At 38.9% G+C, this 72,089-nt stretch overlaps 1 pseudogene; it reads right to left on the bottom strand.

Moving 5' to 3' along the window:
• Positions 1-59,350: 59,350 nt before the first annotated feature.
• LOC126069885 (uncharacterized) lies at positions 59,351-59,440 on the bottom strand (annotated as a pseudogene).
• Positions 59,441-72,089: the final 12,649 nt, after the last annotated feature.

Raw genomic sequence — 72,089 nt, 5'->3', positions numbered from 1 at the left:
TATGACATTTCTGATCAGTGCCTGATCTCTGAAATCTACTTCAAAAACTCAACTACAAAAAGACAAATAAGCCAATTAAAAAATGGGCAAAAGATATGAAGAGACACTTCACTAAAGAAGACATTCAGATAACTAACAGATACACGGGGGAAGGTTCACAATCATTAGCCATTAGAGAAATACAAATCAGAACTACAATGAGATTCCATCTCACTTCAACAAGGCTGGCACTAATCCAAAAAACACAAAACGCTTATACACTGCTGGTGGGAATGTAAAATGGTACAACCACTTTGGTAATCAATTTGGCACTTCCTTAAAAATATAGAAATAGAACTACCATATGATCCAGCAATACCACTTCTCGGAATATAACCTAGAGAAATAAGCCTTTACGCAGATATGTGCACACCCATGTTCGTTGCAGCACTGTTTACAATAATAAAAAGATGGAAGCAACCAGGGTGCCCATCAACGGATGAATGGATAAATTATGGTGTATTCACACAATGGAATACTACCCATCGGTAAAGAACAGTGATGAATCTGTGAAGCATTTCATAACATGGAGGAATCTGGAAGGCATTATGCTGAGTGAAATTAGTCAGTTGCAAAAGCACAAATATTGTATAAGACCACTATTATAAGAATTCAAGAAATAGTTTAAACAGAGAAGAAAATATTCTTTGATGGTTATGAGAGCGGGGAGGGAGGGAGGGTGGCAGAAAGGTATTCACTAATTAGATAGTAGATAAGAACTACTTTAGGTGAAGAAAAAGACAACACACCGGCGAGGTCAGCACAACCGGACTAAGCCAAAAGCAAAGAAGTTTCTGGAATAAACTGAATGCTTCAAAGGTCAGTTTTGCAGGGGTGGGGTTTGGGGGCCATCTTTTCAGGGGACATGTAAGTCAATTGGCATAATAAAATCTATTAAGAAAACATTCTGCATCCCACCTTGGAGAGAGGCATCTGGGGTCTTAAACGTTAGCAAGCGGCCATCTAAGATACATCAATTGGTCTTAACCCACCTGGATCAAAGGAGAATGAAGAACACCAAGGACACAAGGTAATTACGAGCCCAAGAGACAGAAAGGGCCACATGAACCAGAGTCTACATCATCCTGAGACCAGAAGAACTAGATGGTGCCTGGGTACAACCGATGACTGCCCTGACAGGGAACACAACATAGAATCCCTGAGGGAGCAGGAGAGCAGTGGGATACAGACCCCAAATTCTTGTAAAAAGACCAGACTTAATGGTCCGACCGAAACTAGGACTGCATAGGTCACAGCCCCCAGATCTTCTGTTGGTCCAGGAGAGGATCCATTCCCAAAGCCAACTCTTCAGAAGTGGATTGGACTGGGCAATGGGTTGGAGAGGAATGCTGGTGAGGAGTGAGGTTCTTAGATCAGGTGGACACTTAAAAGTATGTTGGCATCTCCTCCCTGGAGGGGAGATGAGAGGGTGGAGGGGGTTAGAAGCTGGTGAAATGGACATGAAAAGAGAGAGTGGAGGGAGAGAGAGAGCGGGTTGTCTTATTACAGGGAGAGCAATTGGGAGTATGTAGCAAGGTGTATATAAGTTTTTGTGTGAGTGACTTGATTTGTAAATTTTCACTTAAAGCACAATAAAAATTAAAAAACAAAACAAAACAAGAATGTTGCTGACATAAGTTGTAAGAACTCTGTACCTGTGAACCCCTTAAAGGTAACTTTCTCCTTGCACTTGGGGGACAGTATTGACAGTCGCAGCTCTGAATGGCTCCTTTTCCTCGCACAATGAAATAAAGGTGCAGTTCCTGCTCTCTCGCCTCTGTCTCTCTTTTATTGGCCAAATGAGTCATGCTGAGCAACAACCTGGGGTCTGTACTTGATATTATTTCTGGTAAGCCAGCCAGGAGTTATCTGCTTGGTTCCTGAAGTTGACTGGAGAACAGACTGGCCCTGATGTCTGGCACAACCAGGTTTCTCCTGGAGACCTTGGGACAGCCCTGAAAACTGATTCACCTGAACCTAAAAGATGATTCTGTGGGAAACTCGAAACACACATTGGTTGCTTGGTAAGTACCTAGGTAAAAGTTTTAGATGTGTCCCAAGTAGTGGGGGACATTGACCACTGAGGGCATTAGGAACCTGAGGTTGTTTCTAACAGGGTAATTCCTAGGTAAGTCCTTAGAAAAGTCCCAGGTAGTGGAAGGAATTGGCCACTGAGGACGTAAAAGGCTCTAGGTACTTATTAGGTTGGTGTATCAAGTTAGGTTGTATGAGTGTGTAAGTGTGTGTATCCAGAGAATGTGGAATATTCAAGGAATCCCAGAATGCAGCCCACTAAGATGGATCCTTAAGAACTGGGAACAGAGACTTGGACAGGCATGGCTCTGGCTGTATGCCTGTCCCTTTCCTACTTTTGCCTTTTTAAATATATGTGGAATATATTTTGCATTACTAAACTTTGTGGTGTTTTCACCCTACAGGAGTTAATGGTGTACTCATTGTAGGGATTGTACAGCCACAAATGCAGCTAACCTTAAGGAGACATGGACTGCCAAGGAGAAGCTGGCAAAAAGAGATCTTGTCTTCTGAACCAGTGTATTTACTCTCCACATCCCTTCAACCCTGACATGGTGAGTGCCCTTGGAAAATGAGACTTCACTTCTTCTTCTTCTCTTTCTCATGTTTTCTTAAGCTTTGTTTGGCATATTTGTTTTGAAAACCAGTTGTTTGATTAAGGAGAATCTTTTTTGGATTTTTGCTTGGTCATTAGGTTAAGAGTGACATTTATTAACTCTTTTGGTGAACTGCAGTTTAGTGTCTGGATTCAGGTGCTCAAAACATTGAAGAGGTAATTCTGTTTCCAAAGAGTTCTGGGTCACTATATACCACAAAATTCATGCAAACATTGACCAGTAAAAGTTATTACTGTGGTTGCCGGTGGTCATCATAAGCATTAAAGGATCTTGTGACAGGGTGAAGTGGTTGTGAGACAGGCTAGAGCACTGGAGAAAACCTGGGAAATAGTGTTGTTTTGCCACATTCCCGGGGAGAAGTGATAGCTCTGTACCTGTTTTATGATATAGCTTCTCAATGAAGAATCACAATGTTGGAATTAAAATCGTTAGTAGCTAATTTAAAATACTTTCCAATTAAATATTTAAAGTCTAAAATAAGAGCTAAGTCTCTAGTCACTAGAATGAATTAAGTTCAAATGAAAGAACACCAAAAGCTTCAACTTTATAGCTTAACATTTTTGATAAGTGAGCTTGGCTTTCCCCCAATACTAAGACACTGGTTTAGGATTCATATTTAAAAATATTATAAAACTGAATATACTAGAAACAATTTAGAATTTCAGTGGCCACTTTGGGAAAATTAGCTTCTATTTGTGTTGCCCTGTCTTTTTCTTTTTGAGAAACATTTGCTTAATGTTCAGTTTTTGTCAGAAGGTCTAATATTCCCTAACCTGAGGCTCTGGCAAGTTAATAACTTTTGTATAAAACCATTTTTTTCCATGAATTGAGTCAAGAGTGTGAGGACAAAGCAGAATGAGGCCTCCCCAGCCCCTAGTCTTGCCAGCCAAGAATTGATGGATCTATTTACAAAATGGCTAAAGAGCTTTGATATTTACTGGGTAAGACAGCCCTTCAAAATGCCTTGGTCAACTTAAACATATGTAAATGAGCTGGGAGGACCCAATCTTTTCTTCCTTGAGTGAAAAGAGTAAGAGAAAGACAGATTTCTGCCTCCCTAGCCGTCATCAGTCTCTGAAGTTATATAGCTCCGGGGAAGTTTTGAAAGACCACTTTGAACTAAGTGGAGGCTTTTTAAGACAAAACAAAATTAAAAAATCTTAGGGGAACTTTAAGAAGCAAAAAAAAAAAAAAAAGAAGAATCAGTGAGACACACCTAAAATAGCTAGAAAAGTATTCCCACCCCTAGCCAGTTAAGGTTATATCCATACCAATGAATTGGTCAGTTGAACAGAGACTTCTTGGTTTCCAAAGCTGGTTGATAAAATCTTTAAGGGTTAAAATTAGATTAAGAAAAATAGTAAAATTTAAATAAAAACTTAGAATGTTTCAACAAACTGTATTTCAACAATTATGTTTTATGGTATACAAGCTTAAAATAATTTCTAAGACCTTTTAGGCAACTGACAGATACTAATAGAATAAATAGTCATAATTTTAGTTTGTATACTTCTGCTTTATAGCACAAAAAAGAATATATATATTCTGGGTCTGCTAGTGAATGTGTTCAATATTGCCATTTTAAAAGGATGTACTAGAAGAGATATAGAAGAGATATAGACAAAGTTTAACAGATTTATTAAAAAGAAATTTATTTATTATAGTCAAAAATTTTATCTGACTAAAGCTTAATGCTTTAATTTATGAGATTTTTAGGAGTTTTAATGTTAACTAATAAGTAAAACCAAGAATTGGGTTTCTTATTTTTAAAATAAAAAATTTTTCTTTGATTCCTGACTTAAAGGGTTAATTTATTCTTTATATAATCTGCCACAAAGCCAAAGGCTCAGCCTCTCATTAGGATAAATTTCCTGAGTCAAAAACCAAGCCACATGGCTTGACAGAGAAAAAAAAATTTTTTTAAGTAAAGGAAAGTTTTATTTAATACGTTATAAAATACATGGAATGTGTAGCCAAAATCAAGAGAAATGCCTCATTCTCTTTGGGTCAAAATTTATATGTTAGTATTTCCTCTTATATTTTTGCTTAATATTAGATAACAAATGCATAATATTATGCCATACTTTTATTATTTCTTTATTGGTAACTTGCCCACAATTTTATTTTTTGAATCTAGCATCAAAATCAATGGTTTGACTAGGGCAGTCACATTGTTTACCTATAAAGTGTATTTTTATTATTATTGAGAGACTTGATAATCTTTGTATATCATGTCTATATGGTATAATGCCTCAAAATTGTTATATATGGTCTAATATCTGAAGCTCTTTGGAAATTAGGCTAATTACTATATTTAAGAATATTCTTTGTCTATAATTTTTTTAAACTCAATGTGTCTCTGCATTTTTGTAATTAAGAGCATTATGTTTATAAATTAATCATGGCCATATTAAGATTTGATGTCTGCAGGTAAGTGTTCACTTTGCTGATTTGTTGAAACCATATGACCAAAATATCTCAACAAAAAGATGGAATATATTAGGCTTATGAAAAGAACTGTGACTGGGCTGAATTAAGATTTCCAAAACTGTTACGTAGAAGCTGATGGATTCACAGATTGCGGCTGATGCAGAATCATATAGAACAGAAATTAACTACACTGAATAAAGGAAGACAGTGAGTTTTATGTGGGAATGTCGCTGATTTTAAGATCCTACTTTCTGGATATAAGAAGGCTTTTTCCTTTCTCCTAAATTATCTAAATAGTGGGTTTAGATATTGTAACTCTTGAATCAGGAGTTCTTATTGGTAATCTCAGTGAAATGGTCAATGTCATAAACAGAGAAGTATCTGAAATTCATTCAAGGTATGATTTAACAAAATAAAATAACATCGGATTTCCTATTAGTTCTCTCAAAGAACAGTTTTGTGCCACTTCTGCTTCTGAGAAAGTGACCCATAACTGTTAAAAGGTAAACCAGAAAGGGGCAGCTTGCCCCTGGGAAGAACATTTAGTATGTTTTAAACAGATTAACTGAAGACCTCCAGCAGGAGAAATCCATCCTGTATTATCTTGCTAATTGTATTCTCTAATGAAAATTTGGTTGTCATATGTAAATTTTTGTACGACTTCTGTGTCCTTTAGACAAAGTTTGTATACTCTTTATGGATATGTTTTTGTGTGGTGTATCCAACTATACTAGTTTAAATGATCCATTTCCAGCTCACAGTGAGTTTACTTGGGCAATCCACTGTTCAGATTTCTGGCGAATGCACAGGCAATGCACTTTGAGAATTTTAAGATTACTTTTGGATATTCGTAGTAATAATATTAATAAATATTGAAAAGATAATGTTAAATTATACATCATAAAATGAGAGTCAAAAAGAAACTCATTGGTTCAATACTCAGAGTGGGAAAGGTACCTTTAATTACTATTACACTATAGTTAAGTTGGAAAATCTTTGAGAAATTTATCAATCATTATGGGGCAAATAACAGATGAAGTTGCTAATGATGAGATAAAAACACAACAGCAAACTGATGTCATTGGCCAAGGTTACATGAGACAAAATAGTCTTAGTTTTTCTTAGCTCAGCAAAATTAATCTGTACTGTAACAAATATCACTTGTATTCAGATAAATAAAACAAGAGACATAAAATAAGATACTCATACAATTAGACTACAAGGTACTGTGGTACACACTATAACACCCTTGCAAACTCCAGATTTATTTGGTTAGTTACCATTAAGAATAAATACATGAGCTAAATCACTATTCTTGATCTGCAACCTGATAATGTTAGGAGTAATAAAATTTATCTTTGTCTTGCACACTTAAAGAAGCCTGAGATTAAAATATTGATGTACGTTGAGTCTGCTCACTTTGGCAGTGTGACTGATGTCACTCTTATTTAAGATCCTGAGCAGGAACGGGATGATATCTGGTGGAAAACCAGCACCATGAGTTTAAAGAGCCTGGCATGGTCTGCCATCTAGGAGCTCGGCTACGTCCAAGTATTAATCATCAATGTGTGGTCTCCAATCTCCGATCAAAAGAGAAAAATGATTTAGGAGATAATATTGTAGCCATTATTCCCTGTCCTCGAGCATAAAGAAAGTGACCCAGCTGCATCTGGACTCACAAGGACTCATAAAGGCACATCAGCTGAGCTCTGAGGTATGAAAACAATAGCTAGGACAATCTTAAAATATATATATATATACGTGTGTGTGTGTCTTTTAGGGAAATATTCATATAAACAGGGCATAAAAGCCACTCTTGTCTTTTTATTTTAATATTTAATAAGTAGTTATAAACCAACAAGAGGTCAGTAGCTACAATGAAAGACCTAGGTCCATATTAGCTCCTCCCTGAGAATATGCCACAGAGTTCTGAACCGGGCTATAGTTCAAAATGGATACTGCTTCTCAATGACCAATGTCCAAGAAAAAATGGAGGAATGAGATAGAGCCCCTACAGCATCGCATTAAAAATCCCGTTTTCTTTGCTTCGCTTCCCCCTCAACAATGTTGCAATAAAAATCTTGTTTTTTGGCTTGGGGTCCTCCCTAATGGTGTTGCGTTAAAAACCCTGTTTCCTTTGCTGGGCTTCCTCCTCTCCCCCGCCCCCCACGCCTGCCCAGCTTTGCATTTAAATCCTGCTTTTGCTTGGAAGCTATATGTAAACCCCATTGCACCTGCACAGTAAAATTAAGAATGTTTCTGATGTAACTTGTATGAACACCCTACTCCTAAGCCCCTTAAGAATAACTTTTCTCCTCGCCTTTAGGGACTAGTCTTGGAGACAACAGATCCAACTGATTCCTTTTCCTTGGACAATGAAATAAAGGTGCCTTTGCTGCACTCTCACCTCGGTCTCTTGTTTATTGGCCAATACGTGTCGTGTGAAGCAAGTACCTAGAATTTCTACCTGGTAACAGCTGGAATATCCCAATTCTGTGGGTCAGGACAGAGGTTTCTCCTGTTCACCTAGATGCAGAGGCTGGTGAACCCAAGATCGCCAGGCCCATCCTTCCATGAGAAACACCATGTTTTGATTACTGTAGGTTTCAGTATGTATTGAAGACTGATGCTTGAGTTGTTACACTTTGTTATACTTTTTCAGGAATATTTTCACTATTCTGGGCCACTCGTAATACCATATGATTTGAAGATAGGCTTTTTCATTTCTACAAACAAGGCTGTTGAAATTTTGATACAGATTGCACTAAATCTGTAGATTGCTTTGGATGGTATTGGCATCTTAACAGTATTATGTTTTCCAATCTATGCTAGGAGAATATCTTTTCCATTTACTTGTTGTTTTTAGTTTCCATAAAGTTAACTCTGACTCATTGTGACCCCACTTGCAATGAAATGTTGCCCAGTTCTGTGCCATCTTCGTAATCATTGGTATGCTCAAATTCATTCTTATGTAACATTATTATGTATTTGAAGTGCCTTCCAGCACAGGAGACTCATTTTACAGCACTATTTTGGACAGTGTTCTATTGTTATCCACAGGGTTTTCATTGAGTAAATTTTGGAAGTAGATTTTTATGCCTTTCTTCCTAGTCTGTCTTAGTCTGAAAGCACCACTATTGGTGACCCCACTGGCATTTGAAATACCTATGGCATAGCTGCCAAAATCACAGCCACATGTAAGCCATGACAATATGACAAGGTGACAGGCTGGTGGTGGTCCATATATCTAAGTACTCTTTAATTTGTTTTATGGAATCCCTGGGTGGTACAAATGGTTAAGCAGTTGGCTGCTTACCGAAAGGTTGGTGGTTCAGGTCTACTCAGAAACAACTTAGAAGAAATGCTTGGTAATCTATTTTAGAAACAGAACAGCCATTGAAAATCCTATGAAATGCAGGTGTACTCTGAAACACCTAGGTTTACCATGACTCAGAATTGACTTGATGGCAACTGGTTTTATGTTTTGGAAATTTCTCTCAGCAGTGTCTTACAGTTTTCATTGTACAAGTGTCTTGGCCATCTAGTGCTGCTATAACAGAAATACCAAAGGTAGATGGCTTCACATAAGAGAAATTCATTCTCATAGTCTAGTAGACCAGAAGTCCAAATTCAGGGCATCAGCTTCAGGGGAAGAATTTCTCTCTCTGTCAGCAATGAAGGAAGGTCCTTCTCATCAGTCTTTCTTTGGTCCGGGAGCCTCTCGGTACGGGAACCTCAGGTCCAAAGGATGTGTTCTGCTCCCTGCACAGTTTTCTTGGTGGTATGAAGTCCTCCCTTTCTGACAGCTTCCCTTTCTTTTTATCCCTTAAATGCTGGACATGCCCCAGGGAAACTCCCTTTACATTGGATCAGGGATATGACCTGGTAAAGGTGCTACAATCTCACCCTAATCCTCTTTAACATAAAATTACAATCACATAATGGAGGACAACCACAGAATACTGGAAATCATGGCCCAGTCAAATTGATACGCACATTTTTTGGGGGGACATAATTCAATCCATGATAACAAGTATGTCACCTCTTTAGTTAAATTTATTCCTATCTATTTTATTGTTTTAGATACTCTTGTAAACTAATTTTCTCTTAAGATTAGTTTGTAGAAACATGACTGAATTTGTGTGTTGATCTTGTACCCTGAAACTTTCTTGAATTAATTTACTAGCTCCAGTAGCTTACCTGTGGATTCTTTTGGATTTTTGAGTTAACTGGAAATAGAGATAGTTTTACATCTTCCATTCTGAGCTGGATGTTTGATTGCTCTGACTAGAACTTCCAGTATAATGATGAATACAAGCTGTGAAAGCAGGCAACCTTGTCTTGTTCCTGATATTAGAGAAAAAGCTTCCAGTCTTTCTCCATTGAGTATGATGTTAGAAGTAGATTTTCCATATTCTTTTTGTCGTATAGAGGGATTTCCCTTCTCTTTTAGGTTTACTAAGTGTTTTTTTCATGTAAGCATATCATATTTTGTCAAAAGCCTTCTCTGCACTGATTGAAATGATTCTGTTAGTGTGATGCATTGCATCAATTGATTTTCTTGAATTACTTGAATCACTCTTGAATTACTGGGATAAATCTCACTAGGTCATGTTGTTTCTGTTCTTGGCTGCCATTGAGTTGACTCCAGCTCACAGTGACCTTTTGTATAACAATGAAATATTGCCTATCTTGAACAACCCTCACTGAAGAGAAATCCCAAGTATTTGAGTTGAATTATTGAAGGATCCTGTGGCAAAAATATTGAATGACACAGGAAGCATCAAAGGGAAATGGAAGGAATATGCAAAGTCAGTGTATCAGAAAGAATAGGACAAAATTCAACTATTTCAGGAGGTAGCATATTAAGAACCAGTGATACAGAGGAAAAAACCCAATGCACCCTGAAGGCATTAGTGAAAAACAAACCTCCAGGTATTGACTGAATATCAATTGAAATGTTTCAGCAAACGGATGCAGCCCAGGAGATGCTCACATGTCTCAGCCAAGAAATTGGGAGGACAGTTTCTTGGCGACTTGACTAGAGGGGATCCGTATTTGTGCCTATTTCAAAGAACGGTGATTCAATGTGGAAATTATCAAACAATATCATTAATATCACACTCAAGGAAAATTTTACTAAAGATAATTTTTAAATGTTTGCAGCAATACATTCACAGGGAGCTGCCCACAATTCAAGCCTAATTTAGAAGAGGAGATGGAATGAGGAATATCACTGATGATGTCAGATGAATATTGGCTGAAAGCGGAGAATACCAGAAAGACGTTTACCTGTGTATTATTGACTATGCAAAGGGATTGGACTCTGTGGGTCATAACAAATTATGGATAATATTGTGAAGAACGGAAATTCCAGAGAACTTACTTGTGCTCAGGTAGAAGCTGTGCAGAGACCAAGAGGCAGTTGTTTGAACAGAACAAAGGGATACTGCATGGTTTAAAATCAGGAAGATGTGCATCAGGTTGTATTCTTTCAACATACTTATTCAATCTCTATGCTGAGCAAATAATCTGAGAAGCTGGGCTATAAGAAGAAGTATGTGGCATCTAGATTGGAGGAAGACTCCTTAACAACTTGCAATGTGTGGATGACACAACCTGTCTTGCTGAAAGTGAAGAGGACTTGAAGCACTTACTGATGAAGATCAAAGACCACAGTCTTCAGTATGGATTACACCTCAACATAAAGAAAACAAAAATCTTCACAACTGGACCAATAAGCAACATCATGATAAACTGAGAGAAGATTAAAGTTGTGAACAATTTCATTTTACTTGGATCCACCCATAGGAACAGCGGTCAAGAAATCAAATGACGCATTGGGCATAGGACTAGGCAAAATTTCACACTGATACACATAAAGTTGGCATAAAATAGCACTAACATGATGGCAACTAACAACAGTTTAGCTCTTCTTCTGTGTTATGTAAGAATTAATTATATAGTCTACATTATAAATATCTACTTTATGTACTCAGAGCCAAAAGGGACGATGATCTCTTTAGGTTTATATTTTAATCTAAATTTCTTATTTGTAATTCTTCTGTGAAACTCAATAAAATCCATTACATGCCTGTGTTAGACATTACACATGACTGAATTTAACAGTTTTGTCTTTAAGAGATTTAGCTTTTTTGTGAATCTGATCAGAATTAGAACTAAGTAAAATTGGAGTAAAGGTGAGTTGGGACATCACCATATATTCTCAAGAGAAACAGCAGTCTTAAAAACCAAGTGTAGTTTTGAAATCTTCATTTCTTTTCAACTGTTTTAAACGTCTGCTCAGCATTTGACTGCAAAAGACAAAGTAAGTAGGTGGGAGTTCATAAAAACTAAAAGCTTTTGGAGAATACTTTGGTAACCATGTATCCAATAAGGATGAGGTAACTAAAATATTTGTAAAACATCGACAATTTTGCAACAAAAAGACAACTGAATCATAAAATGGGCAAAGGACTTGACTAGACATTTCACCAAAGAGGACATTCAAATGGCTACCAAACACTTGAAAAGATCCTCAATGTATTAGCCATCAAAGACATACAAATCAAAACCACAATGAGTTACATTTCATTCTTGCTAGGATAGCTGAGATTAAAAAACAAAACAAAAAAACAGATAATAACAAGTGTTAGCAAGGATGTGGATAATTGAAACATTTACTTTTTGATGGTGGGAATGCAAAATGATACAGCTGATCTGGAAAACAAAGTAGTGGTTCCTCAAAAAACTTAAAATACTATATGACCCAGCAATTCCAATTCTAGATTTATACCCCCAAACTGTAATACAACATTCCTTTTTAAAGTTTTCAAAAGCAAATACGTCACTTTGATGACTAAGGTCTGCCTTACCTAAGCTATGGTCTTTTCACTCACCTCATATTATGTGAAAGCTGCACAAAAGGAAAAAAAAGGAAAACAAAAATTGACGCATTTCAACTGTCATCGGTGAAGAATATTGAATACATATCATGGACTTCTGGGAGAAAAACCAAATTAAATTTAGAAGAAATAAAATCAGAGTGGTCCTTAGAAGTGAAAATGGAGAACTTTGACTCACTTTATTTGGAGACAATGTCAGGAAAGCATAATCTCTGGAACAAGACAACACAATTGGTGAAGTAGACGGTCATCAAAAACGAGGGAGACCCCTCAACGCGATCGACTATCACAATAGCCAGAGCAGTGGACTCATACATGATCATGAAGATGGTGCAAAAGCAGGTGACATTTCACTCTGCTGTATTTGAGACCACTATGATTTGTAGCCACTATGATTTGTTCAGTGACACTTAACAACTATAACAAAACTACTATTATTATGATGACTATTTTGGGATTTTCCTGTATCATTTTTGATACATGAAATATATCTTTTTTTGATACATTTCACAGAACTACTGGTTTTGTGAGATCTATAAAAAATAACTGCTATTCCTTTGCACTGAGGAGCATATGTACTCTTTGGGTTTCAAAAGCAGACCTTATGATAGCAGTATTTTCCAATTATTGAGTTAACAATGTTAGATTTTTCTTTAAATTCAAGTTATAAGAACAAGTCTTAAATTAATCCTGATGATACAGATGACCTTTTTTTTTTTTAACTAGTTGTATTTATCCCAGAACCATGTGCAAAGTCTAACTTATTCTGCATAAACACTTTCAGTACAGATAGGAACTAAACATTTGGTTCATCCAGCTTCTCTTTGTCATGGTTAGTCCTGCTGTTCAGCTCTTGTCAGAAATCTGTGTTGTGTATCGTTCCAGTAGGATTAGATCGGCAAGTTGGATATTTTCTTCATTTCTTAAGTGAAATTCAAATATCTGAACATTTTTGGGGTGGAGCCAGTTATGAGAAGTAAGAAAAGCATCGTTCTCATTGTAAATCAAACTGATTTACTTATACCAAGATTAAAAAGCATGTAAACTTTCCGCTTTTATTTTAAAATGTCTTTCACTCAAGGCTGGTACATTCCAACGGCAGGGTATTTGAGGCTGCGGCTCTGTGACTGGGAAAGGATATTGGTCTATTACTAGAGTGTTCTTATGCTATCCTCTCTAAATTTTGACTTCTTTTCCATTGTAGAGTCAAAAATTGTGAGGAATGGGTGCTGGTTTATGGACATTTAGTTCAGTCAGCTGAGGAGACTTCTTTGGTCCATCTGATTCTGAAATTTAGCCCTTGTTGTTGTTAGGTGCCATTGAGTTGGTTCCAACTCATAGAGACCCTAAGTACAACAGAACAAAACACTGCCCAGTCCTCTGCCATCCTCATAATCATTGTTATGCAGGAGCCCACTGTTGCAGCCATAGTATCAATCCATCTTGCTGAGGGTCTTCCTCTTTTTTGCTAACCCTCTGCTTTACCAAGCATGATGTCCTTCTCCGGGGGCTGATCCTTCCTGATAACCTCTTCAGAGTGTGTGAGATGTAGTCATACCATCCTTGCTTCTAAGGAGCATTCTGGTTGTGTTTCTTCCAAAAGAGATTTGCTCTTTCTTTGGGCAGTCTGTGGTATATTCAATATTCTTCATCAGCACTGTAATTAAAATGTGTCAATTCTTCTTCCTTTTTCCTTATTCATTGCCTAGTTTTTGCATGCATATGAGGTGATTGAAAACATTATGGCTTGAGTCAGGCCCACCTTAGACTTCAAGGTAACATCTTTGCTTTTTAACAGTTTAAAGAGGTCTATTGTAGCAGATTTGCCCAGTGCAATGAGTCACTTGATTTCTTGAGAGATACAAACTGAAACTACAATGAGACTCTGCTTCACCTCTATTAGAATGGCAATGATTAACAAAAATAAAGATTAAAAAGTAAAAAGAATCCCTCATGAACTTACATGCAAAAATCCTCAACAAAATTCTAGCCAATAGAATTCAACAACATATCAAAAAAATAATTCACCATGACCAAGTGGGATTCATACCAGGTATGCAGGGATTGTTCAACACTAGAAAAACAATTAATGTAATCTAGTACATAAATAAAACAAAAGACAAGAATCACATGATTTTATAAATTGATGCAGAAAAGGCATTTGACATAGTTCAACACCCATTCATGATAAAAACTCTCAGCAAAATAGGAATACAAAGAAAATTGCTCAACATAATAAGGGGCATTTATAGAAAGCCAACAACCAATATCAACCTAAATGGAGAGAGTCTGAAAGCATTTCTTCTGAGATCGGGAACCAGACAAGGAAGCCCTTTATTCACCACTTTTATTCAACATTGTGCGGGAGGTCCTAGCCAGAACAATTAGGCTAGATAAAGAAAAAAAGGGCATACAGATTGGTAAGGAAGAAGCAAAGAATCTGTATTTGCATATGACATGGTCTTACATGCAGAAAACCCTAAAGAATCCTCAAGAAAACGACTGAAACTAAGAGTTCAGCAGAGTATCAGGACACAAGATAAACATACAAAAATCAGCTGGATTCCTCTACGCCAACAAAAAGTACATTGAAGAGGAAATCACCAAATAAATACTATTTATTGTAGCTCCCAAGAAGATAAAATACTTAGGAATAACTCTTACCAGAGATATAAAAGACCTATACAAAGAAAACTACAAGATACTCTTGCAAGAAACCAAAAGAGATCTACATAAGTGGAAAAACATACCTTGCTCATGGATGGACTAGGAAGACTTAACATTACAAAAACCGTTTATTCTCAGGAGAGGCCAAGATGGCTGACTAGGTAGACGTTACCTTGGATCCCTCTTGCAACAAAGACTCAGAAAAACAAGTGAATCGATCACATACATGACAATCTACGAACCCTGACCAACAAACACAGATTTAAAGAGTTGACCTGAGTGACAGAGACGGAGAACGAACAACTACGGGGAAGCAGAGACTGTTTTTGGAGCCTGGAGCCGGTGTCCCAGTCAGGTAACCTTGGCGCCGGGCTTAGGCCTGGGCACAGGGGAGCTGAACACAACATCCTGTGATGGCGCAAAGATGGGGCGCAGCCCTACCCCCCTGAACTGACCGTGGGAGAGGGCCCAGCTTGGCCGCGTGGGTGACGTGGCAACGCGGCTGGCAGGAGGAGAAGCCCCCGGGAGGCAGTGACTGGTTTTGGAGCCGGGAGTGCAGCGTCCCAGCCGGGGAACTTTGACGCTGGGCTTTGGACTGGCAGCGGAGGAACTGACCGCGACTTCTGCAGACCTGACCCTCGGGGGCAATCTCTACCCAGCCAGCACACATAGGCTACACGCCCCTTAGGAATCTCAGATAAAATAGTCATCCCAAGCAAGATAAGTAACTTAGTCTATATTCCGGGGTGCTACTCCTGTTTTTCTGAACCCTCCGATCCCCTTTCCAGGCGGCTTCATTAACATTGGAATTTCCTGAGCCAGAGGGAGAACTGCTCCACGGCTTTTCTTTTCCTTTTTTTGGTCTTTTCCTAACTCATTCTTCCAGCCTGAGAGAAGCAACCACAAAAAACCCAGGGACCAAAAATCTTTCCCTAATTGGACTAAAAAGACAGAACCAGCTCCAGCCAAGCCTATGTGATTCACAGTCTCGGGCTTTCATCCCTACAGGGAACAAAGTGGCTATTATAATGCAAAGGCATTTCTGATAGGGATCTGACTGCATTTTTTTTAGCGGATTTACTGGAAATAACAAGTTTCCCAGGTCTGATATCTCTGCATATTACACTGAGCCTCACTAACCCACAACAGGGAACTGAGGACTGAAGCTCCCCACAGACCACCTAGCCTCCTGCCTTAGGGGTCTAAGGAGGGTGAAACCTAACAATCTGTGGAGGTACTTGCATTGGGGGCCTAAGGTACAGCTGCAGAGCCCTCCCACAAAGATGCTTTAGGAATAGAGACACACGACCTCACTGACACTTGGGGGAAGCCTGTCAGCATCCTGCCGCCCTGGAGTGTGAACCCCTGCTGCTACTAGAATCTAGTGCACACAACTATCACCACTACTTCTCAAGGTGGATAGGTGTTAGGGTGCATCACACACTTGAGGACCCAAAATCAGATTCTACTCAAGAGTAGTGAATGGACTCAGGCATATATATCTGGTAACAGCCCAAATCAGCTGGTAATAGTTCATAAGTAAGTGAAGGGCTACAACAATCAAGACAGCACAATCTAGTAGCCCATCCACATATATTGAAAGAAAACAAAACAAGATAAGACTCAGTGAGCAAATATAGAATAAATCACTACAATATCTTAGTGATGGCTCAGTGACAGCAGCTGATATCAAACCACATAAAGAGGCATACAACGACAGCTTCTACAACCCCCCAAACAAAAGAATCAAAATCTTTCCCAAATGAAGATACAATCCTGGAATTATCAGATACAGAATATAAAAAACAAATTTACAAAATGCTTCAAGACATCAGGGATGACCTCAGAAATGAAATAAGGCAAACTGCAGAAAAAGCCAAGGAACACACTACTAAAACAGTTGAAGAACTCAAAAAGATTATTCAAGAACATAGTGGAAAATTAATAAGTTGCAAGAATCCATAGAGAGACAGCATTCAGAAATCCAAAAGGTTAACAATAAAATTACAGAATTAGACAATGCAATGGAAGTCAGAGGAGCAGACTCAAGCAATTAGAATGCAGAGTGGGAAATCTGGAGGACCATGGAATTAGCATCAACATAGCTGAAAAAAAATCAGATAAAAGAATTTTTAAAAAATGAAGAAACCCTAAGAATCATGTGGGACTCTATCAAGAAGGATAACTTGCATGTGATTGGAGTCCCAGAACAGGGAGGGAGGACAGAAAACACAGAGAGAATAGTTGAAGATCTGCTGACAGAAAACTTCCCTGACATCATGCAAGATGAAAGGATATCTATCCACGATGCTTATCGAACCCCATTTAAGATTGATCCAAAAAGAAAAATACCAAGACATATTATCATCAAACTTGCCAAAACCAAAGATAAAGAGAAAATTTTAAAAGCAGCCAGGGAGAGAAGAAAGGTCACCTTCAGAGGAGAATCAATAAGAATAAGTTCAGACTACTCAGCAGAAACCATGCAGACAAGAAGGCAATGGGATGGCATATGCAGAGCACTGAAGGAGAAAAACTGCCAGCCAAGGATCATATATCCAGCAAAACTCTCTCTCAAATATGAAGGTGAAATTAAGATATTTACAGATAAACACAAGCTTAGAGAATTTGCAAAAACCAAACCAAAGCTACAAGAAATACTAAAGGAAATTGGTGAGAAAACCAATAATATCAGATACCAGCACAACACAAAGTCACATGGCAGAACATCCTGATATTAACTCAAATAGGGAAATCATAAAAACAAATTAAGATCAATTAAAAAAAAATTCTCAAAACAGGGAATCATTGAAGTCAATATGTAAAAGATCACAATAATCAAAAAGAGAGACTAAATACAGCTGGCATAGAACTGCCATATGGAGAGGGATACAAGGCAATATAGGACAATACAAGTTAGGTTTTTACTTAGAAAAATAGGGGTAAATATTAAGGTAACCACAAAGAGGTATAACAACTCCATAACTCAAAATAAAAACCAAGAAAAACGTAACGACTCAGCAAACATAAAGTCAAATACTACGAAAATGAGGGTCGCACTATTTACAAAGAAACACGTCTCAGCACAAAAAAGTAAGTGGAAAAATGAAATTGTCAACAACACACATAAAAAGGCATCAAAATGACAACATTAAAAACTTATCTATAATTACGCTGAATGTAAATGGACTAAATGCACCAATAAAGAGACAGAGAGTCTCAGACTGGATAAAGAAACACGATCCGTCTATATGCTGCCTACAAGAGCCACACCTTACACTTAGAGACACAAACAAACTAAAACTCAAAGGATGGAAAAAAATACATCAAGCAAACAAAAAGCAAAAAAGAAGAGGAGTAGCAATATTAATTTCGGACAAAATAGACTTTAAATTTAAATCCACCACAAAGAATAAAGAAGGACACTACATAATGATAAAAGGGACAATTGATCAGGAAGATATAACCATATTAAATATTTATGCACCCAATGACAGGGCTGCAAGATACATAAATCAAATTTTAACAGAACTGAAAAGTGAGATAGACACCTCCACGATTATAGTAGGAGACTTCAACACACCACTTTCGGAGGACAGGACATCCAGTAAGAAGCTCAATAGAGACACGGAAGACCTAATTACAACAATCAACCAACTTGACCTCATTGACTTATACAGAACTCTCCATCCAACTGCTGCAAAGTATACTTTTTTTTCTAGAGCACATGGAACATTCTCTAGAATAGACCACATATTAGGTCATAAAACAAACCTTTGCAGAATCCAAAACATCGAAATATTACAAAGCATCTTCTCAGACCACAAGGCAATAAAAGTGGAAATCAATAACAGAAGAATCAGGGAAAAGACATGAAATACTTGGAAAGTGAACAATACCCTCCTGAAAAAAGACTGGGTTATAGAAGACATTAGGAAGGAATAAGGAAATTCATAGAATGCAACGAGAATGAAAATGCTTCCTATCAAAATCTCTGGGACACAGCAAAAACAGTGCTGAGGCCAATTTATATCGATAAATGCACATACAAAAAGAAGAAAGAGCCAAAATCAGAGAACTGTCCCTACAACTTGGACAAATAGAAAGTGAGCAACAAAAGAATCCAACAGGCACCAGAAGAAAACAAATCATAAAAATTAGAGCTGAGCTAAATGAATTAGAGAACAGAAAAACAATTGAAAGCATTAACAAAGCCAAAAGATGGTTCTTCGAAAAAATTAACAAAATTGATAAACCATTGGCCAGACTGACTAAAGAAATACAGGAAAGGAAACAAATAACCCGAATAAGAAACGAGATGGGCCACATCACAACAGACCCAACTGAAATTAAAAGAATCATATCAGATTATTACGAAAAATTGTACTCTAACAAATTTGCAAACCTAGAAGAAATGGATGAATTCCTGGAAAAACACTACCTACCTAAACTAACACGATTAGAAGTAGTACAACTAAATAGACGCATAACAAAAAAAGAGATTGAAACGGTAATCAAAAAACTCCCCACAAAAAAAAAAGCCCTGGCCTGGATGGCTTTACTGCAGAGTTCTACCAAACTTTCAGAGAAGAGTTAACACCACTACTGCTAAAGGTATTTCAAAGCATAGAAAATGACGGAATACTACCTAACTCATTCTGTGAAGCCACCATCTCCCTGATACCAGAACCAGGTAAAGACACCACAAAAAAAGAAAATTACAGACCTGTATCCCTCAGGAACATAGATGCAAAAATCCTCAACAAAATTCTAGCCAATAGAATTCAACAACATACCAAAAAGTTAATCCACCACGACCAAGTGGGATTTATACCAGGTATGCAAGGCTGGTTTAATATTAGAAAAACCATTAATGTAATCCACCATATAAATAAAAGACGAAAACCACATGATCCTATCAGCTGATGCAGAAAAGGCATTTGACAAAGTCTAACACCCTTTTGTGATAAAAACTCTCAGCAAAATAGGAATTGAAGGAAAATTCCTCAACATAATAAAGGGCATCTATACAAAGCCAACAGCCAACATCACTCTAAATGGAGAGAGCCTAAAAGCATTTCCCTTGAGGACGGGAACCAGACAAGGATGCCCTTTATCACCGCTCTTATTCAACATTGTGCTAGAGGTCCTAGCCAGAGCAATTAGGCTAGACAAAGAAATACAGGGCATCTGGATTGGCAAGGAGGAAGTAAAATTATCTCTATTTGCAGAGGACATGATCTTATCCATAGAAAACCCTAAGGAATCCTCCAGAAAACTACTGAAACTAATAGAAGAGTTTGGCAGAGTCTCAGGTTATAATGTAAACATACAAAAATCACTTGGATTCCTCTACATCAACAAAAAGAACATCGAAGAGGAAATCACCAAATCAATACCATTCACAGTTGCCCCCAAGAAGATAAAATACTTAGCAATAAATCTTACCAAAGATGTAAAAGACCTATACAAAGCAAACTACGAAGTACTAGTGCAAGAAACTAAAAAGGACCTGTAGAAGTGGAAAAACATACCTTGCTCATGGATAGGAAGACTTAACATAGTAAAAATGTCTATTCTACCCAAAGCCATCTATACGTAGAATGCACTGCCGATCCAAATTCCAATGTCATTTTTTAATGTGATAGAGAATCAAATCACCAATTTCATATGGAAGGGAAAGAACCCCTGGATAAGCAAAGCACTACTGAAAAAGAAGAAGAAAGTGGCAGGCCTCAGTCTACCTGATTTCAGAACCTATTATACAGCCACAGTAGTCAAAACAGCCTGGTCCTGGTACAACAACAGGCACATAGACCAATGGAACAGAATTGAGAACCCAGATATAAATCCATCCACATACGAGCAGCTGTATTTGACAAAGGCCCAGTGTCAGTTAATTGGGGAAAGATAGTCTTTATAACAAATGGTGCTGGGATAACTGGATATCCGTTTGCAAAAAAATGAAACAGGACCCATACCTCACACCATGCACAAAAACTAATTCCAAGTGGATCAAAGACCTAAACATAAAGACTAAAACGATAAAGATCATGGAAGAAAAAATAGGGACAACATTAGGAGCCCTAATACAAGGCATAAACAGAATACAAAACATTACCAAAAATGACAAAGAGAAACCAGATAACTGGGAGCTCCTAAAAATCGAACACCTATGCTCATCTAAAGACTTCACCAAAAGAGTAAAAAGACCACCTACAGTCTGGGAAAGAATTTTCAGCTATGACATCTCCAACCAGCGCCTGATCTCTAAAATCTATATGATTCTGTCAAAACTCAACCACAAAAAGACAAACAACCCAATCAAGAAGTGGGCAAAGGATATGAACACTCACTTCACTAAAGAAGATATTCAGGCAGCTAACAGATACATGAGAAAGTGCTCTCAATCATTAGCCAGTAGAGAAATGCAAATTAAAACTAGGATGAGATTCCATCTCACTCCAACAAGGCTAGCATTAATCCAAAAAACACAAAATAATAAATGTTGGAGAGGCTGCGGAGAGATTGGAACTCTTATACACTGCTGGTGTGAATGTAAAATGGTACAACCACTTTGGAAATCTATCTGGCGTTATCTTAAACAGTTAGAAATAGAACTACCATACAACCCAGAAATCCCACTCCTCGGAATATACCCTAGAGAAATAAGAGCCTTCACACAAACAGGTACATGCACACCCATGTTTATTGCAGCTCTGTTTACAATAGCAAAAAGCTGGAAGCAACCAAGGTGTCCATCAACGGATGAATGGATAAATAAATTGTGGTATATTCACATAATGGAATACTACACATCGATAAAGAACAGTGACGAATCTGTGGAACATTTCATAACATGGAGGAACCTGGAAGGGATTATGCTGAGCGAAATTAGTCAGAGGCAAAAGGACAAATATTGTATAAGACCATTATTATAAGATCTTGAGAAATAGTATAAACTGAGAAGAACACATACTTTTGTGGTTACGGGGCGAGGGGGAGTGAGGGAGGGTGGGAGAGGGTTTTTTACTGATTAGTTAGTAGATAAGAACTGCTTTAGATGAAGGGAAGGACAATACTCAATACATGGAAGGTCAGCTCAACTGGACTGGACCAAAAGCAAAGAAGTTTCTGGGATAAACTGAATGCTTCAAAGATCAGTGGAGCAAGGGCAGGGGTTTGGGGACCATGGTTTAAGGGGACTTCTAAGTCAATTGGCAAAATAATTCTGTTATGAAAACATTCTGCATCCCACTTTGAAATGTGGCATCTGGGGTCTTAAATGCTAACAAGCGGCCATCTAAGATGCATCAATTGGTCTCAACCCACCTGGAGCAAAGGAGAATGAAGAACACCAAGGTCACACGATAACTAAGAGCCCAAGAGACAGAAAGGGCCACGTGAACCAGAGACCTACATCATCCTGAGACCAGAAGAACTAGTTGATGTCCGGCCACAACCGATGACTGCCCTGACAGGGAGCACAATAGAGAACCCCTGAAGGAGCAGGAGATCAGTGGGATGCAGACCCCAAATTCTCATAAAAAGACCATACTTAATGGTCTGACTGAGACTAGAGGAATCTCAGTGGTCATGGTCCCCAAACCTTCTGTTGGCCCAGGACAGGAACCATTCCCGAAGACAACTCATCAGACATGAAAGGGACTGGACAGTGGGTAGGAGAGAGATGCTGATGAAGAGTGAGCTAGTTATATCAGGTGGACACTTGAGACTGTGTTGGCATCTCCTGTCTGGAGGGGGGATGGGAGGATAGAGAGAGTTGGAAGCTGACAAAATTGTCACAAATGGATAGACTGGAAGGGCTGACTCATTAGGGGGAGAACAAGTGGGAGTACGGAGTAAGGTGTATATAAACTTATATGTGACAGTCTGACTTGATTTGTAAATGTTCACTTGAAGCTCAATAAAAATTAATTAAAAAAAGGAATAAAAAAGTTATCCCACAAACAAAACAAAACAAAAATGTCTAGTCTACCGAAAGCGACCTATAGATACAATGCAATTCCAATCCAAATTCCAATGACATTTTTTAATGAGATGGAGAAACAAATCACCAACTCCATATGGAAGGGAAAGAGGCCCTGGATAAGTAAAGCATTACTGAAAAAGAACAGAGTGGGAGGCCTCCCTCTACCTGATTTTAGAAGTGATTGTACTGCCCCAGTAGACAAAACAGCCTGATGCAACAGATACATAGACCAATGGAACAGAATTGAGAATCCAGGTGTAAACCCATCGACATAGGAGCAGCTGATATTTGACAAAGGCCCGAGGTCAGTTAAATGGGGAAAACACCATCTCTTTAACAAGTGGTGCTGGCATAAGTGGCTGTCCATCTGCAAAAAAATTAAACACGACCCATACTTAACACCGTGCACAAAACGAACTCAAAATGGATCAAAGACGTAAATATAAAATTGAAAATGAAAAAGATTACGGAAGAAAAAATAGGGACAATGCTAGGAGCCCTAATACATGGCATAAAGAGTATACAAAACATCACTAACAATGCACAAACACCAGAAGAAAAACTAGAGAGATAGGAGATCCTAAAAATCAAACACCCATGCTCTTAAAAAGACTTCATCAAAAGAGTAAAAAAATTACCTACAGACTGGGAAAAAGTTTTTAGCTATTACATTTCCAATGAGCGTCTGATTTCTAAAATTTACAAAAAAAAAAAAAAAACCCAGTGCCGTTGAGTCGATTTCAAGTCATAGTCACTTATAGGATAGAGTAGAACTGCCCTGTAGAGTTTCCAAGGAGCGCCTGGAGGATTCAAACTGCCAACCCTTTGGTTAGCAGCCACAGCGCTTAACCACTATGCCACCAAGGTTTCCAAAATCTACATGATACTGCAAAAATTCAACTACAAAAACACAAATAACCCAATTAAAAAATGGACAAAAGATATGAACAGGCATTTCACCAAAGAAGACATTCAGGTAGCTAACAGATACATGAGGAAATCCTCATGATCATTAGCCATTAGAAAAATGCAAATCAAAACTACAATGAGATTCCATCTCACCCCAACAAGACTGGCATTAATTCAAAAACCACAAAATAACAAATGTTGGAGAGGTTGTGGAGGGACTGGAACACTTCTACACTGCTGGTGGTAATGTGAAATGTTACGACCACTTTGGAAATCAATTTGGGGCTTCCTTAAAAACTAGAAATAGAACTACCATATGGTCTAGCAGTCCCACTCCTTGGAATATATCCTAGAGAAATAAGAGCCTTTACACAAACAGATATATGCACACCCATGTTCATTGCAGCACTGTTTACAACAGGAAAAAAAGTTAGAAGCAACCAAGGTGCCCATCAAGGGATGAATGGATAAGTAAATTATGGTATATTCACACAATGGAACACTATGGGTAGATTAAGAACAATGACCAAACTGTAAAATATTTCATAATATGGAGGAATCTGGAAGGCATTATGCTGAGTGAAATTAGTCAGTTGCAAAAGGACAAATATTGTATGAGGCCACTGTTAGAAAAGCTCGAGAAATAGTTTAAGCAGAGAAGGAAATATTCTTTGATGGTTATGAGAGGTGGGTGGGAGGGGGGAGAACGGTATTCACTAATTAGAGGATAAGAACTATTTTAGGTGAAGGGAAAGACAACACACAACACATGAGAGATCAGACAACTTGACTAAATGAAAAGCAAAGAAGTTCCTTGAAAAAACCGAACATTTCGAAGGCCAGAGTAGCAGAGGCAGGGATTTGGGGACCATGGTTTCGGGGGACATCTAGTTTAACAGGCATAATAAAGTCTATTAGGAAAACATTCTGCATTCCACTGTGGAGAGTGAAGTCTGGGGTCTTAAAGCACCTGGCCTTTAAGATGCATCAATTGGTCTCAACCCATCTGGAGCAAAGGAGAATGAAGAAAACCAAAGACACAGGGTAATTATGAGCCCATGAGAGAAAAAGGGCCACAAAAACCAGAGACCACAACAGCCTGAGACCAGAAGAACCAGATGGTGCCAGGCCACAACCGATGTCTTCCCTGACAGAGAACACAACAGAGAATTCCTGAGGGAGCAGCAAAGGAGTGGGATGCAGACCTTAAATTCTCATAAAAGGATCAGACTTAATGGTGTGGCAGAGACTAGAAGGACCCCAGAGGCCATAGTCCCCAGACCTGTCAGCTCAAGGCAGGAATCATTCAGAAAGCCAACTCTTCAGACAGTGATTGCACTGGACTATGGGATAGAAAATATTGGTGAGGAGTGAGCTTCTTAGGATCAAGTAGACACATGAGACTATGTGTGCAGCTCCCATTTGGATGGGTAATGAGAGGGCATAGGTGGTCAGAAGCAGGCCGAGTGGACATGAAAATGTTGTTGTTGTTAGGTGCTGTCAAATCAGGTCTGACATAACGACCCTATGCACAACAGAACAAAACACTGCCCGGTCTTGAGCCATCCTTAAAATTGTTATGCTTGAGCTCATTGTTGCAGCCACTGTGTCAATCCACCTTACTGAGGGTATTCCTCTTTTCTGCTGACCCTGTACTCTGCCAAGCAAGATGTCCTTCTCCAGGGACTGATGCCTCCTGACAACATGTCCAAACTATGTAAGACGTAGTCTCGCCATCCTTGCTTCTAAGGAGCATTCTGGTTGTGCTTCTTCTAAGACAGATTTGTTCATTCTTTTGGCAGTCTGTGGTATATTCAACATTCTTCGCCAACACCACAATTCAAAGGTGTCAATTCTTCTTCAGACTTCCTTATTCACTGTCCAGCTTTCACATGCATATGATGTGATTGAAAATACCATGGCTTGGGTCAAGCACACCTTAGTCTCCAGGGTAATACCTTTGCTCTTCAACACTTTAAGGAGGTCCTTTCTGCCGATTTACCCAATGCAATGTGTCTTTTGATTTCTTGACTGCTGCTTCCATGGCTGTTGACTGTGGATCCAAGTAAAACAAAATCCTTGACAACTTCAATCTTTTCTTCTTTTATCATGATGTTGCTCATTGGTCCAGTTGTGAGGATTTTTGTTTTCTTTATATTGAGGTGTAATCCATACTGAAGGCTGTGGTCTTTGATCTTCATTAGTAAGTGCTTCAAGGCCTCTTCACTATCAGCAAGCCAGGTTGAGTCATCTGCATAATACAGGTTGTTAATGAGTCTTCCTCCAATCCTGATGCCCCATTCTTCTTATAACCCAGCTTCTCATATTATTTGCTCAGCATTCGGATTGAATAGGTATGGTAAAAGAATACAACTCTGACGCACACGTTTCCTGACTTTAAACCAATCAGTATCCTCTTGTTCTCTCCGAACGACTGCCTCCTGATCTATGTAAAGGTTCCTCATGAACACAATAAAGTGTTCTGGAATTCCCATTCATCACAATGTTATCCATAATTTGTTATGATCCACACAGTTGAATGCCTTTGCATAGTCAATAAAACACAGGTAAACATCCTTCCTATATTCTCTGCTTTCAGCCAGGATCCATCTGAGATCAGCAATGATATCCCTGGTTCCACGTCCTCTTCTGAAACCAGCCTGAATTTCTGGCAGTTCCCTGTCGATACGTTGCTGCTGCCATTTTTGAATGATCTTCAGCAAGATTTTGCTTGCATGTAATATTAATGATATTGTTCTATAGCTTCCACATTTGGCTGGATCACCTTTCTTGGGAATAGGCATAAGTATGGATCTCTTCCAATCAGTTGGCCAGAAAGCTACCTTTTGTATTTCTTGGCATAGACAGTTGAGCACCTTGAGCACTGGATCTGTTTGTTGAAACATTTCAATTGATATTCCATCAATTCGTGGATCCTTGTTTTTCACCAATGCCTTCAGAGCAGCTTGGACTTCTTCCTTCATTACCATCGGTTCCTGATCATATGCCACCTCTTGAAATGGTCAAACATGGATGAATTCTTTTTGGTATAATGACGCTGTGTATTCCTTCCATCTTCTTTTGATGCTTCCTGCGTCGTTTAGTATTTTCCCCATGGAATCCTTGACTATTGCAACTCAAGGCTTGAATTTTTTCTTCAGTTATTCCAGCTTGAGAAACATCGAGTGTGTTCTTCCCTTTTGGTTTTCCATCTCTAGCTCTTTGCACATGTCATTATAATACTTTACTTTGTCTTCTCGAGAGGCCCTTTGAAATGTTCTGTTCAGTTCTTTTACTTCATCAATTCTTCCTTTTGCTTTAGCTGCTTGATGCTCAAGAGCAAGTTTCAGAGTCTCCTCTGACATCCATCTTGGTCTTTTCTTTCTTTCCTGTCTTTTCAGTGACCTCTTGCTTTCTTCATGGATGATATCCTTGATGTCATTCCACAACTCCTCTGGTCTTTGGTCACTAGTGTTCAATGCATCAAATCTATTCTTGAGATGGTCTCTAAATTCAGATGGGATATACCCAAGGTCACTTTTTGGCTCTCGTGGACTTGCTCTGGTTTTCCTCAGTTTCAGAGTGAACTTGCATATGAGCAACTGATGGTCTGTTACACAGTCAGCCCCTGACCTTGTTCTGACGGATGATGTTGAGCTTTTCCATCATCTCTTCCCACAGATGTAGTCAATTTGATTTCTGTGTGTTCCGTCTGGCGAGGTCCATGTGTACAGTCACTGTTTATGTCGGTGAAAGAAGGTATTTGCAATGAAGAAGTCGTTGGTCTTGCAAAATTCTATCATTTAATCCCCAGCATTGTTTCTATCACCAAGGCCATATTTTCCAACTACTGGTCCTTCTTCTTTGTTTCCAATTTTTGCATTCCAATCACCAGTAATTATCAATGCATCTTGATTGCATGTTTGATCAATTTCAGACTGCAGCAGCTGATAAAAATCTTCTATTTCTTCATCTTTGGCCCTAGTGGTTGGTGTGTAAATTTGAATAATAGTTGTATTAACTGGCCTTCCTTGTAGGCATATGGATATTATCCTATCACTGACAGCGTTGTACTTCAGGATACATCTTGAAACTTTCTTTTTGACGATGACTGCAACACCATTTCTCTTCGAGTTGTCATTCCCAGCATGGTAGACTATATGATTGTCCAATTCAAAATGGCCAATACCAATCCATTTCAGCTCACTAATGCCTAGGATATCGATGTTTGTGCATTCCATTTCATTTTTGATGATTTGTAATATTCTTAGATCCATAATTCGTATATTTCATGTTCCGATTTTTAATGGATGTTTGCAGCTGTTTCTTCTCATTTTGAGTCTTGCCACACCAGCAAATGAAGGTCCCAAAAGCTTTACTTCATCCACATCGTTCAAGTCGACTCTACTTTGAGGAGGCTGCACTTCCCCAGTCATCTTTTGAGTGCCTCCCAACCTGAGGGGCTCATCTTCCAGCACTATATCAAACAGTGTTCCGCTGTTATTCATAAGGTTTTCACTGGCTAATGCTTTCCAGAAGTAGACTGCCAGGTCCTTCTTCCTAGTTTGTCTTAGTCTGGAAGCTCAGCTGAAGTCTGTCCTCCATGGGTGACCCTGCTGGTATCTGAATACCGGTGGCATAGCTTCCAGCATCACAGCAACACACAAGCCCCCACAGTACAACAAACTGACAGACACGTATGCTAGGCATTAGTGACCTGAAATGGACTGGTATTGGCCATTGAATTGCACGATCATATAGTCTATCATGCAGGAAATTATAACTCGAAGAGGAATGGTGTTGCATTAACCATCATAAAGAACATTTCAAGATGTATCCTGAAGTACAATGCTGTCAGCAGTAGGATAATATCCACATGCCTACATGAAGACCAGTTAATACAACTATCTTTCAAATTCACACAGCAACCACTAGGACCAAAGATGAAGAAATAGAAGATTTTTATCAGCTGCTGCAGTCTGAAATTGATCGAACATGCGATCAAGATGCATTGACAATTACTGTCAATTAGAATGCGAAAGTTGGAAACAAAGAAGGATCAGTAGTTGGAAAATATGGCCTTGGTGATAGAAACAATGCTGGAGATTGAATGATAGAATGTTGCAAGGCCAATGACATGAAAATACAGAGTAGAAAGAATGAGTGCTCTTTCTCATTAGGCGGAGAGCAAGTGGCTGTATATAGCAAGACATGTATAAATTTTTCTATGAGAGACTGACTTTATTTGTAAACTTTCACTTAAAACACAATAAAAACTAAAAAAAAGAAGAAGAAGGAAAATAACAAATGTTGGCAAGGATGTGGGCAGACTGGAACCCTTATCCATCGCTGGTGGAATGTGAAATGTTAACATCCATTATTAGAAACAGTATCGTGATTCCTCAAAAAATTAAAAATAGAACTCCTGTATAACTTAGCATTCCTACTCCTAGGTATACACACTTATTGTTTTTGTTAGGTGCCATCAAGTGTTGAGTCAGCTCTGACTCATAGCGACCCTATATACAACAGAATGAAACAGTGTCCAGTCCTGTGCCATCCTCATGATTATTATTATGCTTGAGCACATTTTTGCAGCCACTGTGTTGTCAGTCCATCTCATTGAGGGTCATCCTCTTTGTCTAGGCATATGAACAGACATATGCACATTTTTTTCATTGCAACACTATTCACGTTACCAAAAGTGTGGAAACAACTTAAGTGTTTATCAACAGATGAATGGATGAACAAAATGTGGTACATGCATAGGATGGAAGAGATGAATTTTAACACATGCTACAACATGAATGAATGTCAAAGACATTATACTGAGTGAAATAAGTCAATCAAGAAATGACAAATACTGTATGATTTCATGTATTGAAATGGCAAGAATAGTTTAGACAGACCAATGGTCTTTAGCAGTTATCAGGGATAGCAAGGGGAGAGGAAACCATTCTTTGGGAAGTAGTGAGTTACTGACTATGGTGATGGGAAAACTGGCATCAGTTAGGGATAATGGCTATAAAACTTGACTAATATAACTGGTACAACTAAGGCATATATAGTAAAAGGCTGAATTGGTAAATGTTATAGAAAATTAAATGAGAACAACAATAAAAATAAAAAAGAAAGAAAGAAAGAAGCAGTTGGTTCTATTCCTTAGGAGCTCCTGATGCTACTTAGGTAAAATCAAACACCTCTTGGCATTAGTTTTCTTGGTTTGAAGTTTTGGGTTCATGGTTTCTTGAGAAAATTTTGTCAATTGGTTTAATAATGTTTTCAGAGTTTCTTTTCTACCTCCTGTTTCATTAAGTACTGTCTGGGGTATTAACTTTTGTGAGTGACTGTCCAAAATACAAAAATTGGTCTTTATTCGCCTGGAGCAGTAGAGGAAGATGGAGACCCAGGAACTGAAGGAAGAACTGGACTGTGGGTCTAATTACCTCTATGAACTACTGCCTCCTTTACCATGAGATGAGAACTGGATGGTGCCTGCTATCATTAATAAATGTGTTTATCAGGGATTCAATAGATGGACCCTGATTTTTAAATTCTTATGGAACCCAGACTTCTTGGACCCATTCAGACTGGAGGAATCCCAAATCTATTGGCCTGAAATAATCTTTAAACATGGAACTGAAACTACCCCTTGAAATCATCTTTACATGAAACAACAGATTAGCTCAATTAGCAAAGGGTGTTTGCCTCGAGAATTGTACTTTTCCAATGGACATGTATGTATGTGTATATATATTAATTTTTGTACTCTTTTAAAGAAAAAATTTTCAAACTGACAACAGTAACTGTAAAGCATAGGTGAGAAGTTTAGAGGGCAGTGAGTCTAAGCTAATGATGGTGAAATAATTTGAGAGGAGATAGCAAGAATGATGACACAACATGAAGAATGTAACCTAAGTCACTGAATAGTACATATAGAAATTGTTGAATGGGCATATGTTTGGCTGTGTATATTTTCACCAAAAAAAAAAAAAAAAAAAAAAATCACTGCAAAAAATGAAATAAAACAACTTCATTTAAAATAACATCTAAAAGAATGAAATACCTAGGAATAAATTTAACAAAGGAGGTGAAAGACTTATGTACTGAAATCTATAAATCATTGCTGAAAGAAATTAAAGTCATGGATTAAAAGACAATATTGTTAAGATGTCAATTCTACTCAGTGTGATCTAGTGATTCAATGCAGTCCCAATCAAAATTCCAATACTCTTTTTTGCAGAAATGGAAAAACTGTCCTTAAATTGTATGGAATTGCAAGGGGCCCCAAACAGCCAAAACAGTCTGGAAAAAAACTGAGTGGAAAGATGCAAACTTTCTGATTTCAAAATGTACTATAGAGCTAGAGTAATCAAAACAGTGTCGTATTGGTATGAGGACAGATATTTAGATCAGTGGAATAGATTTGAGAATACTAAAATAAGCCTACACATATATTTTCAATTGATTTTCAACATGGGTGCCAATCCATTCAGTGGAGAAAGAGTAGTGTCTTCAAAAAATTTTGTTGGAGCAACAGGATCTTTACATGCAAAAGAATGAAGTTGAACCTCCGTCACATACGATATATGAAAATTAACTAAAAGTGGATCAAGGACTTAAGTATAAGAACTAAATAAATGTCTTAGAACAAAACATAAAGGTGAAAGTTCAAGACCCCGTTTTTGAGAATGGATTTTTAGATATGACACCAAAGCAATGAACATCAAAAGAAAAATTACTCTCCATCAAAATGAAAAAGTTTTGTGCATTAAAGGACTTCAAGGAGCCCTGGTTCTCAATGGTTAGTGCTTGTCTGCTACCCAAAAGGCTCGTGGTTCCAACCCACCAGTGGCTCTGTGGGAGAAAAGACATGGAGATCTGCTCCTGTAAAGATTACAGGCTAGGAAACCCTACAGAGCAGTTCTGCTCTGTCACACAGGAAAGCTGTGAGTTGGAAGAAACTTGATGGCACACAACAGTGACAAAGATCTTTATCAAGATCTTTCTACAAAGTGGTAGAAAATATTTAGGAGCCATTAACTGACAAGGTTTAATATCCAGCATATAAAGAACTCCTACAACTCAACAACATAAAGGTACACAACTGTATTAGAAAATGGGCAAAGGAACTGAACAGAGATTTTTAAGGAGATAGACAAATAGTCAATAAACATATGGAAAACTATAAAACTTCATTATTCATTAAGGAAATGCAAATTAAAACTGAAGTTAAATTTCACTTCATATCCAGTAAGATGTCAATAATGGAAAAAAGGAAAACAAGCTTTGTAAAAAATATGGAGATGTTGAAACATTTGTACATTGCTTTTGGTAATATAAAAGGATGCAACCACTGTGAAAAGCAGTTTGGCAGTTCCTCAAAAAATTTAAGCAGAATTTCTATACAATACAGTAATTTCACTCCTAGTTATTATACCCAAAATAACTGAAAAGCAGGGGTTGATACAGATGTGTACACCAGTATATTTTTTTCTTCCAAATTTCAAGTGGAATTTATTTCTGTTACCAGTTTTGTACATTTTGAGGGGGTAGTGATTGATAATAGTTACATTGATTTTTTTTTTAAATAGTATTTGTTGTGTTTTTGGTGAAGGTTTACATAGCAGTTTAGGTTCCCGTTCAACAATTTGTACACATGTTGCTTAGTTACACAGATTACATTCTTCATAATTCATGAATATTCTCAATATTTCCATTCCAGTTGTTCCATTTCCATTAATCTGGTCTCCCTGCCTGCTTACATTCTCATTTTGTTTTAAAAGAATTGTTGACCATCTTGTCTCATACAGGTGATTTTTTAATGGAGCATAGTACTTACAGTTGATATTCATTGTTTTTTAGCCAACTTGTTAAACTACAAGGTGATTCAGGGATTATTTTTTGTTTAAGCTTTGAAGAGTATCTCAGGGCAATAATCTCTGGAGAGTCCTCCAGTCTCAACCAGTCCAGTAGGCCTTTTTTTTTCTTTTCTGTTTGAGAGATCATTCTCTATATGGATTTTTTTTTTTTTTTTTGCCTGCAAACTGTGGAGAATTTCAGTGAACTTTAATTTTGACTGTGTTACTACTGATTTTGCTAGTGATCAACATATTTTTTGAAATTTGGACATACGAGAATCCCAAGGTCACCAACAGGTATACCTTGGAGTATAGATGTTTTACATGTGGTGATGCCTACATTTACTTCTTTCTTTGCTTGGTTGATTTTAATCAGCAGTCAAAAGAGTTTGCAGGAATCTTTTACCCTACCAAACACTACCCAGCCTGAAAAAGTCTGAGAGTTTCAAGCCAGCTTTGAAAAACCTTCATTTTTAGAGCACCAAAGTCTGGAGGTGAGTCAGCCCAAGCAGTTTGCTGACTTTTTGATATAGTAATCCGTCTTCTTATAGATTACATTTCTGATTATGAAAGATGACCCCAGATCTATACATTTGGTTAGTTTGTCCATAATTGAGAACAAAATAGTTCTTGGAACTCTTTAACTTGTGGTAAATTAGATATAGGATTATTTCATTCTTTCTTTTTAAGGATATTTGAGGTATAATTTATGTACCATAAAATTAACTCATTTTAAGGGTGCAAAGCAATGATTTTTAGTAAATTTACAAAATGGTGCAACCATCCATCTCAGCCCAATGTTAGATTATTCTCATCACACTAAAAAGAGCCCTTTTACCTATTTGCAGTCACTTTTTGTCGGCCTGGGAGGACACTAACCAACTTTCTCTCTCTATGGATTTGCCTTTTCTAGATATTACCATGCCGTAATCTCTTGCATCTGCATTCTTCCACTTAGCATAATGTTTTTTGAGGCCCATCCATGTTAGTATTAATTTATTCTTAATTTATGCATGTGGACATCCTAGACTCAGGTTTTAAAGATGCTAGTTTGTCTTCTCTCTCCCAAAAATCATTGCTGGAGGTTTACGTGGAGCTCCTGAGCATATCCACTGCTTTGGGTTGGGGTTGAGTCTGGTGTTTCTGGTTTCTTTCAAGAAACAGATACTTTTCACCTTCAGCCATGCTTAAACTCCAAGGGCTTAAAACATTCTCCTGTTTTTAAAGCGTGCTTTAAAAATCTATGTCACATTTATTTCATTTAATACTTATTCAACAACAAGTCAGGTCACAAAAAGAGATGTGGTCTGTTTGCCAACAAAGCACCTGGTAATTTGTTGTTGTTAGAGAAACTGTCAAGTTGGTTCCAACTCATAGTGACCCTATGAACAATAGAATGAAACACTGCCAGATCCTGCACCATCCCCACAATTGTTTTTATGCTTGACCCCATTGCTGCAGCCACTGTGTCAATCCATCTCATTGAGGGCCTCCCTCTTTTACACTGAACCTCTGCCTTACCTAGCATGATGTCCTTTTCCAGACACTGGTCTCTTCTGATAACATATCCAAAGTATGTGAGACAAAGTCTCACCATCCTTGCTTCTAATGAGCATTCTTGCTGTACTTCTTCCAAGACAAATTTTTTCGTTATTCTGGAAGTCCACGGCATATTCAGAATTCTTCACCAACACCATAAATCAAAGTCATTGATTCTTCTTTGGTCTTCCTTATTCATTGTCCAGCTTTCATATGCATATGAGGCCATTGAAAATACCAGGGCTTGAGTCAGGTGCACCTTAGTCTTCAAAGTGACATCTTTGCTTTGAAACACTATAAAGAGATCTTATGCAACAGATTTGCCCAATGCAATGTGTCTTGATTTCTTAACTCCTGCTTCCATGGGTGTTGACTGTGAATCCAAGTAAAATTAAATCCCCGACAAAGTCACTGTTTTCTCCATTTATCATCATGTTGCCTATTGTTCCAGTTGTGAGGATTTTTGTTTTCTTTTTGTAGAGGTGTAAACTACACTGAAGGCTGTGGTCTTTGATCGTCATCAGTAAGAGCTTCAAGTTCTCTTCACTTTCAACAAGCAAGGTTGTGCCAGCTGCATACTGCAGGCTCTTAATGAGTCTTCTTCCAATCCTGATGCCCCATTCTTCTTCATATAGTCCAGCTTCTTGTATTATTTGCTCAGCATACAGATTGAATAGGTATGGTGAAAGGATACAACCCTGACACACACCTTTCCTGACTTTAAACCACTCAGTATCCCCTTGTTATGTCTGAACAACTGCCTCTTGATCTATGTACAGTTTTCTCATGAGCACAATTAAGTGTTTTGGAATTCCCCTTCTTCACCATGCGCTGTTTCCTATACCCGCAGACCAGGACCATATATGAAATTGAAAGCACTCGATACTGAACAGGTACTCCACTAAAACTGAATGCACTGAAGAGTGAGCAAGCATAATTTGTTATAAGACATGGAAATGGATAATAAAGTCTAAATTTTATACCTTTATGGTGATTATGTGGATACATAATTCACTGGTGTGCATTCACCCAGAGTTAACATATACTAGTTATCTATGCACACTAGTGTATACTCACATTCTTTTACATATTTGCTGGGGTGCTTGCTCATTCTTTAGTGCATTCAGTTTTTGTTGAGTACCTGCTCAGCGTCAAGTGCTTTCAATTTTCTGCCACTAAATTGTCCATAATCTCTTTTTAGCCAGAAAAATGTGCACAGAAACTGGGCAAATATTTAAGATTCCTATCTTTATAGAAAACAGACTAGAATTCACAGCAGCTCATATCTCATGCAGTTTTTTCAGTGTCTTGGTGATTGATGGTATGGTGTCTAGAGCTGCCATAACAGAAATACCATAAGTGGATGGCTTTAACAAAGGGAAATTTATTTTTTCACAGTCTACAGGGTCGGTCCAAATTCAGGATGTCGGCTCCAGGGGAAGGCTTTCTGTGTTTGTCGACTCTGGAGGAAGGTCCTTGTACTCAATCTTCCCCTGGTTGAGGAGTTTCTCAGGCACAGGGACCCCATGTCCAAAGGATGCACTCTGCTCCTGGTGCTGCTTTCTTGGTGGTATGAAGTCTCCCACTCTCTGCCTGCTTCCCTTTCTTTTTATCTCTTAGAGATAAAAGGTGGTGCAGGCTACACCCTAGAGAAACTCCCTTTACCTTGGATCTGGGAGGTGACATGGGTAAGGGTGGTGTTACAATCCCAACCTAATCCTTTTTAATATAAAATTACATTCACAAAATGGAAGACAGCCACAGAATGCTGGGAACCATGGCCTAATCAAGTTAATACACACATTTTTGGGGGGACATAATTCAATCCATGACACATGGCTTATATGAATGTTTCTACCCCATCTGATAAGGAAATTTCATTTTTAGGGATCTACTACTTTTAGAATAACCAGCATAAAATTAGACTACTGTCTCTTTTCTTCCCTCCCTCTTTCTTTTTTTTCCTCCTTCTGCTGTTCTTTCCTTCTTTCCATCTCTATCCCATTTTGAAATTCAGCTGTTCAGGAGACTTCTGAGAAATAAAGATGGAATTTTTGTGGATGCCTCCCTTAATAAACCATAGGTAGTAATTTAACTACAAATAAAATCAGAAAAATATTTAATGATTAAAGAAAACCTCTGTTTTTGCCACACATTAACAACAGAATTGTATAGTATGAGTCAGTGTATTGTGTTGGCAACATTTATTGACTTTGGAACAAATAAATGTGACCAAGCTAACGCACAGACCCCTTCCTCAGTTACTTTATCTTCTCAAGTATCAGATTTTTTACCTACAAAATACGGATAAAATCAAATGAGGGGTAATTCAGTAGACAATATATAAGTAAAATAACTGTCATTATTGTAAGTTCATGACGTTACACTTTTTTATGACACCATACATCTTTTTTGGTAAGAAAAAAATTCACTGAACAGAATTTCAAAATTACTTTTTAAAAGCTATGTTTAAAATTTATACTAGTAATAAACTAAAATATTTTCCTTAAAGATTAAAACATGTTAGGTTTTATCGATTCTTTAAAAACTATACTCAGGAGAGTTTACTACAGTGGTTCTCAAACTTTTCGGTATCTGATATTTTTGCACTACTAAAATTACTGAGGACCCCAAAGAACTTTTGATTATGTGCGTTTTATCAGTCAGTATTTACTGTATTAGAATTACCCGCTGTTATCAAGTCGCTTCTGACTCATAATAGCCCCATAGGATTTCCAAGGCTGTAAATCTCTACAGAAACAAACTTTCTCCTGTGGAGCCACTGGTGGTTTCAAACCACTTACCTTCCCATTAGCAGTCCATCCCTTTAACCACTGCACCACTAGGGCAGAACTGGAAATATTAAAATATTTATTAATTCATTAATAAATTCATAAACAGTCTCATTAAATCCTAACAAAATAACATTTTTATGGAAAATAACTTTTTGAAACAAAAAAAAGTGAGACTTCTTATCCTGTTTTATAATTTTAAATTTCTTTAATGTCTGGCTTAGTAGACGATAGCTGCTTGGGCCTTCAACCTGTTGTGATATGCTGTTTTGGTTGAAGTATATGAAGACATTCTGGCTGTGTATGGAGATGTAATTGAAAAAAAGGAATCTTAAAGAACCACTGAAAATGAGTTTTGGAGATTCCCAAGAGTCCTCAGGTCACACTGTAAAAACTACTGTTTTAATCTATGCTGTTCAACTTCTTCAAAATTGATCACGTGACGACACTAGATAGATAGCTGCAGCATAGTCAATTCCACATACAACAGAACGAAATGTTGCCCAGTACTGTGTTATCCTTGAAATCACCAGCACGTTTGAGTCCATTGTTGTAGGCTTGTGCCACTCTGTCTCACTGAGGTCCTCACCAGTGCTGGACTCTACTTCATCAAAAATGATGTCTTCTTCCTGAAGACATGTCTCAAGCAAGTGAGGTGGGCACTGTTCCGTTGTAATGCATAGGGTTTTCACTGGTTAACTTTTCTAAGAAAAGCCCCAGGTCTTTCTTTCTAGTCTGTCTTCGTTTGGAAGCTCCACTGAAATCCTTCCACCTTGGGTGGTGACCCAGCCGGTATTTGAAATACTGGTGGCATAACTTTTAGCATCACAGCAACATGGAAACCACAGTACAACAAACTGACAGACAGAAGGTGGTATGGTGACCGTAGTTATGAATATATTTGGTTAGCCAGAAAATGCTGTGATTCACCCATTCCTAATTATAAAGTTGTTGTTGCTGTTAGGTGCCATCAAGTTGGTTCTGGCTCATATCAGCCCTATGTACCACAGAAAGAAACACTGCCCAGTCCTGCACCATCCTCACAATAGTAGCTATGCTTTAGCCCAATGTTGCAGCCACTGCGTCAACCCATCTCATTGAGGGTCTTCCTCTTTTCCACTTACCCTGTACTTTACTAAGCATGATGTCCTTCTCCAGGGACTGATCCCTCCTGAGAACATTTCCAAAGTACATAAGATGCAGTCTTGCCATCTTGCTTCCAAGGAGCACCCTGGATGTACTTGTTTCAAGACAGATTTGTTCATTCTTTTGGCAGTCCATGGTATGTTCAGTATTCTTTGCCAACATCACAATTCAAAGGTGTCAATTCTTTTTTGATCTATGGAGTAATATGATATTTGCTATAAATCTGTTAAATAGAAATTTTCAAGTTCAGTTTGCATCTGAGAGAAATAAAGACATGTTAAAATTTATAGTTGATTGTATCATGGGGGCTTGTGTGTTGCTGTGATGCTGGAAGTTATACTGACCATATTCAAATACCAGCAGGGTCACCCATGGCAGACAGGTTTCAGCTGAGCTTCCAGACTAAGACAGACCAGGAAGAATGACCCGGCCGTCTACTTCTGAAAAGAATTAACCAGTGAAATTGTTATGGATAACAATGGAACATTGTCTGATATAGTGCTGGAAAATGAGCCCTCCAGGCTTGAAGGCACTCAAAATACAACTGGGGAAGAGCTGCCTCCTGAAATTAGAGTAAACCTTAATGACACGGGTGGAGTCAAGTTTCTGAGACCTTCATTTGCTTGTGTGGCTCTACTCAAAATGACAAGAAACAGCTGCAAACATCCATTAACAATCCAAACATGGAATGTATGAAGTATGAATCTAGGAAAACTGGAAATCTTCAAAAATGGAATGGAGGTCATGTAGACCAATATCCTAGGCATTAGGGAGCTGAAATGGACTGGTATTTGTCACTTCAAATGAGACAATCATATGGTCTGTTATCCTGGGAACAACAGCTTGAAGACAAATGGCATTGCATTCATCATCATAAAGAACACTTCAACTCTGTCAGTGATAGGATAATATCAGCCTGCCTACAAGAAAGACAAGTTAATACTACTGTTGTTCAGATTTACACACCAACCACTGAGGCCAAAGATGAAGAAATTGAAGATTTTTACCAACTTCTGCAGTCTGAGATTAATTGAACATGTAACCAGGATGCACTGATAATTACTGGAGATTGGAATGTGAACGTTGGAAACAAAGAAGAAGGATTGGTAGTTGGAAAATATGGCCCTGGTGATAGAAACAAAGCTGGAGATTGCAAGGTTGAATTTTGCAAGACCAACTACTTCTTCATTGCAAATATCTTTTTCACCAACATAAACAGTGACTATACACATGGACCGTGTCAGATGGAATATTCAGGAATCAAATTGACTATGTCTTGAAAAGAGATGATGGAAAAGCCCAATATCATCAGTCAGAACAAGGCCAGGGGCTTCCTGCAGATCAGACTATCAATTACTTATATGCAATTTCATGTTGAAACTGTAGAAAATTAGAACAAGTCCACCAGAGCCAAAATATGACCTTGAGTATATCCCACCTGAATTTAGAGGCCATCTCAAGAAAAGATTTGAAGCATTGCACACTAATGACTGAAGAACAAATGAGCTGTGGAATGACATCAAGAACTTCATACATGAAGAAAGCAAGAGGTCATTAAAAAAACAGAAGAGAAAGAAAAGACCTAAATGGATGTCAGAAGAGACTCCGTGACTTGCTCTTGAACGTTGAGTAGCTAAAGCAAAAGGAAAAAATGATGATTTAAAAGAGCTGAACAGAAGATTTCAAAGGTTGGCCCTAGAAGACAAAGTATTATGAAGACATGTGCAAAGACCAGGAGATAGAAAACCAAAAGGAAACAGCACACTTTGCATTTCTCAAGATGAAAGAACTGAAGAAAAAATTCAAGCCTTACGTTCCAATGCTGAAGGGTTCTATGAATAAAATATTAAATGATGCAGGAAGCATCAAAAGAAGATGAAAGGAATACACAAAGTTGCTGTACCAAAAAGAATGAGTTGGTGTTCAACAATTTCAAAAGGTAATGTATGATCAGGAACTGATGGTACTGAAGGAAGAAGTCCAAGCTGCACTGGCACTAGTTAAAAACAAGGCTCTGGGAAATCACAGAATACCAGCTGAGATATTTCAATAAACAGATGCAGCACTGGAAGTACTTACTGGTCTATGCCAAGAAATTTAAAAGACAGATATCTACCCAACTGACTGAAAGAGATCCATATTTATGCCTATTCCCAAGAAACGTGATCCACCCAAATGTGGAACTCATCAAAAAATGTCATTAAAATCACATGCAAGCAAAATTTTGCTGAAGATGATTCAAAAGCGGTTGCAGCAGTATATCGAGAAGGAACAGCCAGAAATTCAGGCCATATTTATAAGAAGATGTGGTACCATGAATATCATTGCTGATGTCAGATGGATTCTGGCTGAAAGCAGAGAATAACAAAAAGATGTTTACCTGTGTTTTATTGACTGTGCAAATGCATTTGACTGTGTGGATCATAATAATCTATGGATAACATTGCAGAGAATGGGAATTCCAGAACACTGAACTGTGCTCATGAGGTATCTGTACATGGATCAAGCGGCAACCCTTCAAACACAAGGGGATACCACATGATCTAAAAGTCAGGAAAGGTATGTGTCGGGGTTGTATTCTTTCACCATACCTATTCAATCTCATGCTGAGCAGATAATCTGAGAAGCTGGACTGTATGAAGAAGAAGGGATCATCAGGATTGGAGGAAGACTCATTAACAACCTGCAATATGCAGATGACAAAACTTCCCTTGCTGAAAGTGAGAGGACTTGAAGCACTTACTGATGAAGATCAAAGACCACAGCCTTCAGTATGGATTACACTTCAACATAAAGAAAACAAACTCCTTAGAGCTGAACCAATAAGCCACATTATGATAAATAAAAATGATTGAGGTTGCCAAGAATTTCATTTTACCTGAATCCACAGTGAATACCCATGGAAGCAGCAGTCAATGACTCAAAAGACCCATTGCACTGGGGAAATAGGCTGCAGAAGACCTCTTTAAAGTGTTGAAAGGCAAAGATGTTACCTTGAGGACTAAGGTGTGCCTGACCCAAGCCATGGTGTTTTCGAACACCTCATATGCATGCAAAACCTGAACAATGAGCAAGGAAGGCCAAAGAAGAATTGATGTCTTTGAATTGTCATATTAGAGAAGAACATTGAATATACTGTGAACTGCCAAAAGAACGAACTAGTCTGTACTGGAAAATTTGCAGCCAAAATGCTCCTTGGAAGCAAGGATGGTGAGACTGGGTCTCACATACTTTGGACATATTATCACTAGTTATCAGTCCCTGAACAAGGACATTATGCTTGGCAAAATTGAGAGTCAATGAAAAAGACGAACATCCTCAATGAGATGGGTTGACACAGTGGCTGTGACAATGGGCTCAAGCATAGCAACAGTTCTGAGTATGGCACAGGACTGGGCACAGTTTCATTCTGTTGTGCATAGGGCAGCTATGAGTTGGAACTGACTCTATGCTATGATTTAGTTCTGACTGTATAGCACCTAAAACAACAATGTTGAAGCTCAGTTGAACCTACCAGTTCAGGTAGGTTTTTTTCCTTTATCTAAATTGGCAGTACATCTGTTTTGTTTATTCACATTAGCTGCTTTTTATCAATGACTTGTCTATTTCCTTACCTTATTTTCTTTACAATGTATCAATTCTCTGAAGTGTAGATTATGGACTGTATTTTAAAGGTAATGAAGAAAAAGTGCTAAGAGAGTGTGAGGCGTTTTCCAAGACCACCCAGTGATGCATGAGTCTTAAAGCCGAGATTTGACCACAAGGATGGTATCAAAGCCCATCATCGATTTCTTCTGAGTGTCACCCCAACTTCGATATTTCAGTATGTTCCCCCTCACTATTTCTGGAAACAGTTCAATGTGAACCCACCCAGAGGTACTGTGGAAGAAAAGTTCTGACAATCTGCCTTGTGGGCCTAGTACAGCAACAATAACAACAAAAGTTTATTCTAGAATATCATAAAGTAGAAAGAAGAAAAAAAATGCTGACAACCCTGGGACCTTAAGAGTCATTGTTCCTATTTTGCTTCTAATCTTTTAATTAGAAGGGAACATAGAATGATGGAATGTGATTTGTTCCAAGGAATTTCAGTTGATGGTTTCAGGCTCTACATTTGTCTGTCTCATCCCATCCATCCACATAACTCCTCACCCATCTACCCTTCTATCTACCTATCTGTTTATCCATCCAACCATTTACCCATACATCCACCCACATACTCACCCACCCAACCAGCCAGCCATCTTCCACAATATATCAGGCACCACTCAGGGCTTTGGGAATACAGTCTCGAACAATACAAAAAAAATACGTCTCTTTTGTTTTGGAGCCTATGACCAAGGTGTGTTCTTAGAATTGTTTGTCATTAAACTTCAATCAGTCCTAGGGAACTGATAATTGAGTTTCTAGTTATAAGTATGTACTTGCTATCTTCAAAATCCACCAATTGACTATTTTCTTGTCTATAGAATTGTACTTCAGGAAAAAAGAGATAGTCTATTTACGAAGTTGGAAGAAGCTACCCACTTAACATCTTATCTCCAATTCCATTTGAAAAGGCAGATTAAGCAAATTTATACATAATCGTTATGTTATAGTGACATTTTCATGAACTTCATAATTCCTTTTAGTTTGGTTTTTTTTTTTTTTTTTTTGCTTCACGAAACGTGAAACCTGAGATGGTGTAAAAATGTAATGGAAAAGTAAACAAGGTAAAAATTCCTAAGACGACAGTAATATATGACTGAAGGACTACGAGAAGAAATGAATTTGGGTTCAGAAAAACAGGTCTGAAGTCAAATTTATCTAAAGGTTTTAATCTAATTCACAGCTAAGAGGTGTGTGCTGTATTTTTATGCAAATAATGCATACCTTCTACATGTTCGCCAACCATGCCTTCCCTCCTTGAGATATTTTTTTTTATTAACTTTTATTGAGCTTCAAGTGAACATTTACAAATCAAGTCAGACTGTCACATATAAGTTTATATACACCTTACTCCGTACTCCCACTTGCTCTCCCCCTAATGAGTCAGCCCTTCCAGTCTCTCCTTTCATGACAATTTTGTCAGCTTCCAACTCTCTCCATCCTCTTATCCCCCCTCCAGACAGGAGGTGCCAACACAGTCTCAAGTGTCCACCTGATATAACTAGCTCACTGTTCATCAGCATCTCTCTCCTACCCACTGTCCATTCCCTTTCACGTCTGATGAGTTGTCTTTGGGAATGGTTCCTGTCCTGGGCCAACAGAAGGTTTGGGGACCATGACCACTGAGATTCCTCTAGTCTCAGTCAGACCATTAAGTATGGTCTTTTTATGAGAATTTGGGGTCTGCATCCCACTGATCTTCTGCTCCCTCAGGGGTTCTCTATTGTGCTCCCTGTCAGGGCAGTCATCGGTTGTGGCCGGGCATCAACTAGTTCTTCTGGTCTCAGGATGATGTAGGTCTCTGGTTCATGTGGCCCTTTCTGTCTCTTGGGTTCTTAGTTATCGTGTGACCTTGGTGTTCTTCATTCTCCTTTGCTCCAGGTGGGTTGAGACCAATTGATGCATCTTAGATGGCCGCTTGTTAGCATTTAAGACCCCAGATGCCACATTTCAAAGTGGGATGCAGAATGTTTTCATAATAGAATTATTTTGCCAATTGACTTAGAAGTCCCCTTAAACCATGGTCCCCAAACCCCTGCCCTTGCTCCGCTGACCTTTGAAGCATTCAGTTTATCCCAGAAACTTCTTTGCTTTTGGTCCAGTCCAGATGAGCTGACCTTCCATGTATTGAGTATTGTCCTTCCCTTCACCTAAAGCAGTTCTTATCTACTAACTAATCAGTAAAAAACCCTCTCCCACCCTCCCTCACTCCCCCTCGCCCCGTAACCACAAAAGTATGTGTTCTTCTCAGTTTATACTATTTCCTTGAGATATTTTTGTAAGTGCTGCTATGTCAGTTTTTTTACATGTTGCTGTGACAAAAAATTAACATAGCACACTTATAAGAATATCTCTTTGGGGAAGGGCACGTTTGGCAAATAAATGTAAAAGGTGTATGTTATTTGTGTAAAAATGAGGTGTGTTTGTTTGAACAGATACATGCACAAATTCATTTTTAGTTTTGAAGTTTAAAAAGGGTGTAGGTATTTTTAAAACAAGTGAGGTTTTGAGTAATGTCAGCAAGATAGCAAAAGTGGCAGCTGCAAACTCTTGTCCCCCCTTGTAAACATCAAACATACAGTGTCAGAAGCAACTTCGCAGAACTCGCTAAAACAAACAAAACGACTAAGAGAACACTGAATCAAGAAAGAGGTAACTTCAAAAAACATTGTGACTTTTTTTGTGTCACATTTTCTTCCCCTCTTGGCAGTAGTGTTGGAGACAGCAGCCACTATTGCCCTGTGAGAGCTTGGTCCCCAGCCTGAGAGGGAGCAGAGCTGACTATATTTGAAGATTATTGTTTCTGTTTATTCTAACCTGTGTGGGAGCTAATTGAAAGGCTCTTGTGGCACCTGTACCTGTTATGCCTATCTAGGAACTTACTCAGGGCAGAAAAGTGGTTGTATTCCTCAAAAACACTGAAATGCTACCCAGGCCAAAAATGGTAGGAGGAAAAATTTGCTTTGGCAAAAGCTCTCTTATACACTAGGGAATTTGCAGAGCTATGTCATACCTATGGCAAGATGCATACTAATAAAAGACCTGAGAAAACTAGAACTTTCAGGCTGTATCCAGAATAATGAAAGCCTGGCAAAGTATAGAAGGGATGGTAGAGCATAGAATCAGCTTGCAAGGACTGGGAGAGTTTTTTGTTTTTGTTTTTTTTGTGTGTGTATTTTATTTTTATTTGCAACTGGTGCTCAATTACTCTCTGTCAAAAAACTAGCTGAATATAAGTAAAAAAAACTAGCTGAACAGAGACTTTTGTGATTGCACATGAAAAGGTATACAGTTTGAAAAGAGTATACCCATTCCTCACTTATTGACATGGTCAGATTCCAAAGAGCAAATCATTATGCAAAAATTGGCATTATGTGAAAATGTAGAATTTTTTTCTGTTTGCAGACCATCTGTTTGATTTTTTTATTTAGAAAATATGATCATAGAAATAATAACAGTTAAGATTTACTGTCGTTCTCATCTCTGTGATGAGTCCAGTTGTGGGGAAGGTGGCTTGGAGGAGACAAAGCTAGATAAGGTTTCCTGTGTGATGGAGGGCCCACAGCATAACCACTTCACCTTCTTCCTGTGCTGTGTCAGACCTTCCCTCACAGAACCACCTCCAGGTCTCCATTTCCACCCCTGCAAGCCCTGTGGTCATAATCCCAGAGACTGCTCTGTCCTGCAGGCCTGATGAGTTGCTGAGGCTTGGGGTTTCCTGTAAGGGCACTGGGAGCCTGGCTGCATACCTGGACCCACTAAGGTGGAGGCTTTCAGGCCCAGTTCTGCTCTCATCAAGATGTTATTAAACTTGCAGTTGTTTCTTTCAAACACTCTCCAACGCCTCTTTCATTCCTTCCCACTCAACAGCAGATTTGAGTTGCAGGGCTGAAACAGATAGGGTTGTGCTGGTGGAACAAAAGAGCTGTTAAAAGATTACCATCTAGAATTTGGGTAAACAGGACACATCCTGTCAACATGAGATAAGGCTGAAACTGCCTGTGAATTACTATCTCCTTCTTAGTGTTTTTCTAGTTCCTTCCCTCTTTACAGGCTCCCACATGCCCAGAAGAACAAAGTGTGACTGCTGCTTAACCTTCCTTAGCCCTCCAAAAATCGTGAGGTAGTGCCAAAGATCAGTGTGCTTGCACTATATCCCATAGCAAATGATGCCAAGGGCTGCTGAGAGGACTCTATCTTGAATATCAGCAAATTCCATCTTGGATTCCAGATACGTGTGCAACCTAATTAACATGCACAGCCATTCTGAGAAGTAACTGCCCCTTGAAAGAAGCCCACTAAATATTCATTACTCTCTTGTCTGTACTGAATCCATGTAAGCCCTAGCCTTGCTTCCCTTTTCGAGTCAGTCTTTTAGAGAGGCCTAGATCCCCGCTAACTCCTTTTGCTTGACTCAAGCAAAATAAAGCTTGCTGAAGAGGAAAGTTTGTCTTTAGTGTGTATTCTTACTTGAGAAAAGACATGGACCCTTTGTGCCAGATTGGCAATTGGTAACAGGGCCTCAGGCTACTTAGAAGCTGGAAACCCAGAACAGATGACCCACTGACTCAGTGGTGCATGCCTGTCTGCCTGGAGGCCCTGGCTATGGAGGAGGCCAGCCCCACATGGCAGCTGAAATGCAGTGCCCCTGCCAGCAGAAAGAAATGGGGTGAGCAGTAAAGTGTGGCCCAGCTTCCCAGAGGCCACTTGGAGACCCTGCTTGAGGGAGGGGATGCTACACAGCCTTTGTCACCATGCCTGCCACCTAATGTGAAAAATAATTGGATACTAGATTTTTTACTATTGTAAATTTTGACTGTTGGACAATATAGTTGATAAGTGAAGAGTAAGAGTAGTTTGGTAATGTCACTAAAATAATGGAGTACTGTCTTGGTCATCTATTGCTGCTATAACAGAAATACCATGAGTGGATGGATTTAATGAAGAAATTTATTTCCTCACACTAAGGTAGGCTAAAAATCCAAATTCAGGGTGTCAGCTCCAGGGGATGGCTTTCTTTGTCACCAGGTCTACAGGAAGATTCCTCATTCTCAAACTTTCCCTGGCCAAGGAACTTCTCAGGCACAGGGACAACAGGTCCAAAGGATGCACTGTGCTACAGATGCTGTTTTCTCAGTGGCATGAGGCCCCCAACTCTGTGCTTGCTTACCTTTCCTTTCATCTCTTGAGAGATAAAAGGTGGTGCAGGCCATAAATTTACAATCACAAAATGGAGGACAACCACAAAATACTGGAAATCATAGCCTAATAAAATTATACACACATTTTCTGGGGGACATAATTCAATCCAGGACAAGTACTATAATCTTCAAAAATAGAAACAAAAAAGGCAAACTCTGGGGAAGGGAAGAGAAGGATCTGATTTCTAGGTGGAGCACATTATAATATTCACCATATTTGAGCAGACAGAAGAAAGAATTTGAGAAATTGAAGACAGGAAAATTGAAACTCTTGAGCCAGAGAAGCAAGAAGAAAAAAGGATAAGGATAAAGGAATAGAAGCTAAGGGACTGTGCGATACCATCAAGTTAACCAACACACACATTTGGGAAATCACAGGAGAAAAGAGAGAGAAACAGCCAGAAAGAATATTTGAAGAACTAACAGCCATACAATTTCCAAATTTGATGGGAGAACTTCAGTTAGTATAAAGTCAGAGAGATCCACACGGACACATTATAATCAAAATGTAAGAAATTACAGACAATGAGAAAATCCTGAAAGCTGCAAGAGAAGTGAACCATCACATGAGGGAATCTTTCATCAGATTAACAACTAATTTTTCCTTAAAAATCATGGAGGCCAGAAAACAACGATTGACTTATTTAAGGTGCCTGGGAGAAAACCGTCAAAGAATTTTGTGTCTGGCAAAACTATTTCCTTTGAAAATGTAAGAAGAATTAAGACATTCTTAAATATCAGTAGACAGGCTCAAGAAGAAATGTTAAAGGGAGTTCTGCAGGTTGAGAAGAAAAAACACTATAAAGTAACTCAAAACCGCATGTGCAAATAAGAGCATCCAGTAAAGATACCTGTATGGACAAGTTCAGAAGCTAGTAATATTGTAATTTTTGCTTTGTAACTCAACTTTTTGTGTTCTACGTAATTTAGAAGCCAAATGTATGACAAACTATAAATTTGTATTATTTGGTGACTAGTATAAGTAAAGATGTATTTTGTGACAACGACATAAGTGGGCAGGTGACAGGTGTATGGGAATCTTGTATAAAGCTATGTAAGCCTTGAGTGCTATTGATATTAAGTGAATATCAATTCACAGTCAGTTGTTATAAACTTTGGATTTTAAATACCTACAGTAACCTTCCAAAAAATATACACAGAAGGAAATAAGGCAATGAAAATGGCTCATTACAAAAAAATCAGTTACACATGAAAGAAGGCAAAAATAGAGGAGACAAGGGACAAAAATGGTATAGGACATTGAAAACGAATAGAAAAGTAGAAGAATTGCATTACTCCGAATCAGTCATTACTTAATATTTTTCCTTTATTTATTGAGCTTTAAGTGAAAGTTTACAAATCAAGTTGGTCTTTCATACAAAAACTTGTACATGCCTTGCTGTGTACTTCTAGCTTCTCTACCCCTAATGAGACAGCACACTCCTCCTCTCCACCCTGTATTCCCCATGAACTTCTGTAGCCCCTCTGCCTTCTCATCTTGCCTCCAGACAGGAGCTGCCCACTTAGTCTCACGTATCTACTTGAGGCAAGAAGCTCACTTCTCACCAGTATCATTTACTCTTTTTTAGTCCAGTTCAATCTGTGTCTGAAGGTTTGGGTTCAGGAATGGTTGCAGTCTTGGGCTGACAGAAGGTCTGGGGACCATGACCTCTGTGGTCCTTCTAGTCTCAGTCAGACCATTAAGTCTGGTCTTTTTAAAAAATTTAATGTCTGCATCCTGCTATTTTCCTGCCCTATCAGGGATTCTGTGTTGTATTCTCTGTCAGGGCAGTCATCAGTTGTAGCTGGACACCATCTAGTCCATCTTGTCTTAGGCTGAAGTAGTCTCTGGTTTATGGGGCCCTTTCTGTCTCTTGGGCTCATAATTACCTTGTGTCTTTGGTGTTCTTCATTCTTCTTTGTTCCAGGAGCATTGAGACGAATTGGTGCATTTTAGATGGCCGCTTGCTAGTGTTTAAGATCCCAGGCAGTGCTCATCAAAGTGGGATGTAGAATGTTTTCTTAATAATTTTGTTATGTCAATTGAACTAGATGTCCCCTAGAACCATGGTTCCCAGACCCTGCTCCTGGTACGCTGGCTTTCAAATCATTCAGTTGTATTCAGGAAACTTCTTTGCCTTTAGATTAGTTCAGTTGTCTGACCTCTCCTGTGTTGTGTGTTGCCTTCCCCTTCACCTAAAATATTTCTTGCCAATTTTCTAATTAGCGAATACATTTCTTCCTCCCTCCCCACTCTTGTAACCATCAAGGAATATTTTCTTCTTTGTTTAAACTTTTCTTGAGTTCTTATAATAGTGGTCTCATACCCTCTTTGTCCTTTTTTGACTGATTAATTTCACTCAGCATTATGTCCTCCAGATTCCTCTATGTTATGAGATGTTTCACGGATTTCACCGTTGTTCTTAATTGTTGTGTAGTATTCCATTATATGAATATACCATAATTTATTTGTCCATTCATCCATTGATGAGCACTGTGATGGTTGGGGTTGTGTGTCTAGCTTCTCTACCCCTAATGAGACAGCACACTCCTCCCCTCCACCCTGTATTCCCCATGACCTTCTGTAGCCCCTCTGCCTTCTCATCTTGCCTCCAGACAGGAGCTGCCCACTTAGTCTCATGTAAGCTGGGCCATGATTCTCAGTGTTAAAATTCGATCACTCCGATGATTGAATCAGCAGTGCTTAGCCAATCAGTTGACAGGGGAGTTTTGGGGGGATGTGGGCTGCAGCCAAATATAAGCAGACGTTCTGACTTCTTTGCTTATTCTGGATGCTGTGCTGCCTCCCATTCGTCTCACCTTTGGCTCTTGGGACTTGAGCTATCAGCTTATCTGCAGATCTTATGATTGGGATCCTGTAGCTGCCTCTTGTTTATCTGACCTCTGGCTCTTGGGACTTGAGCTACAAGCTTATCTGCAAATCTTGGAATTCTTTGATCTCACAGCCTGCGAGTGGGAGCTCCACTCACTGACCTGCTGGTCTTGGGTTTGCCAGCCCCTGTGGCTACTTGGATTGAGAGAAGCCTCTATCCTGATACACAGACTTGGCACATTTCAGCCTCTGCAATCACGTGATCTGTTTCCTTGATGTAAATCTCCCTATATATATTTATATGGTTACTGGTTTTGCTTCTCTAGAGAACCCAGCCTAAGACATTTGGCATCGAGAGTTGTTCTAGAAAAATATAATTGTAAGGATGAATTTTCTAAACTGGTTCTCAAGTCTGGTTAGTCTTAAAGATGTTGATGACTCTGCTTCCAGCAGTAAATATGGCACTGTTAATCTCCGGCATAAGGTGGCAATACAGTTATGCAAAATGTCACCACCAGTAGATCAGGTATTGGTGGAAGACGAGGCTCAGTGTGAACACATGTGTGACATCTTCCTACAGCTTTGTCAGAATGAGAAGTTTAAGGAAGCTGGTTGGTTGGTCCTACTTTCACTAGACAAACTGGTGAAACAGAGTGATGGACTCAGGGCTTAAGAGTCAAAACTCAAGTACCACATAAATGACATTAAGGCTTCCACTTGTGCTTTCAAAGAAAGCCTTATTCCCTGTAGTAACAGACTAAACTTGCCAAAAACTAAACCCAGAGCCTTATTGTGAGAGTGGCTGAATTGCAACCCCAGCTCAATTGCCAACCATGGGAGGTGTATAGAGCTAAAGTAAGGACATTGATTGGGAAGAAATGGGATCCTGAAACTTGGGATGGGGACATATGCACAGATAATCAGGAAGCTGAACACACAGCCCCTAAATCCAGTTGAATCATTTCTGCCAAAGAACCACTGTCACCTGAAGAGATTATTTCATGTTTGTCTGCTAAACCACCCTGCCCAGAAAAACCATTAGCCCCTCAACTCCCATCCAATAAGATTAGCCCTAGCCCAGCTGCTTCTAAACAGCCCTTGCCTCAGTCATTGCCTAGGTCATTACCTGAGCCAGACACTTCACAAGACAATGCTCGATGTTCTCAAAACAATTCCACACTACTGATTCTAGCTTCTAGACCTATAACTAGACTTAAGTCCTAGTGAGTACAAAGTGTGAAGTACAAAGTGTGACTCAGGAGGAGGTACGCTATACTTCAAAAGAACTGCTTGACTTTTCCAATACGTACGAACAGAAACCTGGGGTATGTGTGTGAGAATGGTTATGAAGGGTGTGGGATAATGGTGCAAGGAACATAAAGATGGGTCAGTCTGATTTTATTGGTATGGGTCCCCTAAGCACAGATTCTTCATTCAATGTTTTAGCTCGGAAAGTTAGGAAAGGATCTCATAGTTTATTTTGTTGGGTTACTGAAGCAAGGATTAGGAGGTGGCCTATGCTAAATCAAGTTGAACTGCCAGCTCTGCCTCGGTATACTGTACATCTCCTGGTACCTGGTACCCAGTTATACGGATCTGGCTAATGCCTTTTTCTCCATACCTATTTCAAAGGACCATCAGAAACAGTTTGCCTTCAGCTGGCAAGGCCAGCAAGACACATTTACTTGCCTAGGCTTAGGGAATTTGGCATGCCCAAGTGGATTTATCAGGTTAGACCCACAGACCCACACATGGAGTGCTGAGGGGGCACACTTTTTATCACAGTGGTGAGAAACAAATTTGTGAAGGGAGCCCCAGCATCCTTGAAGACTGCTATGATTGCTATTTTATGTAAATCAGATTCGACAGTGGGAACTACCCTAACTGAATTAACATACCTAACTACAATGGGGATGATTGGACTCTGTGGTAGTAAGGGCAAAGTGGCTGCACTCAGTCGACAAAGGAAAGGTGGGTGTGGTTATGATAATAGACAGTGAAGTCAAAGCAGTAATCAGAATAGCCTGACTCATATAGACTTATGGGATTAGTTACTTAGTCATGGTGTCCCTAGGGGCAAAATAGGAAATCTACTATGTATTTACTTGATCTGTACAAATGGATGAATTCTAGGTCAGAAAAACAGCAGTCTAACTCGAATTGCTGGAATAGAGAGTCATGGTCACTCACTCAATTCCCAAATTTGAGCGAGTTTAATGATCCAAAACTCCTTGAATGAAGGGGAGGCGAGGACCCCTTGAGGAAGCACTTGAGTTCACTGCAAAATTTTTACTGTGAATCTTCCCCCTCAAAGGGATCTACTGCCTTTTATGAGCATGACAGTTCATGGGGGAAAAGGAAATTATCAGACTTTTCCGGGATTACTGGATACTGACTCTGAACTGACATTAATTCCAGGAGAACCAACATGTCACTGTGGCCCACCAGTCAGAGTGGGGATGTATGGAGGTGAGATTATTAAAGTAGTCTTGGCTCATGTCTGTCTCACAGTAGATCCAGTGGGTCCCTGAACCCATCCTGTAGTGATTTCCCCAGTTCCAGAATGCATAACTGGGATAGATATACTCAGTAACTGGCAGAAACCCCACATTGGATCCCTGACAAATACAGTAAGGGCTATTATGACAGGAAAAGCCAAATAGAAGCCATTAGAACTGCCTCTACCTAGGAAAATAGTAAACAAAAAGCAATACTGCATTCCTGGAGGGATTGAAGAGATTAACACCACCATTAAGGGCTTAAGAATACAGGGGTGGTGATTCCCACCACATCCCCACTCAACTCACCTATTTAGCCTGTGCAAAAAACAGATGGATCTTGGAGATTGACGGGATGGTGACTCCAATTTCAGCTGCTGTTCCATATGTAGTTTCATTGCTTGAGCAAATTAGTAAATCTCCTGGTACCTGGTATCCAGCTATACAGATCTGGCTATTGCCTTTTTCTCCATACCTGTTTTGAAGGGCCATCAGAAACTGTTTGCCTTCAGCTGGCAAGGCCAGCAATACACCTTCACTTGCCTATCTCAGGGCCATATCAATTCTCCAGCCCTATGTCATAAATTAGTCCACAGGGAGCTTGATCCACTGTCCCTTCTACTAGACATCACGATGGTCCATTACATTAATGACATTATGCTGATTGGATCCAGTAAGGAAGAAGTGTCAATGACTCTGGACTTACTGGTAAAATATGTGGATGCTAGAGGGTGGGAAATTAATCCCACAAAAATTCAGGCACCTTTGACCTTAGTGAAATTTCTATGGGTCCAGCAGTGTGGGGCATATAGAGATATTCCTCCTAAAGTGAAGAATAAGTTATTGCATCTTGCTGGTCCCACAACTAAAAAGGAGGCACAATGTCTAACATGCCTCTTTGGATTTTGTAAGTAACACATTCCTCATCTGGGTGTGCTACTTTGGCCTATTTATCAAGAGACTTGAAAAGCTGCTAGTTTTGAGCAGTGCCCAGAGCAAGAGAAGTCTTTGGAACAGGTTCAGGCTGCTGTGCAAGCTGCTCTGCCACTTGGAACTTATGATCCTTCTGATCCTATGGTGCTTGAAGTGTCAGAGGCAGATAGAGATGCTGTTTGGAGTCTTTGGCAGGGCTGTATTGGTGAATCACAGTGCAGACTCAGGATTTTGGAGCAAAGCCCTGCCATCCTCTGCAAGTAACTACTCTCCTTTTGAGAAATAGCTTTTGTCTTGTTACTGGGCCTCGGTAGAGACTGAATGCTTAACCATGGGAAATCAAGTCACGGTGTGGCCTGAACTGCCCATCATGAACTGGGCATTGCCTGACCCACAGAGTCATAAAGTTGGACATGCGAAGCAGCACTCCATCATTAAATGGAAGTGTATATATGAGATTGGGCCCAAGTGGGGCTTAAAGGTACAAGTAAGTTACATGAGGAACTGGCCCAAATGCCCATGGTCTCCACTCCTGTCACATTACCTTCCATCTCCCAGTCTGCACCTATGGCCTCATGAGGAATTTCCTATGATCAACTGACCAAAGAAGAGAAAACCCATGCCTGGTTTACAGGTGGTTCTGCAGGCTATGCAGGCACCACTCGAAAGTAGACAGTGGGAACACTACAGTCCCTTTCTGAGACCTCCTGAAGGACAGTGACACCACTTATAACTCTAGTAACCCACTCACAAGGTCTTTGCTTTCTGTCCCAGTGACCATATCTTTTGCAGGTCTAGAGGCCTTAGATCCGAAGGGAGGATTGCTCCCACTTGGAGACACATCACTGATTCCATCCAACTGGAAGCTAAGAATGCCACCTGGCTACTTTGGGCTCCTTATGCCTCTAGATCAACAGACAAGGAAGACAGTTACCATAATGACCAGTGTGATTGATCCTGGTTACCAAGAGGAAATCAGATTGATATTATATAATGGAGGTAAAGAAGAGCATGCCTGGAATGCAGGAGATCACTCAGCACGTCTCTTAGTACTACCATGCCCTGTGATTAAAGTCAATGGAAAACTGCAGCAACCCAATTCTGACATGACTGTTAATGACCCAGACCCTTCAGAAATGAAGTTTTGGGTCACCCCAGGCAAAGAACCACGACCAGCTGAAGTGCTTGCTGAGGGGAAGGGGAATACCGAATGGGTAGTGGAAGAAGGTAGTTCTAAATACCAATTACAGCCATGTGACCAGTTGCAGAAACGAGGACCATAATTGTTATGAATATTTCTTCTATGCCTATGTGTATCAAATATTTTTTTCTTCACTCATAAAATATAAGATGTAAACAGGGCTAGTGTGCTTTCTGTTGTACACATGTTAGTTGTATCATGTTAGGTGCAAGTATAACTTTATCGTTGTCTTTATTCAGATACTATGTATCATTTAAGGACATGTGTACATGTGCCAGGTTGACAAGGGGTGGACTGTGATGGCTGGGATTGTGAGTCAGCTTGGCTGGGCCATGATTCTCAGTGATTATATATGTGATCACTGCCATGACTGAATCTACTGTGAGTAGCTATCAGTTAAGGGGGCGTTTCCTTGGGGATGTGGTCTGCATCCAAATATAAGCGGATGTTCTGCCTTCTATGCTTATTCTGGATACTGCACTGCCTCTGGCTCTTTGGGACTTGAGCTATCTGCTTATCTGCAGGTCTTGTGATTTGGATCCTGCAGCTGCCTCCTGTTTGTCTGACCTCCGGCTTTTGGGACTTGTGCTATCAACTTACCTGAAGATCTTGGAATTCGTCGATCTTCACAGCCTGAGAGTAGGAGCCCTTCTCTCTGACCTGCCAGTTTTGGGTTCACCAGCCCCTGCTGCTATGTGGATTGAGAGAAGCCTCTAACCTGACTTGGCACGTTTTGGCCTCTCCAATAACGGGAGCTGTTTCCTTGGTATAAATCTCTCTCTTTATTTTTATATGCTTACTGGTTTTCTTCTCTAGAGAGCCCATCCTAAAACATTTGGTACCCAGAGTGGTTCTAAGGAAATAAAATTGTAAGGATGAATTTTCTAAATTGGTTCTCAAATCTGGTTAGTCTTTAAGAGATGTTGATGGCTCTGTTTCCAGTGCTAAAGAGGGCATTGCTAAAACAGGGCTAGAGGTGCTGATACAATTACACAAAATGTCACCACCAGTAGATCAGGTATCAGTGAAAGGCGAGGCTCAAAGTGAACACATGTGTGATATCTCTCTACAGCTTTGTCAGAATGAGAAGTTTAAGGAAACTAGGAAAAATCCTTTTAATATTTTGATGTTTTGGATCCTGTTAAGGCTTGCTTTATGACCTAATTTGTGGTCTATTCTAGAGAATGTTCCATGTACGTTGGAAAAGAAAGTGTAGTTGGCTGCTGTTGGGTGGGGTGTTCTGTATATGTCTACAAGGTTAATTGGTTGATTGTGGCATTTAGATCTTCCTTGTCTTTACTGAGCTTCTTTCTGGATTTTCTGTCCTTCACCAAAGTGGTATGTTGAAGTCACCTTCTATTGTTGTGGAGCTGCCTGTCCCTTTTTTCAATGCTGTTAGAGTTTGTTTTATGTATCTTGAAGCCCTGTTGTTGGGTGTGTAAGTATTCAATATGGTTATCTCTTCCTGGAATACTGTCCCTTTAATCATTATATGGTGTTCTTTACCCTTTGGGGTGGATTTAACTTTAAAGCCTATTTTGTCAGAAATTAATATTGCTACTCCTGCTCTTTTTTGATTGTTGTTGCTTCATATATTTTTTCCAACCTTTTAGTTTTAGTTTCTTGGTGTCTTTAAGTCAAAGGTGTGCCTCTTATATGCAGCATATAGACAGGTCCTGTTTCTTTATCCATTCTGCTACTCTCTGTCTTTTTATCAGTGTATTTAGTCCAATTACATTCAGTGTAATTATTTATTTAATGCTGTCATTTTGATGTCTTTTTTCTGTAATGTTGACAGTTTCTTTTTCCACTGAATTTTTGTGTGGAGTAGTTTTTCTTTATATATTGTCTTTTCTTCTTTTTCATTGTTGTTGATTTTGCTTTTGCTGAGCCTTTATGTTTTTCTTGTATTTTATTTTGATGTGTGGGATTGTTAGCCTCCTTTGTGGTTACCTTAATATTTACCTCTATTTTTCTAAGTTTCAAACAATCTTTTATTTCCTCATATTGCCTTGACTGCCCCCACAAAAGATCTATGACCACATTTTTTAGTCCCTCTTTATTGATTTAATGTTGTGAAATAACCCAACTAAAAAATGGGCAAATGTATGCATAGGCAGATCACCAAAGAGGACATTCAGGTAGCTAACAGAAAAATGAGGAAGTGCTCACAATCATTAGCTGTTAGAGAAATGCAGATCAAAACTACAATGTGATAGCATCTCACCCCAATAAGACTAGTATTGATCTTAGAAACACAAAATAATAAATGTTGGAGAGGTTGTGGAGAGACTGGAACTTTTATACACTGCTGGTGGGAAATGTAAAATGGTACAATCACTTTGGAATTTGATTTGGTGCTTCCTTAAAAAGCTGGAAATAAAAGTACCATACAATTCATCAAGCCCACTCCTTGGAATGTATCCTGGAGAAATAAGAATCCTTACATGAATAGGTATATGCACACTGATGTTCATTGTATCAGTGATCACAATAGTCAAAAGATTGAAACAACCTAGGTGCCCATCAACAGATAAATAGATAAATTATGGTATATTCACACAAAGGAATACTAAGTAATGATAAAGAACAATGGTGAATACTCGAAACAATTCATAACATGGATGAGCCTGAAAAGCATTATGCTCAGTGAAATTAGTCACAAAAGGAAAAATAGTATATGAGAGCAATATTGTAAGCACTCAAGGAAAGGGTTAAAGACAGAAGTAAACATTCTTTGATGGTTACAAGGGTATGGAGGGAGGGAGAGGAATATTCATTAACTAGACAGTAGACAAGAATAATCTTAGGTGAACGGAAGGAGAATACACATACACGGGAAGTCAGCACAACTGGACTAAATCAAAAGCTAAGAAGTTTCACGAATACAGTGAAACACCTCAAGGGACAGAGTGGCATGGGTATGGGTCTGGTGACCATGGTTTCAGGAGACATCTAGGTCAACTGGCATAACAAAATTTATTTAATTAATGTTCTACATCACACTTTGGTGAGTGATATTTGGGTTCTTAAAAGCTAGCAAGTGGCCATGTAAGATGTCACCTGGAGCAAAGAAAAGGAAGAACACCAAAAACACAAGGAAAATATGAGACCAAGAGACAGAAATAGCCGCATAAACCAGAGACTCCATCAGCCTGAGACCAGAACTAGATAGTGCCCAGCTACTACCAATGACCACCCTGACATGGAACACAACAGAGTCCCTGGCACAGCAGGAGGAAAGTGGGGTTCAGAACTCAAACTCTAGTAAAAGAGCCAGACTTAGTGGTCTGACTGAGACTGGAGGGACCCCAGAAGACATGGCTCTCTGTTAGCACAAAACTAAAACCATTCCGAAAGCCAACTCTTCACACAAAGATTAGACTGGACTATAGGACAGAAAATGATATTTTTTAAGAGTGTGCTTCTTAGTTGAAGTAGATACATGAGACTAAAGGAGCAGCTCCTGTTTGGAGGCAAGATGAGAAGGCAGAAAGGGACAGAAGCTGGTTGAATGGACATGGGAAATACAGGGTAGAAAGGAAGCATGTGCTGTCACACTATAGGGATAGCAACTAGGGTCTCATAACAATGTGTGTATGAATTTTTGTATGAGAGACTAACTTGAACTGAGAACTTTCACTTAAGGTGCAATATAATAATAAAAACAGTGTGGTACTGGTACAAGAATAGGCATATAGACTAACAGAAGAGAATTGAGAATCTAGAAATATACATCTACAGTTACGGGACTTTCAATGAGAGTGCCAAATCTAATTAATGAGGAAAGAATAGTCTGTTCAGTTATGGTACTGGAACTACTGTATCTTCATATGCAAAAGAATGAAGTTGGACTCATGTCTCATACCATATACAACCCAAAACAAAACACATTACCATCGATTCCAACTCATGGCCCCGCTACAGGACAGAGTAGATCAGCCCCCATAGGGCTTCCAAGGCTGTAATCTCTACAGAAGCAGCCTGCTGCATCTTTCTACTGGAGGGCAGCTGGCAGGTTCAAACTGCGACCTATCTGTTTACCGCTGAGTACTTAACCATTACCCCACAGAACTCCATCAATATAGGATAGTTAACATAAATCAAATATTTAAATAGAAAAGGTTAAAGCCATAAAACTCTTAGAAGATAACACAGGATTAATCCATGATTTTAGTTAGACTCTTTTGAAAGAAGATATAAAAATGGCTGAACAGCACATGAAAAGACGCTCAACATCATTAGGAAAATGTAAACCAAAACCACAGTAAGGTAAGAATTCACTTCCATTGGAACTGTGATCAGAAAAATGAAAAATAACTGTTGGCAAGGATGTGGAGAAATCAAAACCCTCCTGATAATGGGAATACAAAACGGTGCAACAGTTGTGGAAAACAGTCTGGCAATTCTTCAAAAATTTAAATATAGAACTACCACATGATGCAGCAATTCCATTCCACAGGAGAATTGAAAGCATCAAAACAGATACCTATACACCAGGTTTCAATTCAGCATTATTCACAATAGCCAAAAGGTGCGAACAAACCCAATGTCCATCAAGAGATGAAGGGATAATGGCAGAATATTTAAGAAATGGAATAGTTTTTGAGTCAGAACTTATACTCAGGCACTCATGCTCTAGAGTTTTGATTTTAACCCCTGTTATACAGACCTCGACTGAGAATCTGTTTACCTGTACTACAGTCTCCAACTTTAAAGTAATTTAAGCAAACCAGTAACAAATCATTGTGTTAATCACAGCATTAGAAGTAAAAGAAATGTGTAGAAGTTATAAACGTGGGCTTTTGCTTTTGTCAAGTAATGTAATATCCCACTTTTTCTCTAAATTTTTTTATTGTGCACTAGGTGAAAGTTTATAGCTGAAGTTAGTTTCTCATACAAACATTTATACACACATTTTATGTGACTGTAGTTGCTATCCCGATAATGTGACACAGCACACTCCTCCTTTCCAGCCCAGGTTTTCCATGTCCATCCATCAAGCTACTGCCCCTTCCTGCTTTTCTCCTCCTGCCCCCACACAGCAGCTGCCCACTTAGTCTTGTGCATCTACTTAAACTAAGAAGCACACTCTTCAAAAAAAAAAAGCACGGAATGCTTTAAGAATTTGAGTATCATCCTTGTGCAGGGGCCATGTGAATCTTCTCTGTACATGTGCTGCTAAAGTAAGCACTAATTTTTCTCCTTTTGTCACAGTCTTTTTTGTAGACTGGCAGTAGACCAGCATTTTACATGTACTTAACCTATTATGGTATGAGCCTAAGACATCAATATTTTCCTGTTCTTTTATAAGCATGATACAGTTTGATGAATTAATTTACAAATTAGGTGTATTTTTTTCTGAAAGATAATGAAATTGATCAATAACTGCCAAGAATAATTGAATTGAATGGGCTGTGAGTCCTAGATATGAATAATAGTTGAGTCACAGTATTTTTGAACTTAATTAAAATTATTTGTACAGTAACTTATTAAACACTTTAAAAGCAGTGGAAAGTTTTATTGCTTATGTATGGTTCTTTAACAAAATATTTGAAAATTTAGCAGCTTAAAACAACAAGCATTGTTATTTTATTGTTTCTGTCTGTCAGAGGTATGTAAAGATTTAGTTGGATCTTTAGCACAGGTTTCCCAAGTTGTTGGCTAGGGTTGGAGAATCCTTTTCCAACCTCACAGGTCTGCTGGCTGACTTCGGGTTTTCATCACATGATTTTTCTAGGCTGTCCAAGTGGGGGTTGGCAATACCGATATGGGTTAGAAACTAACAGACAGGTGAAAGAGAGAGAAATGAGCACTCACATGAGCCAGAGAGCTCCCTTAGACAGAAGAAACAGTTTTATAACCTAATCTTAAAAGTGACACTCCATTACTCTGTTATATTCTATTGGTTAGAAGCAAGTCAGAGATGCAGCCTGTACAGAGGGGAGGGGCTGCTTACCACAAAAGTAATTTGCAAAAAAATCTGTCTGCATTCTCCTTTTTAAGTAAGTTACTCAGTTAAGAAACCGCCCTGACAAGATCCAGAAGAGCTCCTAGTCTCCTGTTTGTTTAGGCCTGTAATTTCCTCTTTTCTAAATGGAAATTACTCTGCATTAGATGATTCACTAGGTTTTTTCTAATTTTAAGATTTGAATGGTTATTAGGTTGTATAAGTCTAAATTGTTAGGAAGGGTGCAACCCTGTGCTAGTCTGCATAGTTTGTGAGGCTTTTTGCATCCAGAAAGATAATGTCAATTGACAAAGTAATCTTTGCTGTGTATTGGGCCTGTTGTTAGAAAGTATTTAATTGTTGAAAATGAGCTAAGTACCACAATATGTTCCACATTCAGAGAAAGATAATGTTATTGCGGTTGTTAGTTGCCCTTAGGTCTGTTCTGATTTTTGCCACCTTGTGTATAACAGTAGTTTGTATGTTTGAGCCCATTGCTCAGCTGACCATGTCAGTTCATCTCATGGAGGCTTTCCCTGGTTTTCTCTGACCCTCCACTTTATCAAACATGATGTACCTTTCTAGTCATCATAAATGTGTTGTTGTTAGGTGCTGTCGAGCCAGGTCTGACTCACAGAGACCCTATGTACAACAGAACGAAATGGTGCCCAGTCCTGAGCAATCCTTACTATCCTTGTTATGCTTGGGCTCTTTGTTGCAGCCACTGTGTCAGCCCGCCTCTTTGAGGGTCTTCCTCTTTTCTGTTGACCCTGTACTCTGCCAAGCATGATGTCCTTCTCCAGGGACTGATCTCTCCTGACAACATGTCCAAAGTATGTAAGGTGAAGTGTCACCATCCTTGCCTCTAAGGAGCATTCTGGTTGTACTTCTTCTAAGACAGATTTGTTTGTTCTTTTGGCAGAGTATGGTATATTCAATATTCTTCTCCAATACCACAATTCAAAGGAGTCAATTCTTCTTTGGTCTTCCTTATTCATTGTCCAGCTTTCACATGCATATGATGTGATTGAAAATACCATGGGTTGGGTCAGGTGCACCTTAGTCTTCAAAGTGACACCTTTCCTCTTCAACACTTTGAAGAGTTCCTGTGCAGCAGATTTACCCAATGCAATGTGTCTCTTGATTTCGTGATTGCTGCTTCCATGGCTGTTGATTGTGGATCCAAGTAAAATGAAATCCTTGACAACATCAATCTTTTTTTCGTTTATCATGATGTTGCTCATTGACCCAGTTGTGAGGATTTTTGTTTTCTTTATGTTGAGGTGCAATCCCAACTGAACGCTGTACCCCCATGTGTCTGTCAGTTTGTTGTACTGTGGGGGCTCGTATGTTGCTGTGATGCTGGAAGCTATGCCACTGGTATTCAGATACCAGCAGGGTCACCCATGGAGGACAGATTTCAGCTGAGCTTCCAGGCTAAGACAGACTAGGAAGATGGACCTGGCAGTCTACATCTGAAAAGAATTAGCCAGTGAAAACCTTATGAAAAGCAGCAGAACATTGTCTGATATAGTGCTGGAAGATGAGCCCCTCAGGTTGGAAGGCACTCAACAGATGTCCGGGGAAGAGCTGCCTCCCCAAAGTAGAGTTGACCTTAATGATGTGGATGGAGTAGAACTTTCGGGACCTTCATTTGCTAATGTGGCACGACTCAAAAGGAGAAGAAACAGCTGCAAACATCCATTATAATCAGAGCCTGGAATGTATGAAGTATGAATCTAGGAAAATTGGAAATCATCAAAAATGAAATGGAATGCATAAACATTGATATCCCAGGCATTAGTAAGCTGAAATGGACTGGTGCTGGCCATTTTGAATCAGACAATTGTATAGCCTACTATGCTGGGAATGACAACTTGAAGAGGAATGGTGTTGCATTCATCATCAAAAAGAAAGTTTCAAGATGTATCCTGAAGTACAACACTGTCAGTGATAGGATAATATCCATACATCTACAAGAAAGACCAGTTAATACTACTATTATCCAATTTACATACCAACCGCTAGGACCAAAGATGAAGAAATGGAAGATTTTTATCAGCTGTTGCAGTCTGAAATTGATCAAACATGCAATCAAAATACAGTGATTATTATTGGTGATTGGAAAGCGAAAGTTGGAAACAAATATCAGTAGTTGGAAAATACGGCTTTGGTGATAGAAACAATGCCAGAGATCGAATCATACAACTTTTCAAGACCAACGACTTCTTCATTGCAAATACCTTCTTTCACCAACATAAATGGTGACTATACACATGGACCTCACCAGATGGAACACACAGAAATCAAATTGACTACATCTGTGGAAAAAGACTACGGAAAAGCTCAATATCATCAGTCAGAGCAAGGCCAGGGGCCAACTGTGGAACAGACCATCAACAGCTCATGTACAAGTTTAAGCTGAAAATGAAGAAAATCGGAGCAACCCCAGAAGAGCCCAAATAAGACCTTGAGTGTATCCCACCTGAATTTAGAGACCACCTGGAGAAAAGATTTGGTGCAACAAGATGTGGAATGACATCAAGGACATCATCCATGAAGAAAGCAAGAGGCCATTGAAAAGACAGGAAAGAAAGAAAAGACCAAGATGGATGTCAGAGGAGACTCTGAAACTTGCTCTCAAACGTCGAGCAGCTAAAGCAAAAGGAAAAATTGATGACGTAAAAGAACTGAAGATTTCAAAGGGCGGCTCAGGAAGACAAAGTATTATAATGACATGTGCAAAGAGCTGGAGATGGAAAAGTGAAAGGGAAGAACACACTTGGCATTTCTCAAGCTGAAAGGACTGAAGAAAAAAATTTGAGCCTTGAGTTGCAATAGTGAAGGATTCCATGGGGAAAATATTAAACGGTGCAGGAAGCATCAAAAGAAGATGGAAGGAATACACAGAGTTGTTATACCAAAAAGGATTAGTCGATGTTCAACCATTTCAAGAGGTGGTATATGATGAGGAACTGATGGCACTGAAGGAAGAAGTCCAAGCTGCCCTGAAGGCACTGGTGAAAAACAAGGCTGCAGGAATTGGTGGAATAGCAATTGAGATGTTTCAACAAATACATGCAGCGCTGGAGGTGCTCACTCCTTTATGCCAAGAAATATGGAAGACAGCCTCCTGGCCAACTGATTGGAAAAAATTGATATTTATGTCTCTTCCCAAGAAAGGCAATACAATCAAATGTGGAAATTATAGAACAGTATCATTGATATCACATGCAAGCAAAAATTTTCTGAAGATCATTCAAAAAAGGCTGCAGCAGTTTATTGACAGGGAACTGCCAGAAATTCAGGCTGGTTTCAGAAGAGGACATGGAACCAGGGATATCATTGCTGATGTCAGATGGATCCTGGCAGAAAGCAGAGAACAATAGAAGGACGTTTACCTGTGTTTTATTGACTATGCGAAGGCAAGTGTGGATCATAATAAACTACAGATAACATCGTGAACAGTGGGAACTCCAGAACATTTAACTGTGCTCTTCAGGAACCTTTACATAGAGCAAGAGGCGGTTGTTCAGACAGAACAAGAAGATACTGATTGGTCAAAGTCAGGAAAGGTGTGCGTCAGGGTTGGTTTCTTCCACCGTACCTATTTAATCTGTAAATTGAGCAAATAATATGAGAAGCTGGACTATATGAAGAAGAATGGGGCACCAGGATTGGAGGAAAACTCATAAACAATCTGTGTTATGCAGATGACACAACCTTGCTTGCTGAAAGTGAAGAGGATTTGAAGCACTCACTAATGAAGATGACAAATGTAATATGGCCTTAATGAGCACTGCAGGGTGTGTGTCAAGATGGAACATTATGTGTGTGCCCATGAAGACCATTTTGGAGACTGGGGCCTAGGTGTAGCAATTAGGAAAGTCCACAACCCTTTGCCCCTTTGACTTCTTTTGCAGTTATCAAGGACATAATTCTGTAAAAAAATGGAAATGAAAGAAACTGAGTAAAAGATGTACCAATAAGTGCCAGCTAATTTTAATACAACGATTTCTTTGGTTTTCTTCAAACTGAAAGACATGTAGAAATGTGAAAGTTCGGTTAGCCTTCCAAAACATCCATTCTTTCAGAGTTTTGTCAATTCCAACTTTGTGCTAGCAGTTCTCAGTTTTCTTAAGGAGTCTTGTAGCCCAGATGGAAAACCAAACTACTGTTCTTGAGACCTTTCCTGCTGACGACATGTGAACAAAGCAGAGCTGGGGCTTTGACCATTCTCATCTTGGCCCGTGTACCCTTCTGAGTCAAACCTCTGGCATCTTTTCTTTCTTAAGTGTTAGAAAGGATTAAGAAACTCTCATCCCTGAAGTTCATTCAGCCCATTTAATGAAGTTTTATTTACACAGCACAAAATGTTTTAGCCATTTCATTTAAGTGAACAATGATAATTAATATAGCACATTGGGTTTCAACCGGGGCAAAGGTACACTTGGCTATGTACCTTTTTTTTTTTTTTTTGCTTGTCACAACTGGGGAATAAGTGCTTTTGAGATCTGGGAGGTAGAGTCCAGGGATTCTGCTAAACAGCCTCCAATGTACAAGGCAGCCCTTCAAAACGAAGAATTCACCTGGTCCAGAGATCAATAGGTCAAGGAATTCTGATAATATATTAAGCTATTGAACAGTTTAGCAGCAAAAGGTAGAGATAAAACTCGCGCATATAACCTGTGTGGCATAGTGGAAACAACTTAGGACTAACTATCCTCTTTGGAGACCTGGATTCTATTCCTACCCTGTCAGCTGGCTAGTTGTGTGGCCTGAGCGCATCCCTTCACTTGTCTGAGCCCTGGCTTCCCTATTATAGAGAATTTTCTGTCCTAGAACAAGGTGCCTTTTATTATCTCTTACTGTCACCACCATTTTTCTACTTATGAAATACATATTGTGTGTGTGTGTATGTGTGTAGAGAAAGAGAGAGAAAAGGAGGAGGGGCATAGGGATGGAGGGAGAGAAGAAAGGTTCAGATACAAGGGTATCAATCAGGTTTTGCAAAAAGTCAAAACAAGGAACAAGAACACCTTTGGGCCAGAGGAAAGACGGGTTGGAAGAGAGAAGAGCTGACTTAATTTTTGAGTGTCAATTTCTAAGTTTTGTTGATTTTCCATTCCCATTCTGGCATCATCATGATGGATCATAATTCTTAGAGTCAGTCAGAGTATTTGTTTATGCTGCTTCGATGCTGCTACCAGGTGGTGGATTCCTGCATGCCATTATCAGTTGTGTTCTTTTTTATAGACTTGAAACAATTGATGTTCTCTTGGATGCTCCCAGAGGGCTGGTTGGGTAACAAGCTTCAGACATGGACACAGGATGACTCCTTGCCTCCGTTGGTACTTACAGCAACACCGAAACCTAGAATTATTAGCTTTGTAAAATTGGAGATGGTCTTCAGTCACACACACACACCTACACACACACCGTTGTTTATTGATGCCCAAGGTCACGTAGGCCCTTGAGACTTTTCAGTCTTTCCAAGAACAACATTGTCCACATTTGACACCAAGCAATTTCTATCCCATTTTAGGGTGCTAAAATTCAAACCTTAGCTGAACCTACAAGGCAAGCTCTACACGTTGTTTCATTGTGGTTTCAGTCATTCTGAGGGGAGATAATTGTTTTTAGTTGCCGTTGAGACCATTCTAACTCTTAGTCATGGCAACTGCTCCATAAGATTTCAAGTCTGTGACTTTTGGAAGCGGACTACCAGGACTGTCTTCTGAGGAACCTCTTGGTGGGTTCAAACTGGCCATCTGTAGGCTAATAGTCTGTGCTTAACCATTTGCACCACTTAGGCACTTCAGGGAAAAATAGAAGTGGGAAAATAGCCTGTAATCTTTGGCATTTTCATGTTTTTAGTACACCTTTGTCTTCCTAGATTTTAAAAGTCAAATGTGTCATGGTTTGAAACACTTTTTGTTTTCATTTACCCATTGGTATTTCCTAATCTAAACCCACAAAACCTTAAGTTTTCTCTTCTACTTTTTTGATATTTTTACTGTATCACAGCGTGCTTAAAATTATTTGTTTAAATTCTACACTTTTTCACTTTCTACTATTTTTTTGTCTTGTTTTTCATGTGGCATGACAGAAACAGCTGTAAGTGGCCTTGGAGTTATTGTTCACCTTTGTTGGTTAAGTTGTAAGCCCATCTTTGCATAGTGAATAAATTCATTTACTCTGTCAGAATGTGCCCAAGGAGAGTATTTTTAAAAGTTGTACTTTTGTGTAGTTTATCAATTATTATTATTGTTTCTATATGAATAGTCATGGTGACTACTGAGTTGCATAAAAGCATTCATAAAAGCTTTATGTATTTCTTTTAGAATTTAATGGCTTTCATTATTTCAACATGCCAGTTGGTGACTTTGCCCACAATGTGATTTTTACTGTATTTTGTTACTTTTTATCAAGCTGACCTCACTGCACTGAAACCTAAGACCAAAGCCTGGGGTATGTAGTGTGGTTTCTGCTGATTGCCTTTTGCTCACACAGGACAACTTCTGTCAGTACGTGTTGAATCTCCTTCTGCTCTCAGATGCTCTGTGAGCTTGGTGACTGAGCCTAGGCTCATTGAGGATTAAGTTCTTAATATTTTCCTGTCTTTTCATTTACTTCCATTGTGATGATAGCAGAGAAATGACAACTTAGTCTCATCGTCAGGTGAACAGGAGCTGCTTAGATTTGTGCCACATTATTATCTTAAAGGAATTTAATGTCCTGTCGGGAACTAGGAAAGGTTTTAGGGCTGGGAATGAAAATGTTGATCGGTTTCATTTGCCTTGGGATCAGTGCAGCAAACTTGTGGGTTCTGCTTAAGTTTCAGGGACAGTGGTTGTGTTCTTTTGCTTGTGGCTGAGTTGAAGATAAGAGTTGGACTTTGGAGACTTGACTTACAATTTGAACACTGAGATGTCTGGCCACCCCAGAGTGAACCCAGCTTCTCATTTTGCTTTTTGTCTCTAATTCAGATTGTGAGACCAGATGGCACAGCCATGTGTCTGCTTTGTGCACTGTTTAATATGTTGTGTGTTTTTAGTTAGCGTGAATAATAGTTTGGCTGAAAAGAGGGATGGTAATTGATGCACTTGATCATATCACCTAATTAGGGGTGCAGAGATGCCAAGATTTTCAGTTTATAGAGATACATATGGCTAAAGAAAAGCACAGAGATAAGAGAGAGACATGTGTAAAACATAACATGGTGTCAGATAATGCTCCTTTTTGAGCTAAAGACTTTCATTTTATTTTCTAGCCAAGTATGCCTCTGTAAGATGTTGAGACTTAGAATGTTGAGATAATGTGAAGAAGGTAATCAGTGTCACCGATCATTATGTCCAGAAACTGAAATAGGAACAGGTTTTGCTGTGTAGATTTTCACCAAAAAAAAAAAAAAAATTCCAGATTCCTGTGCACATATTCTTATTTAGCATTGGAAGATTATTTACATATTTGTATTATTTTGCTGAAAGAAATTTGTTCCTATGAATGAGGGATGGAAATGATTGTTGAAATGTATATAAAAAAAATTCAGTCCTTATTTTTTGGCTCTTGGTTATTGTAGACATGAATCTCAAAACAATCTGCCTAGTAACATTAGCTCTGGAAGAAGAAAATTTGGCATCAGGGCTACTGGGAAAGATACTGCAGTTAGAGAGAGGGAGTGGTCTGAGAGCCCCTCTCCCTGCATGTTTCCTGAGATGCTTAAAATAGAGAGCCAAGGAGTTGGAGGATGTGAATTCAACTGTTTTCCCTAATTTAGGGTCATTAAAATTTGTTAGTGTTTAGTTGATTATAGAGCAGGGCTCCTCCTCTCCTCTCTCTCATTGATCAGGAAGCACCATCTGAATCTCTGTGTTCTAGGGTTTTTATAAGCCAGCATGTATACTCCTTGATAATTACAAAGTGGGTTCCCTAACCAATTAGAGTATATGATAGGTCAGCTGGGTCGGGGGCAGGGGAAGGGTCAAAGCCTGGTAAAGTCAACTATAGGATGCATTGTAAATCAACCAATCACTGGAGTCTGCTTATGTGGATAGTAACCTGACCAGTCACTTGCAAGATTGTAACCTGAACAATCGTTTTGGGAGAGTTACAAGCCCAGGGCCAGAATGTCCGTAAAAAGAAACCCATTGTACCACAACAAGTCTTACACCTCATTGGTTAAATTATTTCTAGATATTTTATTCTCTTAGTTACTATTATAAACAGAATTCTTTTCTTAATTTTCTTTTCTGTATCCTTCATTGGTGGTATGTAAAACAACTGATTTATGTTTGTTATCTTGTATTCTCTACATTTGCTGCATTTATTTATTAACTCTAGTAGCTTTTTAGAGGATTCTTTGGGTTTTTCTAAATATAGAATTATGTCATCTGCAAATAAATGGACTTTTTCCTTTTCAATTTGGAGGTCTTCTATTTCTTTTTCTGGCTTAATTACTCTGGGTAAACTTCCAGTACAATATTGAACAGCAAAAGCAAAAGTGGGTATTCTTGTCTTGTTCCAGATTATGGGGCCTTTTAGTTATCTAACAAAAACACCCAAATGGATGGCTTTGACCAAAAAGTTTTTCCTCTCACAGATTTAGGGCCTTAGCTCCAGGAGAAGGCTTTCTCACCTTCTGTCTGCTCTATCCTGGCCTTCTGTGTCAGGAAGGCCTTCTCATCAATCTTCCCATGGACTAGGAGCTTCTCAGCACAGAGACTTCTCATCCAAAGGACATGTTATTCTCCTGGTTCTTGTTTCTTGCTAGTATGAGGTCTCCCTGTCTCTCTGCCAGCTTCTCAGTTATATATCTCAAAAAAGTTTGGTTTAAAATACAACCTAATCTTGTAGACTGAGTTCCGCCTTATTAACATAACCCCACTAATCCCACCTCGTTAACATCATAGAGGTAGGATTTACAATACATAGGAAAATTACATCAGATGACAAAACAGTAGATAATAACACAATACTGGGAATCATGGCCTAGCCAAGCTGTTTCAGTGTAGATCTCTTTGAGTTTATCTTGGTTAATGTACCTTGAACTTCTTGAATGTATAGATTTGTCTGCAATCAAAACTGGGAAATTTTCAGCCATTATCTCTATTTTTTTTACCCTTCCCTCTTCTCCTTCTGGAACTTCCATAAGAGGTATGTGGCCCAATTGCTGGTATCTCACAGGTTCCTTAGATACTATTCAATCGTATCCTCCTTTTTCCCTTTTCCTTTCTTTTCACCTCCTTCTCTTCTTCTCAGAATGGATAATTTCAACCACCCTATCTTGATGTTTGTTGATTCTTTCTTCTGACTGATCAAATTTGCTGTTGAGCTCCTTCAGTGAATTATTTTGTTTTAGTTATTCAACTTTTCACCTTCAGAATTTCAGTATGTTTCTCTCTGTCTCTCCCATTTTTTTTTTCTTTTTAACAATGTTATGTTTTTAGTGAAGGTTTACACAGCAGTTTAGGTTCCCATTTAACAGTTTCTGCACAGGTTATTCACTGATATTGGTTATATTCTTCACAATATCACAAGCATTCTCATTACATCTGTTCTGATTGTCCTGTTTCCATCCCTGTTCTCTTACATTTTCATCTTTGTTTTAAAGTAATTGGTGACAGTTTGGTCTCATATCAGTGATTTTTTAAAGGAGCAAAATTACTTGTGAGTGATATTCATTATTTTATGAGCCAATTTGTTGTTTAGCTACAATGTAATATCAGGGATTGGTTTTGGTTCAAGGCTTAAAAGGTATCTCAGGGCAGTAGTCTTGGGGAGTCTTTCAGTTTCAACCAGTCCAATAGGTCTGTTTTTTGTTTGTTTGACTTTAAGGAATGTGAGCTTGTGTTCCACATTTTTCTCCCATTCTATCAGGGTTTACCTATTGTGGCTTCGATTAAAAAAGTCAGTAGTGATAGCCAGGTGCCATCTAGGTCTGCTGTTTTCAGGGTAGATGAGACCATGGTTTCTGTAGACTGTTATTCCTATAGATTAATTTCTTCTTCAAGTCTTTGGCTTCCTTCTTTCTTTTTTGCTCTGGATGAGCAGAGACCAATAATTGTATCTCAGGTGGTAGCTTGCAAGTTTTTAAGACCTCAAACACTATTCACCAAAGTAGAATGTAGAGCATAACTTTAAAAACTAATTACGCAAATTGACTGAGATGTTCTACAAGACTAGGGCCCTAATCCTTCAATCCCAGAAATCTAGTTCTATGAGGTGCTTGGTCAGTATGATTCCTTTTTGTAATTTCTTTCTCTTTATTGTTGTTCTCATTTTGTCCATATATAATTTTTCTGATTTCCTTTAGTTCATTGTACATTTAAAAAAAAAAAAACTTAGGTCATATTAAAGTTAGTTGTCTTAAAGTCTTTGCCTAGCAATTCAATACTTGGGCTTCCTCAGCAATGATTTTTGTCACCTTTCTAAATTTCCTGGAAAACTTTAGTGCTTTTGAGTGCTCTAAATTCTCAAAGAAACTTTCATCTCAGCTTGTCTTCCCAAGCCTTTTGTTACCTACTACCTCAGTAGCATCCTTTTTCTCGGGCAACTATGGCTCAGTTATTTGCCTTACAATGTTTTCATATATTGCCTTCCATTTTTCTACCTCAAGTGATTTTATGAAAATAGAGACAAACTTGTAGTGTTGTTCCTTCATGTAGCCACCAGACAAATGAGAGGAGAAAAACTAAATAATTTTATAATAAGGTATGCTTTGCCCCCTCTGGAACTGCACACATGGGGTCACCATGAGTCCAACTTGACAGCTAGCAACAGTACAGGGTGATACTGTTTTGTGAAACTGTTGATGAGAAATGACTTCTTACTGTGTGTCATGGTCATCAAAGTTTGAAACTACTGGAGGATGGTCCCCAGCATCTGTACATTGATTTTCAAAGAACTGCCCATTAGCACACTTGTAGCATTCTTTCATAAGGCAGTCCCACCCAGTCCAGATCAGACTTTTCTGGGATCTCCCCACAGCACTGTCATAGCAGAATTCAGCCTCCAGATGGCACCCTCATATCACCTTAAGTGCGTTTTGCTCCAACCTTGACTGAGATCAGTGGGAACCTGTGATTTTATTCCAGTTCCACAATGCCATGGGCCACAATCTTTAACCTGGTTGCCATCCCTGGCAGGGGATGGGCCACAGGCAACAACAACAACAACATAAAAGAAAAGAAAGCTTGCCTACTATTTTCAAGTTACCTTTTTTTAGTGTTCACTTGGTAGTTGTAAAGCTTTGACTATTTTTCCAGAATTCTAGCAAAGTTAGTTCTGTTGCTGCTTGTTTTTTGATGTTTTCATGGCAGAAGACAGACTTGGGAGCAGTCTGCTCTTGTATCTTGCTGATGCTACTCAGCCATCTTGTTTTAACTGACTGATGAATTGCCTTGGAATTTTGCTTACCCTAATAATTTGCTTTCACAGTCTTTATGATGGTTTGTGTTCTTCCTTTGTGCTGAGTTTCATAATGTGGCAGAAATAAGGATCACAGTACAAGCAATGCCTTAATATGTTGAACAATATGAGAGGTGAGGCAGCCAGTCATATACATCAAAAGTGTAGTAACTTTCAATACAGAGCCAAGCCAGTCATGGAAAAATGTTCCCCCACCCCCAATTTCTATTTGAATCTAGAGTCTTAATTTCTAGCTTCCTTCTTTTTGTTAGGGATTTTAGTCTTAATCCCCAGCAGTATATTGGGTGTTTGTATTTTCTCTTACTTGAGAAAAGGGATTTTTTTTAAGACACAGAGGTATCTAGAGAAAGAAATAATTGTTTGTGTTATTTATATTTTAGTGTATCAATCAATTAAGTTTTATCTGTACTTTTTGCTCTCTTCTCTAATTCCAGCCATATTTGCATCTATCTGCCACTGCCTG

Source organism: Elephas maximus, chromosome Y, assembly GCF_024166365.1.
Source record: "Elephas maximus indicus isolate mEleMax1 chromosome Y, mEleMax1 primary haplotype, whole genome shotgun sequence".
In the NCBI taxonomy this organism is placed as follows: Eukaryota; Metazoa; Chordata; class Mammalia; order Proboscidea; family Elephantidae; genus Elephas; species Elephas maximus.
This window is presented reverse-complemented; position numbering and strand designations above follow the sequence as displayed.